The sequence below is a fragment of the Camelus bactrianus genome, chromosome 13 (assembly GCF_048773025.1).
Source record: "Camelus bactrianus isolate YW-2024 breed Bactrian camel chromosome 13, ASM4877302v1, whole genome shotgun sequence".
Lineage (NCBI taxonomy): Eukaryota > Metazoa > Chordata > Mammalia > Artiodactyla > Camelidae > Camelus > Camelus bactrianus.
Window position 1 is genome coordinate 291,573 of NC_133551.1, and position 72,089 is coordinate 363,661.

Consider the following 72,089-nt stretch of genomic DNA (forward strand, 5'->3'; position numbering starts at 1 on the left):
CCACAATTGCCACATTATATTACTTTAAATGTTCAGTTTTCAAAAAAAAAAAAAAAAAACAAACAAATTTATGAGACATGCAAAGAATCAGGAAACTATGCTACACAATAGGGAAAAAAGAGTAAAGAAACTGTCCCTGAGAAAACTTAGATGTGGGATACACTTTACAAAGACTTTATATCAACTTCTACAAATATCTCCCAAGAATCAAATTAAATCATGTTTAATGAACTAAAGAAAAACATAAGAGTTATGCCTTGCCAAATATAAAAATGTTTCCATATACTTACAGATGACATGTGAGTGGATACAGAAATTACAAAGTATTTCACACACACTCAAACACAATTACAAGTAACAAATGAGTTTAGCAAGATTGTTGGATATCAAATCAGTATAAAATATTAGTTGTAATTCTATACAATAGCAGTGGACAAATTTCACACACTTATGATCTTGCATATAAAAGAATAAAATGTTTAAAATCTATTTATCAAAAGAACTATAAGACTTGTACACTGAAAACTGTAAAACCTCTTTTAAAGAAATTAAGATAAAATTACATAAGTGGAAAGGAATCTTGTATTCATACATTGGCAAAGAATATTTTGGGGGGATCAGTAGTTCCCAGACTGATTTAGATTCAGTGAATTCCCTATTGAAATTCTACCTAACTTTTTCACAGAAATTGATAAGCTGACTGTAAAATTTATATGGAAATTCAAGGGTCAAGGATATCACAAAAATGGAAAAGAAAAACAAAGGTAGAAGACTCACATTTCCCAATTTCAAAACTTTCTATAAATTACATTATTCAAGATGGTGTGGCACTGTCAGAAGGATAGAGATCAAGTTAACATAACCCACCTCTTGATAAAAAATGTTGGAGGGATTACAATTCAAATGATATTAAAAGAAAAACATAGTTACTAACAACTTGTGAGCCATGAAAGTATAGTGCAGAATCAAATATATTGAACAAAATACAAAACACTTAAAGGAGGGTATTAATTCTGAAAATGATCTTTTCCATAATTTGGAAAATGTTTGGGAAATTGTTTTGAATTCTCAGAAGAATGTTATTGATTAGTAAGTGACATGGGGAACAATTTGAAAAGGTTTCCCTGAATTCACAGGACAAGAAAAAATATGCAAGTATCTATAGAAGCTGTAAACTGTTGATTCTAAAATGCAGATTACTGGTGATTACTGATAGAACAGAACAAAAAGGGAAGAAGTGGTAGCCAAAATTGTAGTGTGGATATGTTTTCTAGACAAATAAAAATGTTTAAAAATCATTGCATGTGTAATCAAATGCTCACTATGGTACATGTAATATAATTCTTAAGACACCTACATGTAAACACAGAGGAGAGAGGAAGGAAATTCATCCCATAAAATATATAACAGAAAAGTCAAAGATAAAGGTTAGCTTCATACTAAAAGTAGCAAATAAACAAAGTCATATTCCTCACATTTTCTTTTGAAACACAAAATGATAGAAGAAATAATGAACTCACAACATCATCCATAGTTTAATATTGAAAATAAAAGCTCATGATCAGATATTCCTTTTCAAGATAAAATCCACTTAAAGTAAACAGGACTCAAGAAGAATTTAAACCTGTTTACTTTGCCTAAAAAAAAAAAAAATCTATTTTAACCAATTGATAGAAAAAGGAAAATTAATACTCTTAAATAGAAAGATTGAATAAATGTCTAACAATGAACAATGCTTAGTGATAATTCAGAGATGATATAAATAATTGTTAACTTTATTACAACTGTAATAGCAAATTATAATTAATAAGATAATATCTATAGCATATTGGACCTTTAAAACTAAAATTGATTGTGATTATTATGTATTTATTTCTTACATGGTTGTAACAAACACATACACCCCCTTTTTTTGGATATCTATTCTTCTACTTTGTGGAAATTTCTACCAAAATGTGTCATTTACCATTCCCAAAATTAGGCACATTGAGGTTGTTTCAAACATGTTCTCAAATTCTCACAAGACATATGAGTTTTTGGAATATGGACTGGTTTATTGACTCATTTCTAATGAATATAATGTGTCAGAAGTTACATTGTATAACTTCTGACTCTAAGAAAAAGGAAATGCAACTTCCTTCCACCTGAATCTCTTGTTCTGGAACTTTTGAGCTGACACATTAAAATCCTGATTACCCTAAGCTTCATACTGATGTCAGGTTATGAGACCACATGGAGTAAGGAAGAGATGCCATAGGATTCCTATCTATTCTGCCCCTAAGCTGTCCAACTCCCTCTAACTTCAACCTGCAGACATATGAGTGAGAGAGACTTCAGATTACTTCAGAACCCTGCCTCTGAGATGCCCTGGCAGATGTCAAGTGAAGCAGACAAGGCTTCCCCACCATTCCCTGTCTGAAGCACTGACCCACAGAACCAACAAGCAAAATGAATTTTCACAACAAAAGTTTTGATAATTTGTCAAGAAGCAGTCACTGCAAAACACAGAGTCCAACATTTCAGTTAGAATGTATCTTCCACAGATTGCAATTGGTTTAAGGATGATTATGTGGTTTAAGCTATGCAAGACAGAATTGGGATTGCTTGTTTGCCTGATTGCTTGATTAATTTGATTTATCTTGATTGATTCTTTTTTCTGGGTGGTAGAAGTAGACATATGTGGAGTTTTCAACGTGGAATTTGGAAAGGAGGATATCTCTGCATGTGAGGTCCTGAGAAATAAGTTCTTTGTTAAACTGGAACTCTGAGCAGCATTCATAATGATGAAGAGAGGGTGTCTCAGAAAGAAGTCAGAAATGAGGTGCAGAAAATAATACAGGTTGCTAGTTACATATTTGAGGCCTGGAATCCATTCTTACCTGAAATGAGCATTTTTCCCCTCGGTTGTCTTGCTCCCGATTCTCAGGAGTGTACTCTATTTTAGTACCTTTTTACTTTACTAATAAAAACCTTGCTTATATCACACTTTCTGTCTCTCATTAATTTTTTTTTTCAGTTCACTAAGAACCATAATAATTCTTATTTCCCTTATCACAGTATCTATCCTTCTCAATGTATGGACTGATAAGTAATTTTTTATGGCTTAAACTAGTTTGAATCAATGTCACTTTAAACCAAACGGTTACTGAATAATACAGTAGTAAAACATGTTTTATTGTCCTCTTACAAATCTGATTCTCACAGATTTCTTCCAAACAGTATTCAATTTCTATCAGTGTTGTTCCTCAGTAATTCTCCAAAGGGACATAATACCCTCTGAGAGCTACCCTACATCAAAGAAAATAAAAAAGTCAGTTTAATTTATTTGGTTATTATACAAATTTGGGAACACTTTTTTCTAAGGAATTTGCTTTTTAAAAAATTTGGATCTGTTACAATTGTGATTTATTATAAGTCAAAAAAAACCAGGAAAATATGAAAATTTTGAGCAATTGACAATGGATATTTGAAAATAGATAATTGAAAAGAGATATTTGACAGTATCTCATTTCCATACTCATAAAGGGAGACAAGAAGGGTTGCAGATGATCTTTCTCATCTATTGATATTATGCTGTCTATCAGATCCTAATAACACATCTGATATATATAGTTTCAGATGCATTTAAAAGCTATTTTTAGGACATTCAAAAATTAATTGTTGTAAGATTATTAAAGGAATAAACTCAAAATGTTTTCTTCTTTAAAATATTAAAATACTGTTTGAGAATTAATATTTTAAGAGACTAGTTATATTCTCCATTTCAAACTTGGGGATTGTAAATAAATAGAAGCAAGTATGAAACTCAGTTTTAGAAAAAAATATATGGATAACCATACATTTTGTTCTACCATTTTCTTTTCTTTCTTGTTTTAAACCTGAAGCTGCCAATCATGTTTTTCCATAGGACATATATTCTTCTGATTTTATTCCTTTCAAAATCTAGTTTTTCCCTTAGGGAAAAATGTTTATATTTTAAAACAGGATCTGGAATTTCTCAACAGAGTCAAGGAACCATGCTGTATGAGTCAAGGGTACAAATGGTGTCTTTTTCCCTGCACCGCTCCCACCCAATCAATCTACATGAAACACTGATGCATGGCAAATTCCAGAATACAAAAATATAGTGTCAAAAGGAATAAAGCATGACAACAAGAGTGATACAAGATTCACTTTTCTGATTGTGTGCACATTCTCCATTTCCCCATTGTATTGTCATTAAGTTCTCACACTATGTAACAGTGCAGGATGGCCAGAAGTTGGTGAACTATCCTTTCCATCAGAAAGCATACATGCATAAACAAACAAACAAACAAGTACAATTGTAAAACACAAACCCCAAAAAATAAGGAAAGAGAAGAGGAGTAGAGGGGAGGGGAAGATCATAAGAGAGAATGCTGTCAAAAACCCATTAGCATAAATATTAAACACACAGGAAACAGAAGCAATGTAGCAGGTGTGACCCAGAAAGAGAGCAATTGACTTAAGATACAGGAGAAATTAAGCCTTGGAAGGATAACACACAAAGAAGATTTTCCTGTCACAGATTTGACAGGATTGTTTAATACATGTTAATTCCTGTTTTATTCTTACAACTGTATCCTACACAGCAAAGAGTGAGAGACCATGTTAACCCTTCTCCTCAAAGTCAGAGAAGCATTGTGTCCTGGGAATTGTGGCTATTCTGGACTTAAATGGACAATGGTGAGAAACTAATTTGAATATTCAAATTTTAGAATTAGAGTATTCCAAAATGTGTAAACGCAAAAAGAGTATAACTGAAAGACAGCTGCATGGCCCCAAATGATGATTTTTATAGAGTATTTTCCTTAAGCTCTGGCTCTATTACTACATGCTGCATTTGTTGCTGTGCACCGTCTCTGTGTCTTGCCCAGAGCCTGCTGAGCTAAAGAGAGATAAGCTGTCAGATGTTGAAGTAGTTGATCAAGACAAAAGGCCAGATGAATGTAACAGTCAAGCCTTCTATCACTTGTTGAGATGACACAGTTAGAGGTTAAACAGGAGAAAGTGCCAGCTCCCATGGTGGTTCACTTTCCCCCAGGATATTGCCCAAGACAATGGTCAGTTGGATCAATGAAAAATTTGTCTTACTTTCCCAGGAGGCTCCAAACCAAATGCTCCTGTCATGTTGGATCTGAGGTCTGTGGGGAGCCAAAGGGTAAGGGCTAGGATAGCACAGAGAAAAATAGTTTCAAGGGTCCCTGATAAGGTTTTCTGGGCAGAGGTAACTGAGAGCCTCCTCTGCAGTGAGACACTGATGATGATGCCTCCAAGAGGAGGGCCTGGGCCAGGAAATGAGGTAAGTGTAAAGACATGCATGACTAGGGGCCCTGGGTTCTGAGACTGCAATTCATTGGCTGGGCACTGAGTCTGGGTGGGCTGAGCAGATTTCCCCTGTGAATTTCCTCAAGTAAATCCTTTGCAATTGCCTATGGTTGGACTTAAATTAGACATAGGCTTTTGGCCTGGAGCCTGACAAACTCAATTCTGTCTATGTGACTGATAGTAGTGATAGGACATTAGCCAACTAGTTTGGATGCTTTCAAAAATAGCAGAGACCTAAGATTGATGTGCTGAATAGATCATGTCAGGGAGGGAGTCTGTGTATAGGGGAGTGCATTGTCTAACATACCAGCCAGTGAAAGTCCCAAAGGGTCAAATATAAAAATGCCAGTGAGGAGGAAACAGCTCCCTATTGTAACTTGGCTGAATAGAATAAATATTTCTCACCACATAAGGAAGAGTTGTTAATATACAAGTGATTTGATTTAAGGAAATTAAAGCAACATAATATTTCTTAACCTGAAAGATATTCAGCAAAAATATACCCATTATACAACTATAAAAATATACCAGTGAGGATTGTATTCAGCAGAATGTTACAACCTCATGTTCACCACAAACACAGGACTTTTTTTTTTAATTATTTAACAACATGCCAAGTGATAGATTTTACAAAGGGAACCTAATTTATGTTATCCCAGAAGAGACTTAATGTCTCAAGGATATGTAGGAGATATTCTGAAAAGTGTATCCCAGGTGAAAAATATGTGGACCACAAGGTACCAAGGATCCTGGGATGCTGGAGGGTCTGGATGAGGCCTCCCTGGGCCAAGTCTGATGGCAGGAGATAAAATTGGAGAGGCAATAAGATATTCTTTATGATATAAAATTTAAAACTCTCAGAAAAAAAACCACTCATGACATTTTCTTTTATTGTACCATATGTCTCCCCCCTTATAACTGTTAACCTAAGATATGAAATATTTTTTAGCGATATGTACTAATGATTTCCTAGAAAGGCATTATAATATATTCAGTCTAGAAACCCATTAGAATTGCTCTTTTAAGATTTATAGTCATGACTTTTTATTGTATGGTTTTTCATGATTTTAGAAATGTGTCTAAATTTTCCAAATTGTGAAAATAGCTTGATTTCCAGTTATTCTTTTCCTTCCTATTTTTCTCTGAATGTGAAGCTATCATCTGAACAATGAAGCTGTCTGATCCCTCACAGCCAAAATGAAAGAGACCCTTAGAAAAGTAGTCCTTCCCTGAGAAAGCAAAAATATGCAGCTTCACTTATAAGGGAACCCAGAACATCTTAAATTTACCAACCTCACAAAGAATACAGGGATGTGATATTGGAATGAATGGCTAGAAGTAATTATAAAACTTTCATCCTTACAACCCTAACAGGTTTACTCCCATTTAGAAATCTCCAGTGCATGAGAAATCAAATATGTCAATTTATGAACTTTTAATTCCTTATCATTAAGAGAATATGCTTCACGTTTCACTGTAATTTACTAAGTTCTGTCTGAAACTGCATTTCATGTTCTCCTTACACCTATCTGTGAGATAAAGTGAGCAAATGTTTTAATTCCAATTTTGTACATATGGAAATCAAAACAGAGAGAAAGGAAATAATTTTCTCCAATTTCTTGAAACCAGTCAGTGACCAAATTGTGTTTCAAATCTAAGTCTTCATTTTTCAAACACTTAATGGCCTAAATAAATAATTGGATCTGAAGTGCTGTAAAGTTAACCCAAGCAACAATAGATTTCCTCTAAGAAGCTTAATTTTCATGGGAAAATTATTGCACACATGTGGGTAGATAATATCATCCAATGTAGCTCAAAGAAGCAGAAAGGATAGGTCAAAAGAAAAAAAACATTTAGAGATGATAAATAATCATCATCCAAGAATACTGTAAGTATCTTCTTAGCTATATAAACAAACATAAAATTGGAGAGTTGAAATTATTTAAGATTAGAAGTAGAATAAGAATCAGATGGCTTTTTTCAGGTCCTCAACATCAATTATATCTTTTTCTTTGTGATTAGTTAAAAGGAAACTATTTCTTCCCATTCAACTTCTGAAAGGAGAGTTAGGCAGTCTTTGCCTGTGACTCATAGTAGCTGGTAAAGATGAGGTGCTCAATAAACATTTCTCAAAAAAATAGTCTTACAGAATGTTTTTAGTGCTCTTCATTTTTAAAATTCTTGTTTATTCTTGTCTCCAAAACAGATAGACAACATAAAAATAATAAAAAAAAAAAGAGTCATTGTTTTGGAATATGATGTATGTTTTAGCTGTGGTGTGTGCAATTAGCAGAACAACGCTCCCCATTCTCTCTTGACTCATGAATCACAGCTGAGACCAAACGTGGCATCACCTAGTGACACACACACAAATCTTCATAAAATATAGCAATACATTTCTCACATAAATTATATTTACTGGCTATTCATCAAGTCACAGGTTCTTTCCCTTAGTTTTCACAATGATTCAGGACTTGGGGCAGTTTGGTTTTGGCAGCTGTTCTCATAATTGCCTGATTGTCAGTCATTAAATTTGCCCTGTTTTTTTTTTAATAACTTTTGGGTTCACGCACACTTGGTGTAACAATGATTAAGCCTACACTTATTCAATTATCACTTTTTTATTGTAAAATATTTCTAAATAATTTTGAAAAGAAATTCACTTAACTCTTGCAACATCTCTTAATGAGGGAATCAGATCACCAGTATTGTTTTTTTTGTTTTATTTTTGTTTGTTTGTTTTTGTTTTGCCAATGACCAGCACCAAGAGGTTGCTGGCTTTATTTTATTTTCTTAAATTAAAGTATACTTGATTTACAATGTTGTGTTAATTTCAGCTGTACAGCATAGTGATTTAGTATATATATATTATTTTTCAGACTCTTTCCCATTATTGGTTATTACAAGAGATTGAATATAGTTCCCTGTGCTATACCTTGTGTGTCTGTTGATCCCAGACTCCTAATTTATCCCTCCACTTCCTCTTCCCCTTTTGTAACCATAGTTTGTTTTCTATGTCTGTAAGTCTGGTTTAGTTTTGTAAATATGTCCATTTGTATCATTTGTAGATTCAGCATGTAAGTAATATGATATTTGATTTTCTCTGACTTCAGATAATATGATAATCTCTAGATCCAAAAATAATTAATAAAAACCATTCTTAGTTTCTAATCAATTCTCTCATTTGGTGGACTCAACACTTGTAGATTTTAACTTTAAACTTTTAACTCTTCCCAAGGAACCCTACAAGTTCATAGTATGTAATATTTTGTATCTTAGTTATAGTGAAATTTAGATTCATAATTTCTCTTGCTGAGATGAAGAAAAATGTTTTCGAACTATAATAAATTCACATGACCATCTCATATAAGAATATCAGTGCTTTTTCTGGTTCTTAATTCCTTGTCAATGCATAAAACTCGAGAGGAGTGTTATGAATAATATTTCCTAAGGAAACAAAAAACATTGTTTTTAAATTTTAAAACATTGAGTGAGAGAGAAAACTTCTGCCAGAAGTGAAAAGTTATGCTATGTAGATATTTTCCCATGACATATCAAAATATAGTGACTTAAAATCACATCTACCTGTTTTTTTTTTTTTTTGCAAGGTTTTGACTCAGTTTGGAGGTCTTGCTAATCTGAATTGAGTTGGACTGACATTGCTGAAGGTTCTTTCTCCTGTATAATAAGCTTATGAGTCAGTAGTGAACTGACCAGACTTGGCTGGCTTCAGCTGGGGTGACTTAACCCTGCTTGATGGGGTCTCTTAGCTGCCAGGAAGCTTGTCTCAGCTCATTCTCAGGTTGATGGTGAGGATTCAAGAGAGAGTAGGTCATGTCATGAACAGGACAATCAAAAGTGCACTCTTCTATCTTCAATTAATTTTCAGCTTATATCACAATTGTTAACATTGCTTTGACCAGAGCTTGCAACATAGAAAAGTCCATTGTCAAAGGGAAGAGCAGAAAATTACAAAGTAAATGACAGGATTTAGAAAAGAATTAATGAGACCATGAATGAAATTAGCCTACCACAAAAGGTGATTCGCTTGTTAATAACACAGTTGAAGACCTGTCTTCTAAGACAGGGACTGATTCTCCATTAAAGGGTGAAGACAGTAATAATAATAATAATAATAATAATAATAATAATAATAATAATAATAATAATAATAATAATAATAATAATTAGAACAGATACAATAAAGCAGAAACAGACTCACAGATACAGAGAATGGACTGTTGGTTGTCAGGAGAGAGGGGTGTGGGTTGGGGCAAATCTATTATAGAGGATTATGGAATACAAGCTACTATGCATAAAACAAGATACAAAAAGACCTAATGGATAGCACAAGGAAAATAGTCACTATTTTATAATAGCTTTGTATGCAGTATAATCTATAAAAATATAAAATTTCCATGCTGTACACCAGAACTAATATATTGTAAGTCAAAAATACTTCAGTTTAAAAAAAAAAGAACTTAGTGAATGAAATAAGGGTCATTAGGCTTTTTACTATAAAATAATTACCATACAATAATTACTAGCTTCCTGATGGCATTTATAATGACTATAACTTTCAGTTAGAGGCAAACTAGGAGCCTCTAAGAAGTCAAAGAAAATACATATTTTGCATGATTGATAAGTCTTTCCTTCCAAAATACACTCATAATTCAATTTAAAAAAAAAAAATCTTTATTGAGAGCCTGGAAATACAATTATGTTCAATTCAGAGTCCTTGCAATTGAATTGGCAATTGAAATATAAAGAAATCCATGTGCCAATAGAGCTAAATACATGAATTCTATGGAGTGCTACATAATCAAAAACTAAACTTTGCCACATATATGCTTTACTCTAAAAGTCTTTATTGAAATATATAAATGATAAGACAAGTGCATAAAACTTAACTTTATAGCTTGATGAGATTTCACAAATTGAAAACACTGACATAACCAGCTCTGGGATGCTTTTGAATGTTTTCTCTGTGTTGTCTATTTCTTTCCCCTTATTATTGGCAAATACTTAGAATAGCAAGTGCGTGTATTGCAAAATGTGTGGCTCACACTAGACCAGATAGCTGACCATGTTTTTTTTTCCAGATGCATTTTTCTTGAGAGACATTAAAATGTAATATACTTGTTATCAGTATATTGCCTCTCTGCTGCAAACCACACTTAAATGACTGCTCTGAAATAATATATTTGGACCCTGTAGATGTTTCTCCTGTGGCAGATGGCATGCTTTGTTAGTAGAGTAACAGAGAGACACTAGAGTAAGAAAGGGGTTTCTCTTCAAAGTCTGCTGTGTTTTCCTAGGCTGGCTCCTGCACCATGTCAACTTCCAAGCTCAGCAGAGGGCATAGCTCCTCCAGTCCCTTGACTCCAGAAGTACCTGAATTATAAGCAGCTCAGGATTGTCCTGGGGGGTAGATTTCTCCACCAACTCCACAGTGGCTTCTTAGTGGGGATTTTCCAGCAGGGTACCTCCTATTAAAAATTTCTTCCTGTACTCCCTGGGAGGCTTGTGGCCTCGGTGAACTTCTCCACTCTCTCATGAGCCATAGATATACCCACCCTCTAAAAAGAAGTCTGGGTGTTCTCCACACTTCAGGAAATGAGTCTCTCCCTGTGGTTCATGATCTCATCTCTAGGAGATCTGGTTGTTATTTTATCTGTTATTTCTAGATTTTTTATAGGACCCTTTACATTTTAGTAGATGTTTCCCTGTTATAGTTAATACTTTTAATTAAAATGTCCACATTCAAGGTACCACATGGTTCCTACCTCTGGATTAGTGCTTGACTGATGTGCTTGCTTCCTTCAGGGTACCAGAGCTCTTCTGATTCAAGACATGATTCACAGTAGTAAAGTTGAGTGCATTTTGCATAGTATTATTTGTCAGTTGAATCTATGAAATTTAAAATATCTGTCAATGAATATTAAGCTCAACTTAGTAGAATATTAAAATCAACCTGAGATATTGGAAAGGTAATTATTGAAATTACATTGAAAGAAAGAAGCAAATGTTATTGAAAAGCAAATCAAAAGGGAGTGGGAAGGAATAAATTGGGAGTTTGAGATTTGCTGACACTGCTATGTATAAGATAGATAAACAACAAGCTTATACTGTTTAGCACAGGGAACTATGTTCAGTATTTTTCAGTGACCTGTAATAAAGAATATGAAAAGGGATATATGTATGTATATGTCTGATTGAAATATTATGCTGTACACCAGAAATTGATACATTGTAAACTGACTATACTTACATTAAAAAAAAACATCAGAAATGTATATTATTTGAGTACAAATACTGAGACATATTTTGTTTTATCATTTGAATATATAATAGCATCAGAATATAATTTTAAGTTGTCTTTATTAGTTATTTATATATGTTCATACAGTTAATTAATTGATTCATTGATTGGTACACTATATATGACTGGGTGATCCAACTTCTAGCCAGGAAAAGCATACTTTACACGGGATAACTGACCTTGTTACCTCCCTTCTCTGATTTCTCTTAACCCCTTTGGCGGATCATTCACTCCTCTAAATTATACATCATTTTTTTAGGCACGTTGATAACTTTATTCTGGTTCCACCTGGTCTCAAACACCTGGGAGACACCCCATTTCCTAAAGATGATCATGTAATTTTCTCTGACAGAGTTTAATGCTTCCCTTCATCTTTGGCCTTTAGCAGTATGAATTTATTTCTAGGTTGTTTTTTAATTCATTACTTGTTGAAAATTCTTGACCATTCATTTTGCAATATTTTTTCCTCATTCTTTTACTTTCTTTTCCTTCTGGGACTTCAATTAAATATATTTCAGACTGATTGGCCTACATCTCTTGGATACTCTGCTCTTTTAAATTTAAATTATTAAAATTTTCCAAGAATTTCCTCTTTTGTTTTCATTTGAGTAATGTCTGTTGACTTATATTCAAGTCCACCAAGGCTTTCCTTGAATTTGTCAGGCCTACTGATGAGCCTGTCAAAGACATTCTTCATCCCCTTTGCTGGGCATGTGTTTAAATTTATCCCTAGCCTGCTCTTTGACATTTTCTTATTGTTTCCATTTCTCTGCTGAAATGACCCATCTATTCATGAATGTATTCAAGTCTTTTCACTGGAGCGTGTGATGTATTAATCATAGTGATTTTATATCCCCTGTCTGATTTTCACTTCTATTATTTGTTTTATCTCTCAACAGTGGATTCTTTTTTCTTTCCATTTCAACTTTTAGTTGAAATCTACATATTCCATGTAGGGGGTCAGAAGCCTAAGTAAATAATGTTTAAGGCTGGAAATAGGCATGCCTCTTTTCCTGCTAGGCTTTCATTGAGGAGCTGAGCTGTGTTTCTGTTTTGCTGGTAGTTTCAATTACCTGCCATATGTGGCCAACCTCAGGTTCCTTCAGTGTCACCTTGTGGTTAGGGTGGGAGCTAGAATGATAGACTATCTGAGTTTTATTCTGGAATGTGCTTGGTCCACCTTCAGTTGTAGATGTTCCCTGTGACCCAGTATCTTGGTCCCTGTGTGCTCTTATCCCTCTGCTGGGGGTTGGTCTTCTGTTGCTTTTTCTTGGTCCTGGTTACTCCAGGTGGTGAGGAACAAAGAGGCTTTCCACATTTTCCTCATTTAGCATCAGTCTTAGGTATCTCACGTGTCTCTGAGTTTTTGGATCCAAGTTTCCTTGGTGATCCTGCCCTGCCCTCCATGGTAAAATGAAATCTTTAATTTTCTGAAACTAGGAGGATTTCTGCCTGTCTCCATTAAACAAACTCTGAGTTTTCAACCGCTGAAAGTGACAGGATATACTGCCCTTTATTTTTAACATCTTAAGACATTATTCCACTGGGGAAAGCATCCAGGTAAGAATTGTTTTCTCCCTCAGCAGTGCCACCCCAGGGCAACAGGAACACACCAACTGTGGGAGGCTTTCTCAACTCTTTCCTGCCCCCAGGCTTTTTCATAAGCAAAAAGTGAGGTCCATGGAGAAGGGGCTGCGACCATCTGTGATCCCAGGACTCCATACTCTCCCAACTGGGAGTGTTCAGCTTTGAGCAGTTCATTAAGGAGTTAGTTGATACTTTTGTATGTGTTTGCATCCCCACCTTGTCTCCTTCTGTTACCCTAAAAGGAGGAAGGAAAAGGCCACTGTTCTTGACTTACTCAAAAGATAAGAATTCACATGGGAGATGAAAGAATTGTGCAGTGAAAGATTTTATTAGGAAAGGTGAAGTACCCCTCCAAGAACAGGAGGCAGGCTGATCCAAGTTCAGACAGCAATGGTCTTTGCTCCTTCCTCTTGTACCCTCACTTAGAGGTGGTCTTTTGATTGATTGATGGCTCTTGACCCCTGGAGTGCTCAGTCATGTTTGTCCCCTTTTGTGAATGCCCTTATCCATGATGAACACAGAATAACCCATGGAGGGGCCAGAACCTCAATGCTAATTATATTAGAATGAGAACTGGGTCATGTCCGGTTAGGTCCTTGTCACTACCATGAAGTTCCAGCCTTTTAGTTCTAACTGGTTTCTTGCTGGCACTCACATAAAAGAAGTAAAGCCCCTTTATGCTGGTGGCAGGCATGCCACCATCATACACACCATCCTCTCTCTCCTCCACCTGTCTGCCTGGTGCCCCCCTTATCTAACTACCTAACACTTCCAGTGCTCTGGGACAGGTGAGGGATTGCCAGTGTCTTGTCTGTCTGTAGGCTCATGCCAGCGTTCCTCAAATTTTACCCTGATGGTAGCCGTTCAAAGTCAGCACTCTGATGAGTTCAGCAGCAGTGTGATTTTGCAGATTTCGCAGCTTTTTCTTATGGTTTGATAAGTATGACACTCTTTCCATGTGTCTATCCTTAGATGGAACCAGGTCTCTGTAATACATGTGATTAAATCAATAATTATTCATGGTTACCAAGATTCCAGGTATTTTTGGTTATTATGTTATTAATATTTCATGATGAAACCAAAATAAAGATGTGTTCTCCTTTGAAATATGCCAAAATATAGCTTAAAATCTAAATGTTTTATTTTTATTCCATTAAATTAAAAAATACAGTTCCTGTCTATTTAAAGCAATAAGAAAGAGATTTGGGATTTTCTACGTATACTTAGGGGAACTTATGTACTTTGAAATATGTGACAATTTTTATTGATTTTTTATACGTATTGCACACATGAGGGTATCTATAAGCTACATACGACTTAAAGTAAAATAATACTCTGATAACTGTAGAATTAAAAATCATTTAAAAATATACGATGTCATTTGTGGATTTTTGAATGACAGCCATTCTGACTGGTGTGAGGTGATACCTCATTGTAGTTTTGATTTGCATTTCTCTGATAATTACCGATATTGAACATTTTTTCATGTGCTTTTTGATCATTTGTATGTCTTCCTTGGAGAATTGCTTGTTTAGGTCTTCTGCCCATTTTTGGATTGGGTTGTTTATTTTTTCTTATTGAGTCGTATGAGCTGCTTACATATTCTGGAGATCAAGCCTTTTTCGGTTTCACTTGCAAAAATTTTCTCCCATTCCATAGGTTTTCTTCTTGTTTTATTTCTGGTTTCCTTTGCTGTGCAGAAGCTTGTAAGTTTCATTAGGTCCCATTTGTTTATTCTTGCTTTGATTTCTTCTAGGAGAAAGTTTTTAAATGTATATCAGATAATGTTTTCCCTATGTTTTCCTCTAGGAGGTTTATTGTATCTTGTTTCATGATTAAGTCTTTAATCCATTTTGAGTTGATTTTTGTATATGGTGTAAGGGAGTGTTCTAGCTTCATTGTTTTACATGCTGCTGTCCAGTTTTCCCAACACCATTTGCTGAAGAGACTGTCTTTATTCCAATGTATATTCTTGCCTCCTTTGTCAAAGATGAGTTGCCCAAAAATTTGTGGGTTCATTTCTGGGCTCTCTATTGTGTTCCATTGGTCTATATGTCTGTTTTGGTACCAATACCATGCTGTCTTGATGACTGTAGCTCTATAGTATTGTCTGAAGTCTGGGAGAGTTATTCCTCCAGCCTCTTTCTTTCTCTTCAGTAATGCTTTGGCAATTCTAGGTCTTTGATGGTTCCATATGAATTTTATGATGATTTTTTCTAGTTCTGTGAAATATGCCCTGGGTAATTGGATAGGGATTGCATTAAATCTGTAGATTGCCTTGGGCAGTGTGACCATTTTAACAATATTGACTCTTCCAATCCAAGAGCATGGAATATCTTTCCATTTTTTAAAGTGTTCTTTAATTTCCTTCATCAATGGTTTATAGTTTTCTGTGTATAATTCTTTCACCTCCTTGGTTAGATTTATTCCCAGATATTTTATTACTTTGGGTGCTATTTTAAAGGGGATTGTTTCTTTACTTTCTTCTTCTGTTGATTTATCGTTAGTGCAAAGAAATGCAACTGATTTTTGAATGTTAATTTTGTAACCTGCTACCTTGCTGAATTCTTCAATCAGCTGTAGTAGCTTTTGTGGGGACCTTTTAGGGTTTTCTATATATAGTAACATGTCATCAGCATATAATGACACTTTTACCTCTTCTTTTCCAATTTGGATCCCTTTTATTTCTTTCTCTTGCCTGACTGCTGTGGCTAGGACTTCCAGGACTATGTTGAATAGGAGTGGTGATAGTGGGCATCCTTGTCTTGTCCCAGATTTTAGTGGGAAGCTTTTGAGTTTTTCACCGTTGAGTACTAAGCTGGCTGTAGGTTTGTCATATATAGCTTTTATTATGTTGAGATACGTTCCCTCTATACCCACTTTGGCGAGAGCTTTTATGATAAATGGGTGTTGAATGTTATCAAATGCTTTTTCTGCATCGATTGCGATGATCATGTGGTTTTTGTCCTTTCTCTTGTTGATGTGATGTATTACACTGATTGATTTGTGTATGTTGAACCAGCCTTGTGTCCCTGGGATGAACCCCACTTGGTCATGATGTATAATCCTTTTTATGTGTTGTTGGATTCTATTTGCTAAAATTTTGGTGAGGATTTTGGCGTCTATGTTCATCAGTGATATTGGGCTATAATTCTCTTTTTTTTGTAGTGTCTTTGCCTGGTTTTGGTATCAGGGTGATTTTGGCTTCATAGAATGAGTTTGGGAGTATTCCCTCCTTTTCAATCGTCTGGAAGAGTTTGAGAAGGACTGGTATGAGTTCTTTGTATGTTTGGTAGAATTCCCCGGTGAAGCCGTCCAGTCCTGGACTTTTATTTGTAGGGAGGTTTTTAATTGCTGTTTCTATTTCCTTTCTAGTGATTGGATTGTTCAAGTGTTCAGATTCTTCTTGATTCAGTTTTGGTGGACAGTATGTTTCCAGAAACTTGTCCATCTCCTCTAGGTTATCCAGTTTGGTTCCATATAGTTTTTCATAATATTCTCATATGATATTCTGTAATTCTATTTTGTTTGTTGTAATTTCTCCATTTTCCTTTCTTATTTTGCTAATTTGTGCTCTCTCTTTTTTCTTCTTTGTGACTTTGGCCAGAGTTTTGTCGATTTTATTTACTTTTTCAAAAAACCAGCTTTTGGTTTGGTTGATTTTTTCTATGGTCTTGTTAATCTCTATTGTATTTAATTCCTCTTTGATCTTTATTATTTCCTTCCTTCTGCTGCTTTTTGGGGCTTTTTGTCCTTCTTTTTCTATTTCATTCAGGTGGTGGGTTAAATTGTTTATTTGAGAATGTTGTTCTTTTTTGAGGAAGGCTTATATCGCTATAAACTTCCCTCTTAGCACTGCCTTCGCTGTGTCCCATAGGTTTTGAGTGGTTGTGCTTTCATTATCATTTGTCTCAAGGTATTTTTTAGTTTCAGCTTTGATTTCCTCATTGATCCATTGTTTTTTCAATAACATATTGTTTAATCTCCATGCTTTCCTTTTTTTCTCCTTTGTTTCTCTGTTGTTGATTTCCAGTTTCATGGCACTGTGGTCAGTAAAGATGCTAGAGATAATTTCTATCTTCTTAAAATTGTTGAGGTTTCTTTTGTGCCCAAGTACATGATGAATCCTGGAAAATGTTCCATGTGCATTTGAAAAGAATGTATATCCTATTTTTGGGGGGTGTAATGCTCTGAAAATATCCACCAAATATAGTTTTTCTATTGTAGTATTTAATTTCTCTGTTGACTTGTTTATTTTCTGTCTGGAAGATCTGTCTAGTGATGTTAATGCAGTGTTAAAATCTCCAACTATGATTGTATTCCCATCAATACCCCCCTTTATATCTTTTAGTAGTTCTTGTATGTACTTAGGTGCTCATATATTGGGTGCATATATATTAACGAGTGTAATATCCTCATCTTGTATCACTCCTTTAATCATTATAAAATGTCCTTCTTTATCTTTCTTTATGGCCTTTGTTTTAAAGTCTATTTTGTCTGAAATCAGTACTGCAACACTTGCTTTTTTGGCTTTTCCATTTGCATGCAATATTCTTTTCCATCCTTTCACTCTCAATCTATATGTGTCCTTCTCCCTAAAGTGGGTCTCTTGTATGCAGCATGTTGAAGGTTCTTGCTTTATTATCCAGTCTGCCACTCTGTGTCTTTTGACTGGAGCATTTAGTCCATTAACATTTACAGTAATTAATGACATATGTGTGTTTATTGCCATTTTGAACTTATCTTTGCAGTTGAATTGTTATATCCTCTTTGTTGCTTTCTTCTTCCTTTTGTTGTTTGGTAATTTTCCTTTGTATTATCATGGATTTTATTTAATTTTTGTGACTCCTTTGTAAATTTTTGGCTTGTGGTTACCCTATTTTGTAAATCTATCAACCCATTACTATAACTGTTTTTATTTAACTGATAGTAACATGATCTCAAACCCATCCTACTGTTAAAAATTTTTAAAAAAGAAAGAAAAAATATTCTATATTTCCCTGCCTCCCTCTCCCACTCTCAGTGATTTGTATGTCTTCTTTTATAATTTCATGTTTACTTTATTTGTAATTCATGAGTTATCACCTTTCCAGTTGTGTGTTTCTCATTTCTGTAGCATCCTGCTGCTTTTCTATTTAGAATAGCCCTTTCAATATTTCTTTTAGCATGGGTTTAGTGTTGCTAAACTCTTGCAGCTTTTTTTTTTTTTGTCTGTGAAACTCTTTATTTCTCCTTCTATCCTCAAGGATAGCCTTGCTATATAAAGGATCCTAGGCTGCATCTTTTTTTCATTCAGGGCTTTGAATATATCTTGCCACTCCCTACTGGCCTGTAGTGTTTGTGTAGAGAAATCAGCTGAGAGCCTTATGGGGGTTCCCTTGTAACTTACTGTTTGCTTTTCTCTTGCTGCCTTTAGAATCATTTCTTTATCCTTGACTCTGGCCATCTTGCTTATGATAAAACTTGGTGTGGGTCTATTTGGGTTCTTGCTGTTTGGGACTCTCTGAGCTTCCTGTACTTGGATATCTGATTCCTTCTTTAAGTTTGAGAAGTTTTCAGTCATGATTTCTTCAAAAACCTTTTCAATCCACTTTGATCTTTCTCCCCCTTCTGGGACCCCTATTATGCGAAGATTGGGATGCTTTATATTATCCCATAGGTCCCTTATGCTATTTTCATTATTTTTTATTTGCTTCTCTTGTAGTTCTTCTGAATGGGTGCTTTCTATTGCCCTGTCTTCTAGATCACTAATTTGTTCCTCTGTATTATCTAGTCGGCTTTGCACAGCTATTAGATCATTCCTCATCTCTGTCAATGAGTTTACCCATTCTACTTGGCTCTTCTTTATAGCTTCAATTTCATTTTTGACATATTTTATGTCTCTAAACACTATCTCTTTTAATTCATTCAACAATTCGATCACTCCTTTTTTGAAATCTTGATCTAGTAGGCTATCGATGTCTATTTTGTTGATCTTTCTTTCAGGGGATTTCTCTTGTTCTTTTAATTGGGAAAGGTGTTTCTGCTTCTTCGTCTTGCTCATACCTCCTTGGCACTGTTGTTTATGGAGTATCAGTTGTTTATTTTGGTCCTTAAGGATTTTATCTATCTGATGCCTATTTAGGAATAGAACTTAGGAAAAAAAAATAAGAGAGAGAAAGAAAGAATTTTAAAAGAAGGGAGAAAGAGGGTTTGAAAACAGTGTATAATGAAAGAAGATTAAGTTGAAGCAGAGTATTAATCAGGTTGAGACGTCCTTTTAAAGCCTTTACAAAAAAAGGGGGGGAGATGAATAGATGTATTTGAAACCTGTGTCTAACCAATAGCAGGACATCAAAACCCAAGAGAAATAAAAATGAATTAAGAAGTAAAGATTAAGAGATTAATAGAAAATAGAACAGGTAAAAACAGATTTAAAAAAAAAAGGGGGGGTTGTCGGTGTTCTCCTGGAGTCTGCGTGCTTTTAATGTGGAATCTTTCTGTCTTGGTCCTGTTTTGGAATCTCAGCTTGCTATTTTCAGAGGCCCTCTGTTGGCGCCCTCTTCTGTGCTGCTCCCAGCACCTGTCGGCAAGCAGATCGTGCCTCCTCCTAACACTGGGTCAGGTGCAGCTCTCTGCTTTGGGCAAGCGGGTCTCTGCCCCTCCGGATGCTGCAGTCAGATGTTGCAGACTGGCCAGGTAGGAGGGCGGGTCGTGCCCCCTCCCAGCACATCAGTCAGGGGCTGTGTTCCTGCCCTAAAGGCGGGGGGGGGCCGCTCTCCCTCTACCTGCACCGCTGGTAGTTCCGCTCTCTGTGCGGCTGCGCACTCTGCCCTGGTCGTTGCTCCGCCCTGGTCGGCGCTCCGCTGGTGGGCTCGGGGAAGACCGAGGGACTGCCCTGTCCCTGCTCCAAGGCAAAACACAGCTCCTTGTTTGTCTTTGTGGAGCAAGTTCTCTGAGGGACCAGGATGGAAGGATCCTATCTGCCCCGGGCGGCAGGCCAGTCTCAGTCTGGCCTTTGAGGCTGCTAAGCCCTTCAGTGCGGATGCAGGTTTTGCCCTCGCCCCCGCCTGAGTGCTCAGCGCGGAGGATATGGTGGCTGTGCCTGAGCCTCACATCTCTTCCCCCGAAAACTTTCCGCAGGTTTTCAGAGATAGGGGTGTGCACCCTTACCCTGAGAGCACATCAACCTTGCTGTTTTATGGAGGGCCCAGGTTGTTCTGCCCTGTGCACCCAAAGCCATGGCGTGCAGCCCCTTGCATTCCCCCGGGGCTGCCTCCGTGCAGCCACTTCCATCCTCCGCCTGGCTTGTGCAGCCTGGCCCTGCCCACGGCTGCCGGCCCGCGTCTCAGGCTGGGTGTCTGGGGGACGCTCTGTGCCCGTTTAACTTAGTTCTGTTAGTCAAGGGCTGCTCTGTACAGATCCGAGCCTCGGAGGCTCCCCCTCCATCCCGCTGGCCTCTCAGTTGGAGAGCGGAGACCCAGCAAGTGAGCGCCAGACCTCCTTTGCCGCTCCCTCCCCGTGGGACACATCCTCTGCTGCTTTGCCTTTTGTTCTTTCTTTTTTCCTTTTCTCCTACCAGATTTTTGGCGTCTTTATCTTTTGAAGAGGGCGATGTTCTGTCGGATTTCCACAGGTGCTCTGGTCGGCTGAGTGGGTCTGTAGAAGTGGGTCTTGGTGTATTTGTGGGAGAAGGTGACCTGCAAGCATCCTTCTACTCCTCCATCTTCTCCGTCTCCTAGAAATATTTTTTAATGTGAAAGAGAAACAAACATCACTTTGTTTATGCCACTGTTCTTTGCGGTCTCTGTAACTGGCAGCTAATTTTAACTAATCCAGAAACTTATCCAAAGTGATCATGTAAGGTTCAAACCCAGGCCCACCAGTCTGCAAAGTCCACACTCTTAGGCAGAAGCCTGAAGAACTCCTGCTTATAATCTGCAAAAGGTTGGTGGTGGGGGAAGTGTGTGTGTTTGTGTGTGTGTGTGTGTGTGTGTGTAAAACTGCTGACAAGAATTTGACAGAAGGAAAGAAGGAAAGTTCGAATATGCTCACAATTATGCATACCTAAGAGACAATCAAAGGGTATATGCTACTGGACAGTAAAGAATGTAGTCTCCATCAGAGGTGGACAGAGAAAGATCTGTCACCTGCATGGATCTGGAAAGAGAAAGGAAACAGAAGCTGTGTCTCTGAAATATGCTGCTGTATTTTATTTCCCATCTATATTTTATAAATTTCCTATATGCATTTATTATTCTGTTCATAGAAAATTCTAAAAGGCTCAGTCACTATTTCCACAGCCAAATTTGTCAAAGTGTAAAATTGTGTTTAGAAGTCTCATCATAAATATTAAGCATTAATTTTGTGCCCATCAGTATGCTAGATATCAAGCACAATATCAAAAAAGCATCAATCTTGATTTCTGACCTCAAGCAGCTCAGAATTTAGGTGAACACATAGAAAACAACCAAGTACTACTTACATGAAGAGATGGATCAGTGCAGGTGATAATAATCAGAAAGAGACTCATGAAAGAGAAGTAAAATTTAGAAAGACCTAAATTCTATATGTTTGCCTTATCTGCCCCAAATATTGTCTTAAAATGACCAATCCACCCTCAGGGCTCAGTCAATCTCTTTCTGGTAACCTGAGAATATCCAGAAGAAAAAGACATAGAAATACTCTGTTTTCTACAGCATCCCATTGGTTTGGGGAAATATCTAGTGGTAGGCTCCTCACATTCATATGATAAAGGAGATGACTGTGAGCAGCAATGTGGCCGGCTCCTCTGCCCAATGGCACAAGCAGAGTCACAAATAACAGAAATGAAAGGATCACTAGAAATTGTGTTATTGAACTGCATGACCTACATGGAACAATCAACTCACTCCTAGGTTTGGCAGGGCCTTTCTGAGTTGATTCCCTGAAAAACAAAACAAAACAATAAAACCCAAACCAAACCAAAAAATAAAAAATTAAAAAAAAATTTAAAAAATGAGAGACTCTGAGTGTCATCATCTCTGCTGCATGTGGCTGCCTTGATAAGAGTTCAGTTTTCTCTGTGTCTTGAGAAAATTTTTATGATTAATGGAAGACAGAATATTATCCAGTATTAAAAGTTATTTTCCAATTCTGTATTATAAAATTATTTCTGATAATGAAAAATTCTCTATTTCTTTAAATTAATTAAAACATTGAAAGTCTACAGTGTATAAAAGAAAGCATTGGAGTTCTGGAGAGGTGAGGCAGAATATGAAGGTAAACAGGAATCGTTATTCCTTTTCTGAGAGGTATGTAATCTACAGGGGAAGCAGGCAGCACCTGAAAGGGGAGGAGAGGTTGGTGGGACATGCAGGGTTGAAGGAGGAGCATAGGAACATGGGTCTGGGAAAGTTTGGCTAGCTTTACAGTGCTCAATTGAAATACTACTTTGGAATATTTTCTCAACACCAGGGTTCAAGTTTGTTAGTCCTACTGAGACATCAGGTCAGAAGAAAAGAACAAAAGTGAGAAGGCATTCATGGCTTTGCATTCTCAGAAAGACATCCTGCTGGTTCAACTGTGTATGATTGAGCATACTGTCATTGATGAAGAATTTTTATTTATTTTTGATCAAAGACTTCACCATGTTTTCCTGACCTTTTCAATCTCCTGTTTGCAGAGTTTTAACGTGAGCTCTCCTCGGGCCTGGGAGAAATTCTGAGAGTGACCCCTGAGAATGGGCTCAGTGGTGAGAAGCCCAAGGACAGGATGAGGTCGACATTGCAAGTGTTTTTGGAATAAGGTAGCTTGACTAGAAACTGTAATTGTGCAAGGCCAGCTGTGCACTTCTGTGTGAGCTGATCCCTTATCATGGTCCCAGTCTTAAATATTCACGACCAATTACTCTGTGTTCTCACCCCACTGTGCTGATTGACCCTCTCCCTTAACTATATGACATCCCTTCTTTTTATGACAAGTGTTAGGTAGGTGATCTTCCAGGCTCTTCTTCAAAGGAAAAACACGATTTCCTGCAGCAGGATGCCCGCCATCTCCAGCTAATCTGTCTTCTTGGAAGATGTCCAAATATTTCTTTGAAAGTTTCCCATGCATCCCATTTAAAGAATATGTACTGTCATCTGGGTCCCATATTGGAATCTGCCACACAGGAGCCAGCCAGTTATTGACTATTTTCTCTTTCCCATCCATAAAATGAAGACTTCTAAGAAAATATTTGCAAGTGAAGCCAGGCTGAAAGCTTAGAATTAAAGCAGAGTTGGTGCTCCTTAGCTCCTGTGAATTGATATAAAAAACACCCTGATGAGTTCTGCTAGTGACTGAGATAGTGCTTGCTGGGATCCCTGTAAGAATTCAATCTGCTCCCTGGACCATGTTGAAATCTGGGCAAAAGTTTTCCTGATACAGTGAAAGCAGCTGGTTTCTGAGGTTCCTCATAGTCAACTTTTTCATTTCTTTGATTTGAAGTAACCCAGGTCTAATACCAGCTAGGCCTTGATTCCATGCACCTCCCATCTTTTCTTCCTCAATGACTGTGTGTGTATGTATTTGTGCATATGTGTTTCTTGGCCTAATATTAGGCTATCTGTTAATTGTAATACACATTTAATACTGAACTTCAATTCTAACCTTAACTGATTCTCTAAGACTAGGACATAATATGTATGCACATATATGTGTGTGTGTGTGTGTGTGTGTATGTATGTATGTATATATATATAATATATATAATTTTTTAAGAATTTTTAAGAATCAATATAAATTGTAAAAGAACAAGATTCAGAACATTTTAGAAATAGAGAAAAAGAGATATGACTCAGAAAGCATATGAGAATTGGTATCTTGTGTTCTGCTTGTGGCTCTTCTGTCAGTGAGATCTGGGGCAAGCCACTAACAGTCTAGGCAGGAGTTTCTGTTTACTATGTGTTTAATGTAGCTATCCTGGACTATATCAGAAAAGAAGATAGGAATATTTCATGTTCCAGATATCTCAGACTTCGTTTCATTTTACCACTCATTTATCATCCAACAAATATTTATTCTATGCCTACTGTGTGCAAAACACTGGACTGGTTTCTGAGGATACATTGGTCCATTTGATGGATGTGGCCTTTGCCCTCCCGGGTTCCACAAGTTTCCAAGCATTCCTCCAGGGACCATTAGGCTGGACATGATAAATCAGTGAGGACTAACTAACCAAACCCCAGTGTGTCCCCACACCACAGTTCTCTTTGGCTTTGTCTCCTGAATCCTATGTATCCAAATGCAGGCACACCTTCCAATTATCCACTTATTCTACTAATTTATCTCTGCTAACTTCTTTATCTCCAATTCAGTCTCTCCACCAAATTGTTTTTGGAGGATATAAAAACAAATAAACATGTGCCCTCAAGAAACTTAGAGTTTAAAAAAAAATAGAGGCAAATATGTAGCTGGATATATGAGCAAATTCAGGGCTGAGTAAAATCTCCTAGTACAGGATATTGACATGGTTCAGAGCCTATGACTCAAATATGCTTTATAATAGCTGAATGTAACCAGGTCACCTTATGAAAAAGAGCAGTATGATAATAAATCAGGCGTCCTTTATCTCATTAAAAAATTGAAGGGCAATAGTATTTGGGTCTTACATTGGTATATGAAAGAGTGGGCTAAAGTGGAGAGGACTTCCCAGATTTCTCACAGAAATTGAGACCTAAAGGGCAAATTAAAAAAAAAAAAAAACTACTTAAGGCTTAAGGAAGCCTGTTGTTTTTGTGAGCAGAATAGCTTTTGGTGTCTGGTAAAGGCCTCTGTGTAACTGGGGTAGTTAAAGACAGATTGATTACAAGTAAAAATGAGGGGGGGAAGCATACTAAAGAATGAAACAAATATGTAAGTGGGTGTAAATTTTATAATTTTACCTTCATCTTTGAGTGAACTTGATTATCAAATAAAATGCCTGGATTTGCTTAATTTACTTAACCAATTCAATAATCAGATATAAAATTTTGTTCTTCAGGGTCCTCAAGGACACACACACACACAAAAATGATGTATGCATTCTGACAAAACATAATCATAATGCAAATAATTTCTATTTATAAACTATTTTATAGTTCATGCATATCACTCAAACAGTGTATTACTGTCATTTCAAAATAACATGCTCTCTCCTCTGTAGTCTGCACACCTGAGAGTGACAGCATCTCTTAGCAGTCCCCAGTCTTGCTGAGTCATTCTGTTCATCCTCCTGTAGCTCAGGCATCATTCAGAGGCCCAACGGGTTGAGAATTGACAAGTGCTTAACTATTGATCCCTAACTTACTCTGGAGGAATGCTGTAAGACTGTGGACCTCAGGAGGGTAAAGGTCACATCCATCACATAGACTAGCACATCCCCAGAACCCAGTGCATTGTTGTGCATATGGCAGGCACCCAATAAATATTTGTTAGATAATAAATGAATGGGTGAAGTGAAGTCTGAGGCTTCTGAAAAGCACATTTTCTATATCTTGTATAGTGCAGGGTCCTCTCAAGATTTAATCCCTAGCTCTGTCTACATTAACATGTTCTTATTTGATTGAAGAATCAACACACTTAAAGACTGGGATTTGGAAGTGAGAAGGAGTACATGGAAGTGATTCAGGAAGACAAGGAAATGAGACAGAAGTGGCAACATTTGTCAAAGTAAGATAAAAGAATACTTATTACAAGATTACTTATTATATTCCTCATGTCTGTGCATGTCTTCATCTTCACCTTCTGGTAACATATACATCCACGTTGAATTGAGCCATTTTCCCCAAATCGAGGATCTTGTGACTTTGAAGTACCATAATATCTTGAGATTTCTTTGATAATTTTTGACCAATGGGTTCTAGAGATGCTGGAAACCCTGACAGTATAAAATAACAAGACAGTGTAAAAACATGAGTCAGAAAATCATGACTGCCTTTAGACATAGCTACTTAAATATAGCATGGTGACTAAAAGTATGGATTCTGGAGCAAGACTACTTAGATTCAAATCCTGACTTTGCCCTTGTGAGCTGTTTGATTTTTGTTGTTAATTAATTTCTCTGTGCCTTAGGTTTGTATTTCAAAAATGAGTTGTGGTGAGGATTAAATAAACAATACTGTTAGAGCAGTTCTAGGCGTATAGGAAGTGCCATATTAATCTTAGTTCTTGTCGTGATCGTGGGTAAGTCACTTATCCACTCTGGGTTTAGTTTCCAGGTATAAAATGAGAGATTTTGACTAGATTTTCTCTAAGGCCCTCCTGAACCTACTGTTTGCAAATGCTTATAGTCCATGTGCTTTTCTACATATATGTATGTAGTTTGTGATAGGAAAGTGCATGATTAGTAAATGCTTTCCTTGATTGATGCAAGGAGATGTTATTAGGGGATTGAGACAGTCTTCTTCACTAGGCCAAATTCCTTGAGGGTAAGAGTGTATCTTTTCCTCCTCAGGATCCCAAGGCCTAATGTGGTGCCTGGGGACAGTGGGTGCTCTGTAAACTGTTAATAGATATGGAATAAATGCCTATGTCTTGTGTACCCAGATATATGGGAATGGGAAATGGTTGTAACTCCTTCCTAGGCCTTATCTCAATTAAAGCTACTTACACCGAATATTCAAAAAACATTAGTGCTCTCTACTGGAGACATTCCTAGTACAGGAATTCAAGTTTGAGTTTTTGATGGCAAATTCTGATTTGAGTTCATAAGTCCTGGATTTGAGAAGTAGGGTATAGCAGATACACATAGTTTACTGTGTTGCAAGCACAGATTTGGTGTTATGGCACTGAGGATGGCATGATCAGCATTAAAATGCCAAGTCTCATTTCTTTGCCATGTATTTATGCATTTTTTCCAGAGCAGCTTTATCTATAGATTTGTACACATGTTGTGTTTGCTCTGATTCATTTTAAGGAAAAAAAAAAAAAAGAGAGAGAGAGAGACATAGCATTAATTGAAAAAGTAATGTTAAGAAAATGAAAAGACAACCCACAAAATGGTAGAAAATATTCACAAATAATATATCTGATAAGGGACTTGTATCCAGAGTTCATAAAAACAAAACTAAGCAAAACAATAGGATTTACATTTCTCATTTATTATTTTCTCTACACCTCAAGCCTTTTTTTGGCATTACTGTTTTCTTTTTCATTAATTGAATATTTTCTAATATTACTTTTTAACTTCTTTAATGGTTTTCTTGCTATATATTTTTAGTTTTTACTTAGTGATTGCTTTAGGCCTTACCATATATGTCTTATCAAAAACAGTTTCACAATTACACCAGCAATTTCAGAGAATGTAGAAACAGCATTCCCATATAGCTCTACTCTCTTTTCTTTCTTACTGTGGTATTCTTGTCATAGGTATTATCTCTATGCATGTTATAAGCCCGACAGTACATCATTATAATTATTATTCCTTTATGTAATTTTATGTCTTTTAAAGAAGCTGAGAGGAGAAAAGAGAGCAAGTTTATACGTATAATTTTTCTTTTTTTTAAATTGAGTTATAGTCAGTTTCCAGTGTTGTGTCAGTTTCCAGTGTAGAACACAATTTTTATGTTATATGTATAATTTTTCTCATATTAGCCTTCTTTCCATTTCAGGTTCTATGCATTGGTTCCTTTGGATTCAAGTGAAACATCTGGAGTCAATTCTTAACCCAATGTTGGTTTGTTCTCACCAACCTCTTTGCCCTGCTATTGGAAAATATATTACATTTCTGTACGTTATATGCCCACAAATACAATTAAATGTATACTGCTATATGATTTTTAAACAAGATAAGAAAGGATAAGAAATAGGCAATTATACTCCTTTATAATTGCATAATTACCTTTATCAGTGTTCTTTGTTTTGTGTGTGTGTGTATTCAAATTACTGTCTTGGGTCACTTGCTTTCAGCCTGAAGAACTAACTTTATTATGTCTTGTAAGGTAGGTCTACTGGCAGCAGATTCTTTCAGATTTTGTTTTCCAAATGTCTTTTTATTTCATCTTCACTTTTAAATGATAATTTTGCTGGATATATGATTCTTGATTAAGAGCTTTTAAAATTTGAGGGCTGAGAATAGATTATCCTATTGCCTTCAGCCCTCTATTGTTTCTGATGATAAGTCAACTGTTAATCTTATACGAGTTTTCTTAAGCAAGATGTCATTTTCCTCTTGCTGCCTTCAAGATTTTCTTTGGCATTTTTACTATGTGTCTATTCATGACACATAGTTTATCCTACTTGCAGTTTGTTGAACCTCCTGGATATGTAGATTTAAATTTTTTAGGAAATGGGAATTTTTTAGCCACTAATTTTTCAAATATTTTTCTGCTCCTTTCCTTCTCTGTTCTTATGGTGCTGCCTTTACATGTCTGTTGGTATACATTAGTGTCCCACATTTCTCTGAGACTTTGCTCATTTTTTCTTCATTCTTTTTTTCACTCTGTTCTTGGATTGCATAATTTCTATTGATCTATTCTTAAGTACTTTTACTTTCTGCCCGTTTAAGTGTATTATTGATTCCATCTAGTGAATTTTTAAATTTCAGTTATTGCTCCTTTCAGTTCCAAAATTTCCATTTGGTTATTTTTAATAATTTCTGTGTCTTTACTAATGTTCTCTATGTGATGTGACACTGTCATCATGCTTTACTTCTAAAATCATGGTTTTCTTTGTTTCTTTGAACATATTTATAATGGCTTCTTTTCTCACATCTGGTCTCTCCTGCAGGTGGCTTTATTGCCTGCTATTCTTCTGGTATCTAGGCCATAATTTCCTGTTTATTTTGCATGTCTCATATTTTTTGGAAAATGAACATTTTAGATATTGCAGCAACTTTGGGTACTGGCTTCATCTCTCCCCTCTTTCAGTGCTTGTCATTGTTGTTAGCTTGTTTACTTGTTTAAAGACTAACTGGATTATTTTAGTGTTGTCCATTCCCTTCTCTTCCTCCTCTATCCCCTAAACAGACACAGGGTAAAGCCACTGATGTTTTTCCTCAGGGATTCATCCTTGGACATGCCAGCCACTTTGGGATAACAAGGTTTTAGCAGGACTTAGGCAGTGTTTGTCTAGTTACCTGACCACACTAACCTATGAAACTCCACTAACTGCTGGTTAAAAGCTCTATTGTTCATAACAATGCCCTGGAGAATAAATTATTTACACCCTAATCCAGTCAAATTCAGGCTGCTATGAAGGGACAGTTCCTGATGGTCAAAGTTTGAAATTTATTCAGACTCTAGTTCTTGCAGCTGGTTTCTTATTTTTCTCCAGCAACAAGTTGGCTTATCATTTAGCCTGTATCTTCAATGAATTTATCAGTCTTCTCCCCATTGCCTCTCACCAACACTTCTACTGTTTTTGAAAGCACACTTAGATTTGAACTTCATATGCTGTTGCAAATAAAGTTGGCTCCTTTGGGGAGATAATTTGAGCTCTCTGTTCTGTGGTCTGCCTTTCCTCCGAGGGAAAATCTCTGAGCCACAACTCTGGTGCTGGAGTAAGGAACAATAGGTCAATTCTAAGTGACAGCCCAGTTTGAAGAAGTAAGTGCTCAGTGGATATATGGGCAAGAGCCCCAGGTGTCCTTGGCTTGTCTCCCTTGGCACAATCCCCTGTCTTATGAGCTGAGTCAATAGCAATTGGGACCTCAATGTCCTACCATGCCCAAGGTAGAACCTTTGTCTCATGAGAGGAAATGTGGTGGAAGAATGGGGCCCCCACCTGTTGGCTGCAGTAGTACAGAACTTTGCCTCAGCAACAAGTATCTAGGGGCAGTATGAGAAATGCTAATGTCATGTCCTTCCCAGGAAGACAACCCTCCAACCAGGACCTGGGGGGAGTCAAAAAATTGTGTTCTTGGTTGTACAAGTCTGGGTGGAGTTCCCAGCTCAATGAGTGGAGAGGGGAAAAGTGCGGATCTTCAAAAACTAAAGACTCATCATTTTATGGAGCTTTAGTAAATATTCTTTAGTAAATGTGTCTTCATTTGCTGTATATCTGTAGCGGCATTTCCATTTGTGGATGCTCATAAGGCCAACTATTTTTAAATGTGTTTTAAAAATAGTTTTCATCAGTTTTTTTGAGGAGTGATTCTGAGTTGCACACCATCGTGCCAGAAGTGGAGCCAGGAAGGGGAAACTGATACAGTATAGATTAGCATTCTCTTTAACTGAGGGCTTGCTGTATCTTTGGTTGCTAATGGAAGGCCTAAGATATATTAGTAGTATTAAAAATAAAAATTAAAAAATAATTTTCTAATGTTAGTATGTTAGAAGCAAAGCATAAGATGGCAATTCCTGTAGATGATTTGTTGCTTGAATCCTCTGAGAAGAAATCTTTATAGAAGTGGAGACATAGGAGGATGCAAGTTCCCAGGCATTTCTCAAGGGAGATCATGTAAGCATTTCTAGAAGCCAGCACCCAAAGCATCTTGGGATGGATACTCTGCTGTAAAGAGACTAAGAGAGTTCAATATCAGCTATCAAAATCAACCTCATAAAAATAATCATATTAAAGAGTATGTAGAGTAAAGAAACTCAGTGTAGAGTTTACTAACAGCTGCTCCAAGAACCCAAATCAACCACATAAACAAAATTGTAGCAACAGTAATAAAAACAATATAACAGCCACTCTTATTGGACACTTTCTACCTTTAAGGAATTACACTTACTATCTCTAATCCTCATGATCACACAGTAAATTAGATATTATTCCTACATTTATGCAAGTGAAGAGATTAGACTTAACATATTCTAGGTCACTTAGCTTGGTTCTAGAGCTTAGTCTCAGATGCAAGCTCTCTGACTCCAAGGCCTGTCCTCTGTCCATTACTTACACAAAACTGTCCAAAAATGGGTGAAGAAATGAGAAAAGAAAGAAAAACAAAGGGTAAAAATAGATAAGAGAATAGAGTGGTAAGGAAAAATGTATGAAAGTATAGTCATGCATGGGAGTGCCAGGGCAGGATCAACAGGTTCCCCTGTAGCTCTTCATTAGCACAAATGCCCTCCAATTTGGTCTAAGCCTTCTGAGGTGAGCTTCATCAAGGCTCAACAATGCTGAACGCACAAATCCTTTCAATGTAGCCCTATTTCTCCGTTGGGTTTTTGCTGAGAAGGCTGAGGAAAAACTCCCTTAAACTTTCCAGAAGCCCAATTGTTTGAGAGCATCTATGATACATACTGTATCTCCTCAGAGAGTCTTTTTCTGATTATGTCATACTCCAAGAATGCAACCGTAATGATTCTGAGGTTTAAGGAAAAGAATCTTCAGTCATGTCCTTCATTTCATATTTGACCCCTCCATCTTTTTTCTTTTCTTTTCTGGCAACACCCTGGATTTGTTCTTTGCTTGGAAACCATTTATGAATTTAATTTTAGGATCATTTCCCTTCCTGGGAACTGCTGCTTTGTGTCTTCTTATTCCCCTTCCCATAATTGAGTTTATGGTCTCCATAAGATTATATATCATGACAAAAGTATCTTACAAGTCTCCTTCAACTTTCACTGCATTTTGCAAATTTTGATGAGTTGTATTTTTATTTTTATTTCATTGAATACATTTTAAAATCCCTCTTGAGACTTATTTGACCTATGTATAATGTAGAAGTGTGTTGTTTACTATCCAGGTATTTTAGGACTTTCCAGCTATCTTTCCATTGTTGATTTCTAGTTTAATTTCACTCTAGTCTGAGACATACATTATAACATTTCTGTTCCTTTCAATTTTTAAGGTGTGTTTAATGATACATAATGAGGTCTAGCTTGGTGAATGTTTCATGTTAGCTTGAGGAAAATATGTATTCTGATGTTTTTGGTATTCTATAAATGTTGATTACATCCTGTAGATTCCAAATAGAAAAATCAATCAATATAATATACCACATTAAGAGAGCAAAGAATAAAAATGGTCATCCAATTGATTCACAAATATCCTTTGATCAAATTTAATAATTTTTCTGTTAAAAAAATACTAAAAAATTAGGAATAGAAGGAAACTTCCTCAACATGATAAAAACCATGCATGAAAAATCCACAGCTACATCCTACTCAATGATGAAAGACTGAAATCTTCTCCCCTAAGATAACAAAAAAGACAGTAATGCCCATTTTTCCCTCCTCTATTTAACATAGTATTAGAGGTACTAGCCAGTGTAATAAAACAAGGGAAAGAAATAAAGAGATTTAAATTTGGAAATGAAGAAATAAATTCTCTCAACACACGACAAGATATTAAATATAGAAATATCAAAGATTTCACCAAAAAATAGAAAAAATAAACGAATTCAGCAAATTTGGAGGATACAAAATCAACAATTAAAAATCAGTTGCATTTCTATACACTAACATGACAATTCAAAAAATTAAGAAAGCAATCCCATTTAAAATAGGATCAAAGTGATTAATTAAAAACAAATTTAGCCTAGAAGAAGAATGATTTGCATACTGAAAACATTGCCAAAAGACATTAAAGAAGACATAAAGAAATAGACATCCATGTTCATAGGTGGGAAGTTTTAATATTGTTAAACTGTCAGTACTACTCAACAGATTCTACAGATCTCATGCAATTCTTATCAACATTCCAGTATTTTTTCCAGAAAATAAAAAGTTCTAAAATTCATAGGGAATTTCAAGGGATTCCAAATAAACAAATAAAAAATCTTGAAACAGAAGAACAAAGTGGGAGATATCATACTTCCTGATTTCAAAACTTAGTACAAACTATTGTAATCCAAATAGACATATAGACGAATACAGTAAATAAATCTTCTCATATGCGGTCAAATGATTTGGTAAAGGTGTCAAGACCATTCAGTGGGAAAAGCACAATATTTTCAACAAGTGATACTGAGGAAATTCGATATTCACATGCAAAAGGATTAAGTTATACCCTTACCTTCCTCCATATTCAAAAATTTACTCAAAATAGAACAAAGATCTAAATGTAAAAGCTAAACAAAATCTCTTAGAAGAAAACGTAGGGGAATCTCTTCATTCTATTGGGTTTGGCAGTGATTTCTTGGATATACACCAAAGGTGTTTGTAGACAACAAATTAAAAAATAGATAAATTGGTTTTTACAAAAATTTAAAATTTTGTGCATATCAAAGCACAATATCAAAAGAATAAAGGGTAACTCACAGGATGGGAGAAAATGTTTACAAATCATACATTTGATAAGAAATTAATATACAGAATATATAAAGAACCCTTTAACTCAGCAACAACAAAAACAAAAACAAAGAGCTCATTTCAAAAATAGTCAAGGACTTGAAGACACCTTCCCCAAATAACAAAGATAAATGGCCAATAAGTACCTGAAAAGGTGCTCATCATCATTATTCATTAAGGAAATGAGATACATTTCACACACATTAATATGGTTGCCATTTCTTTAGAAACAGAAAACAAATTTTGGTAAGGATGTAGAGAAATTGAGAATCCTGTACATCATTGGTAGGAACAAATTGAACAGCTAATGTAGAAAACAGTATAACTATTCCTCAGAAAATTAAACGTAAAATTACCATTTGATTCAACAGTTCAACTTTAGTTATATATCTCAAAAGAACTGAAAGTAAGAACCCAAATATATAGTTGTACACCAATGTTTATAATAGCATTATTCAATACAGTACAAAATAATGGAAACAATCTAGTTATCCACTAACGTATGAATGGGTAAATAAATTGTAGTGTATTTGCTGGTCAGAATGGCTGTCATCAAAAGAACACAAGCAACAAATATTGGCAATGATGTGGAGAGAAGAAACCCTTGGTGGGCTCTTGGTGGGAAAGTAAACTCATGCAGCCACTGTGGAAAATAGTATGGAGATTTCTCCAAAAATCTCAAAATATAATTACTATATGACCCAGATTCCACCCCTGGGTATATAAAAGCAAAACCAAAACCAAAACCAAAAACACTAATTTGAAAATATACATGCATGTCAATGTTCATAGCATCATTATGTACAATTGCCAAGATATGGAAGCAACCTAAGTGTCCATGAACAGGTGAATGGATAAAGAAGATATGATATACACACACAGAGAGATAGATAGATATAGATAGATATAGTATGTATAGATATTTATTGTACACTACACACACACACACACACACACACACACAATAGAATACTACTCAGCCATAAAAAATGAAATTTTGCCATTAACAGAAACATGGATGGACTTGGATGGCATTATGCTAAGTGAAATAAGTCAGACAGAGAAAGACAAATACTATATGATATCACTTATATGTAGAATGTATAAAATACAACAAACTATTGAATATAACAAAAACAACAACAAAAAAAGAAGCAGGCTCACAAATATAGAGAACAAACCAGTGGTTACCAGTGGGAAGTGGGGCAGGCAATAAAGGTATGGAGGAGTGGGAGGAGTGGGAGTAACACACTACTGAGTATAAGACAGGCTACAAAGATGTACTGCACAACAAAGGGAACATAGCCAGTATTTTGTAATAACTACAAATTAAGTGGAAATGTAAAAGTTCTATAATAATTAAAAATTAAAAAAAATAAAATAGAGTGTAGTACATTCTTACCATGGAATGTTATTCAGCCTTAAAAAGAAGGATATTCTAACACATGTTACAGTCGAAATAAACCTGAGGACATTATGCTAACTGAAATAAGACAGTCACAAAAAGAAAAATACTATATGATGTCATTATTATGAGGTATCCAGGGTAGTTAAATTCATAGAAACAGAAAGTTTACTCACACTTACCAGGAGCTTGGGGAGAGGGAAATGGAGACTTGTTTATTGGATACAGAGTTTCAGCTGAGCATGATGCAATGGGTTGGAGGTAGATAGTGATGATGATTGTAACATCTATGTGAATATATTAATTCCACTATATTGTACACTTTAAATAGTTAAAATAGTAAATAGTTGTGCATATTTCATCAAAATAAAATAATTAGGTACTTTAAGTGGGAGGGAAATAGAACTTGATTGTCTGCATTTTCTATATTAATGGACAGTCAGCAGGGGCAGAGAGAGATTGGGGCCTTAGACCAAATATATCAGGGGAGGAATTCATTACTCATGTTTTATCAGGGACTGTTTCCTGGGCTAAGAGTGAGCACCATATTCAATGCAGCCTGGGACCACTGTCCACAGAACAGTGGTTAAGGAATAAGATCACATTATCTGAAGTAAAAGGAATTCCATCCAAATAACACTGTTGAGTGGCACAACCACACTTCCATGGAAAAAGAGACACAAGGAAGAATATTCCAGAGTTGTCATATCAGTCCTAGTACAGTCATAGAAACAGAATCCACTTTAGTTTGTTTAAACATAATAATTTGTACAGGTGATAAAGGAATAGAGATCAAAAAACACAAAATTCTTCACCAAAGCCTTTACTTTTTGGCCTATAGGTAATAAGAGGGATATTTATTACCCTTTGAAATAATAAACAAATGTCACACTTATTCATACATCCAAACATTAATCTATTTATTCATTGTTTCAATCACCATGCACTCTAGGTTTTACCTTACTTTAAAGTTACCATATTTGGTCCTTAGGGCTCTATAATACACAATTATATCTCCAGGCAAGATGCACTATGTTGAAACCAAACTTAAAAAATGACTATTTGGTTGCAACTTAGATTCTTGATCACTACACATAAAATATTTATATATATACACACACACATACACATACATACACATACACATATCTATATACACACACACATCTATATACACACACACATATATATATATACATATATATGTATATAATTACATGTATATAATTACAATATTTATTTCTGCCTAAATAACATTATGTAAGGCCCATACACAGTGTAAGCTGCATGAGGACAAGATCTTTGCTTTTCTCTCTTTACATAATCCAGAACAATGGCATGGAGGACATAAGAATTTAACAAACAATGTAAATAATTAGAACCAAGCATTCCTTAATGAGGATTAGAATAGATGGGTGAATAAATTGTTAACTACTTTTTAAAGCCTTTTTATTTTTCTAAGTGACCATTGTCAGTTTTATTATTTTTTATTGAAAGAAAATAGAAACAGTATTTCAAAGAGATATCTGCACTCATGTTTATTGCAGCATTAACCACAGTAGCCAAGAAATGAAAGCAACCTAAATGCCAACACATGAATGGATACAAAAGATGTGGCACATATACATATACACAAGGGAATATTATTCAGTCACAAGGAAGGAGGATATCCTGCCATTTGCAACATCAATGGACCTTGAGCACATTATGCTAAGTGAGATAGGTCAGAGAAAGACAAGTACAGTGTGATATCACTTGTATGTCGAATCTAAAAAAGACAAGGCTTCTCTTTGCTCTTCAATGCAGGGTGTGTCTAGTCCAAGGGATTAGAACATCTGCTTAAGTCAAGCTCTCAGTGGGAACAGATATACAGATATTCCTGTAGAATAGTTTACTTTTGCATTAAACCCCATGATACATTGGTCACATATTCATTACTATATGGTTTCTTCTTTAAAAGGCAAAGCCATTCATTCTCCTTCTGAACACTTGAAGCCACGACTAGACGGAGTCATTTAAATTCTCCAGTGGAGATGAGTTAACATCCTCGCAGAGATACTGAGACTGTGGTGAATAAGGTCACAGAGGGGGAAACTGTACCAAAAGAGTTTCTTCTGCTCCTCTGGTCCTTAAGTCAAATTAGAGACCTTAATCTAATATCTAAAATCCAAACAATCTATTATCTCAGAGGTTTGGTGTGATCATGGAATTCTGGCAATTGAAAACAATCACACATGTGTCAACTTTTTGTTTTTACAGAAGTTTCTTACTAAGTACCCTCTGTGCCTAAACATACACTATGAAGATGTAAAGAAAATACATATATATATATATATATATATATATATATATATATATATATATATATATTAAAATGGTGTCTGTCTTCAGACGAACTATACTTTTATTTGAAAAAAATACTAGACCAAGTTAGTTGCACCTGGGCCAAGACTGTGTTCATACCAGGATGTCATGTACCTCTAACAGGGAGACTGTGATGTCTTTTCAGGATCTGAGCATCACTCCTAGCTTGGATCCTGATTCTGAGAGTCCTTGAAGTGTTTGGGCATTCTCATTTCCCAGCATATGGATCCAAGAACATTTCCAGAGGTCCCCTAGGAGAGGCACTGTGAAAATCATTATCATTTATCTTCATCCCAGAGTTGCAAGGTCCTCTCTCCTGGGATCCTGCCCTCCCCTCCAGGTGATAGTTCCATCATCTGAAATTGGTTTAGACCAAGGCTACGGATTATAACCTTTTATCAATGTTACCTCTCAGCTTCCTATAAATATCCTTGATTCCAATGGTTTCTTCCCCATTCTTTTTTTCTCTACAGACACCTTGTTTTATTTGCCATCTTCAGAATTTCCTTTGGTCAGGTCTGCTGGCTGCCACTCCAACCAAATTATAGACTGAATGTTTGAATGTGTTCTCCAAAATCCATTTGAGGAAACCCCAAATACCAATGTCCCAATGTGCTTGGAAATGGGGTTTGGGAGGGATTAGATAATGAGTGTGGGGCCTTCATGAATCTAATTAGTGCCTGTATAACAAAGAATCATGAGATTCATTCTCTCTGTCTCTCTCTCTCTCTGTCTCTCTCTCTTCACCATGCTAGGATACAGTAAGAACCTTGTCATCTGTAAAGCTGTAAGAGGACCCTTACCAAGAAAATAACAATGCTGGCACAGTGCTTTTGTACTTACAGCCTCCATGACTGGGAGAAATAAATGTTTGTTTTGTAAGCCACACAGTTTATGGTAATTTGTTATAGCAGCCTGAGCTAAGACAAACCACGATGCTCATTACTCTTATTGTATGTACTTGAATTCTGATGTTTAAATGCCAACACCTGGCCTCTGTGTGTCTGGGTTTTTCATTCCCCATTACTATGAAGGCATCCATTTATGCAGTGTTGCATCACCCCTTCTGTACTTGCCAACAGCAGAGATGCCACCACTGAACTTAAGGATGATGGGAATTCCTCTCACCAGTGAATATTCTTAGTGTTTAGTAATTTGTTTCTAAACACTGTAAAAGTGTAATTGAAACCTATGAAGTAAAGGTTACTGCTGTTGAGATTTCAAGGGGTAACAGGAAAGTTCATACCTTATTTTTGAAGCAAATATAAGGGATTAAAAACCAAGGCCAAAGCAAAAACAAGATTAGGATGCAAAGGTTATTTTCTAGTATTCTGATCTTAGTCTTATACCCCTCATTAAGCAGGCTAATGTCATTTCTGGAAGCAATGAGCGATTCCATTTATTCACATTCCATTTACTATTTTAATTATTAGTATTGTAGTTTGTTTTCTTTGTTATTCGAGAAATAACACAAGCTAAATTTGCAAAATTGAAAATATAGAGTATATAATGAAAAGCATGTGTCCTTTCCATCCCTGATGCCAAGCTGTCTTCTCCAGGAAGAACCAATGATACCAGTTTCTAATGAATCTTCCAGAAATGTACTTTACATACATGTGTATGAGTGCCCAAAATAATTGCCTTTTTTTTTTTTACGGTGAACACATTATACAAACTGTTTTGTGCCTCATTTTTTCACTCTACATTCTATCTTCCAAATTGTTCTATATTTATACAAATAGAGCTCCACTATCTATTTACTAGCAAAATAGTATTCTAGTATAAATACAAGCAAAATATATATTACCAAATTACATAAATGAGCATTAAGTGGTTTCCAATCCTTTGCCATTAGAAGTGAAGCCTCAGTGAAACTCTTGTATATATGTACATACACATATATATTATTTTGCACGCATATATATTTCCTAAAACTGAACACACTATATCAAAGTGTCCATGCATTTATTCTATCTAATGTGGGCCAGGCATCAGTATTCTCTAGAAATCACTTTTTATATTTAAAGCATTGCTGGATGAAAGTGAAAAGCATGCGTATCAGAAATAGGCCAGAGAACATACATGTATATTATATTATATATCTGATTTCTTTACAAGGAGAGCTACTTCTTTTTAAATAGTGAGCTCACTAATTTCATAACATTACCAAGAATGTTAGCTGGGGCAGGCAATAACGAAGCGATTCTTTTGCCAAGGTTGTCCAAGGCTTGTGCAAGCAAGGAACTATCATCATTTTTAGTATCAACAATTCTCTCTCCCAAATGATTTATCTCTGTACTCATCTCCTCACATTTCTTTCTAAATCCTTCAGTACACAGATCTTCTTGGACCTAAAAAAAAAAAAATGAGGAAGGAAGTAAAACTTTTTAAATCTCCCATTTTTTCAAGGATTACATTTTGTCAAACTTTGAAACTTTGTCAGACTATCTTTGTTTTATTCCTAAAATTGTTCTCTCTTAATCATGAAAGGAGACTCTTGTAACAAGGAATATTTCCTTGTTTGGACCGAAATATTAAGAAGAAGTGTAGTTTACAGCCTTAATAATATTCATATACCTTAGGGTTTTGCCAGGAGGCTAAGCCTGGCATGAGGACAAATGTAATATTTTCCAGTCAAAAAATGCAAATGAGAGGTAGCCTTGGTCTGACTGCACTAATTCTCAGTCCCACTCAGGATGACACTGTCACCCATATTATAGAAATCTGTTATAAACACATGGCCCCTAAATTATAGAAATCTCTTATAAATCATGTTCAGATGAACAATGAGAGAAATCCCTCCAAGCCACATGATAGCTTGGGGATCTGTCCACACCTGGAGGCAATGCAGCAAGTGTAAAATCTATCATTTCTATGTGTTTTTAAGTCTGGACATTTCTGGTAGTTTTATGTCAGAAAAGATCTACCTCAGGGCCTTGGGCTGAGCAGGTCTCCTGGTAAAAGGTAGTGACCTTGGTAGAGCATATTAGTTGTTGTTCATATTAAACACACATAATTGGAATATCTGTTCAATCAAGCCCTGTGAGATCATTTTAAAATTCTCTAAATGGCTATTCAACCCTATTTATATTCTCTGAGGGCTTGGAGTAGAGGGGGGAATACTCATCCTGAACTCTCCAAAGTCTACTTACAGAGCCAAATTTAAAGGTTTTGGAAGGATTCAAAGGCTTCAGGGTTTTAATAAATCACAAGCAGTAGATGCACTTGTGATCTCTGCATGACCATGCTGTAACCTTCACCCATCCCTTCCTGGGGTACCAGGGCAAAACTATCAAGCTCTACTACTGCCACAGCCTGATTCACCTTCAGCTGATGCTCCAATATCTTGTTTGGCTCTCTCAGCAGGTTTTCTCTTTCTCTCACCAGCTTCTCCATCATCTGGACTATGTGTTTCTCGAGACTTCTCTTCTGAGCCTCCACCTGCTGCTGCTGCTACTGCAGTTTCTGTTTCAGCAGTTCCTGTTCCTTCTCAGCTGTCTACTTCCTGGTCCACTCTTCTGCCCCAGGGAGGTATTAGAGAGGGAAAAAATAGGCAAGGATTGACCTCCACCCTCCTGAGCTCAGAGGCCAAACCAAATTGAAGAGAGTGGTAGGAAATCTCTTAAGTCCTCCCCCCACACCCTGTGTCCACACCATCGAGAGTACACTTCAGAATGTGAAAGAAAAGGCTCTGTCTGTCTGGCGTCCAATCACAGTTCCCTTTGCTGTTTCCAGGTGCAGCAGGGTTGTTCCACAGAAAGGAAGGAAGCTCCGGTATTGGGAAGGTTTTGCTCTCACACCTGTCAGAGGGCACTGCAAGAACATACACATCCCACTGTGAGCCCAGCCCGACCCTGTACCTGCTATGGGCTTCTCCCCATCAGTGAGGGCTTTATCTGCCTGCAGGATTTCTCTAGTGCCATCTGGGACTGCAGAAACCTCTGGAGGAACTCATTTGCCTGAGGAACCAAGGAGGAGCACAGAAATTAGATTTCCAATAGGGAAATTAGTGATGCAAAGACAACTAAGTCCATGTAACTTTTGCTTCAAGTTTAAAGTTCCACAGTGGTTCCTTACAATGAGTCCAAGCTCCTTAGAGTGACCTGTCTCTCTCCAGTCTCTTGCCCAGTGCTACTTCCTTCTCCCCACACTAGAATCCAGCCAGTCAGAATCATGTTCAGTTCTACAAACCCCAAATCTCTGGTGCTTTTACATATCTGCTTTACCAGTGTGAAATAGTGCCTCTAAATTGTGCTGCTGTTCTCCTCTGCCACTAGCTGGTTATAACTTTAGACAACTTATTTTAACCTGCCTATGCTTCTCAGTTGAGATCTTTAAAATGTTGATAATGTAGATGCTTCTTAATGCTATTTGAAAGATTAAGTTAAAGAGTCTAGGGAAAGAGCTTAACATTTTGGCTATAGGAAACAACAGTTCAATATATATTAGTTGCATTATTATAGTTTATTATTATTATTATTATTATTATTAGTATTAGTATTAGTATTATTAGTATTAGTATTATATTTGTTTCTAACACCTAAGTAGCTCTTTCCTGAGTGTTATAGCTTGCCTATGTAGTTGACTTCCTGTCTCACTTGTGATCATCCTTGTGTACAAAGACTGACTTGTAAATTATCAGTGCTCAACACGTCAAATATGTTGTTGAGTAAAAAAAAAATGAATAATTTCTGTTCTGTCTCTTGTGGATTTAAGAAATCTGTACTCATGGTTGGGAGTTGACATTTGTACTCTCTTCAGAAATAAATAGCATGCAGTGAACCTTAAAAGCCACAGCTGTTTGAATGGCACCATACACTCTCTTTTTGCATGCATGGAGCTGCACTCTCAGATTTTCAGGAGACCCCTTTGAGTATTCTGTAGGTTCCCCATGTTTCCCTTATTCCTCACCTTCACTCCTTTCATGGGCACTTGGTAATTTTCCTTTTCAATAATTTCCTTTACTTTCCTGTAGAGTTCATGACCTCCAGGAACAGAGAAAGTTCCTGCTGAGATACTTTTTATTAGTGCCTTTGAAAGCTGATCAAGTTTAGTCTGGCAATATTTGATTGATGTCTCTTCATTCTGCATCAAGAAACCATCTTTCTTATTCTTTATGATTTCCTAGAGGAAAGAAAGATAGAGGGCTGTCACCAGAAGCAAGGAACAGAGGAAGTAAATTTCCAAAGGATCTGGTAGAAGAATTGGTCTAACTGTGTTCCTCATGAGAAAAGTATTCTGTTGGAGGACATGTAATAAAACAGCAGTCACAAGATTTGATTTATTCACAGCTCTGAAAACTCTGGAAGACCATGGGGAAGTTCCCTAACCTCCTTTGGGTATTTCATCTGAGCTGTTGGAGTTGCATTACCTAATCTCTCTGGTTCCTTGAAGCTGCCACATTCAGTGATTCTGTCTTCAATGATAGATACAACAAGGAGCAACCTAAGCTGAAAGTGGCCTGAGATGTGGATCTGAAAAGAGAAATTTTGGTTCCCAGCCATAGGAGTGTGTTCACAGAAAAGAAGACAGCTAAAGAATGTCTTGGGTGTTCTGGACAGGCTTGGAATCCACAGAAGTATTTATTTCAAGAGGATATCTATACTGATTTTTCATTGAAGGTCAAAGGGAGTTCCAGATAAACTGCCTGAGTTCTGGCAGTCAAAAAAGAAGGAAATGTAGTCCTTTGAAACTCTGTCCCTCATGAGAACATGGACTACTTTATCCTTGAGTGAGAGATGAGCCATGGGACCGGTAACAACACTTCTAGGCTTCATTCTTCAAGGGGAGGCGACATAAAGTAAATACTAAGACAGATTACCACAAGGTTCCTCTGGAACTCCTGCTTGTCTTCCTTGAAGGAGTGCTCCATGAAGACTGCAGGGGCTTCCCTCTCACAGGCAGCATGCACCTCCAGCAGCTCCTGCAGCATGTCTGTGGGGAAGCTCACTCGCTGGGCTATCTGCTCACTGTAGTGGTTGTCTGCCTTCTGAATGGCAGCTGAGTTCTCCAGCTGGGCCAGAGTTGTCACTGGGTTCTCCAAGCGAGGTACTGCTCCACTATTGATAGTATCCAGGTAGGTCACAACCAGAGTCCTCAGCCCTGAAGAAGCCAGGAAATTTAGGGGCTAAATATCAAGTTATCAGTCAATGGCTCCAGGATTCTGAGACTATGCTTCTAGGGTCATATACACATGCACACACACAAACACACACACGCAACCCTACCTCCTTCTACTATTATCACCTTCATTTTCCTACTGACTCTTCATTTTTATGGTTTTCCAGGCCACAGGACTAAAAAAGTTAATATCTACTTCTATCTAACATACTAGGGGCTACCTGGAAAATGCAGTTTCTCATTTTAAAAATTGAAAGCAATACAGATTACATAGATAGACAGATGAGGCAAAGTGTACCATGTTTAATTTATTCCTAATTCTGAGGCTTTGAATGGATTTTCAGTGATTTATGGGCTAATATTTATTTTTGGACCACTCTAAATTATCAAAATATCTTTTGAATTCTCCTTGTGAAGAACACTTATTGTATAGGACTTCCTTTGAAAACATGCAGTATTCTGTTTTTACACCAAGAAAGTGATTATATTCTAAGTGGAGGATGTTTTGAGATAAGTGGGAGTCACCGATATCATTGACAAAAGTTGCAATTTGGGGAAGGAATTTGTAAATCCCCCAAAGTGAGATAATTATAAAGTATACAGATTTCTTCATGGAGTATAAAAGTCTGTAAAATCAGAATCCTTTTTAGAATCAAACAAAAATACTAGAAAGCACATTATATAAAATATTCAACACATAGCAGTCCCCATGGAAATGGGAAAAAGAGACTCACCTTTCCCAGTGACCATGATTCCTTCTGTGAGGGTCTTGGTCCTTGCATCAATGAAGGTGTAAGAACAGAAATTTTTTGTTTGCTCCTGGAATTTAGGATCCAGTTGGTCTTCAGATACCATCCCAATATTGGCTAGAATTTTTTTTTCCTATGTTGGCCAGTCAAAGACAAAACACTTCCATCTTGGAAATAAATGCCTGATGCAGTCTCTGGGTAGATTGGATGTTTGGGCTTTGGGATTCTTCCCTGAGGGACAGAAAAACAGGGATTAGAGTGTGTAGAGTCTTGAGGCGAGGGGGTTACAGGTGTTCATGGCAGGGATTTGTGTTTCTTTGCCATTTCTACTCTTAGAACTCTTTTAACATAGACATTCAATACTTCTTTGCACATCAGACTTATACCAATGATATAACTGCAGAGAAATTTAGGGAGACATCTGATCCAGTAAAGGAAACCTATGGCTGGTCTCTCCAGACATGCACATAGTAGAATGGTTGTCTATGATGTGTTTGCTTAACTAGCAGCTAAAAGGATGAAAGGTCACATGAAACTTTCTGCTCAACTCAACCTCATGTAGGAATTAAGCTGTGGAACCAAAAAGGAGAGCTACAAACAAGGGATCATGGACAGTAATTGGAATATTAGGAATGACATCCTCATTATTTAAGAAAAACTGTTTTGATGCTAAAAATAATTGATGCAGTGTTATGTATTTATTAGTAAACACCTCTGAAGTATAAATGTACCTGAAATATAATTTTAAGGTATCACCACTAATCTATAAACTCTTTGAGGTAAAAGTTTATATCTGGTCCTCTCTTGCCAGCCAATTTCTTAATAGCTGTTTTGAGAAATCATAAATAGAAACGTGAAAGGAAGAATGACTGAATTGGGATTGATATTTCTCTCAAGGTTTCAATAGACACACATCCTTGGAAATGTAACCCATGAAAATAAATTTTTACCTTGTAATTAATTCATGGGTAAACATGTGTGAATTAGGAGAAAGCTATGATGCGGAAGGTAAAATGAATATTCTAATAATTGTCAGTATTATTGAAAAGGCATAGATTGTAAAGACAGTCACTTCTTCAGGTTTATTTAGAACATACTGTCATTTTGTAGATGATATAATTATACAGGATTAGAAAGTTTTCTAGCCCTCTTTGAAAAGAATAATATGTGAAATCTATATTTTGTTCATTAGATAAGCTTTTCACTGCAGTTTCATGTCTAACAATTAGCTGATTAGTTGTTTTCTTCAACAGAGAAAAATTGATGGAACAGGAAACACAGTGTCCAGTCTTTAGAATGTTTCATCACCCATGTAAATCTGGATGCTAAATTTAAAGATGTATAAAAAACAAATTGGTTTTGAGTAATTTCACTTTACACTTTACTTTTCTTGAGTAAACTTCAACTGTAGCCCCTAGATCTTTGCAACCCACTTTCCAGCCACCATTTCCACAGACTTTGATTTAGTCTCAAATACAAATGCAATCACAGAGATGAGGGATATTGTTTAGTAGATCCCACACTCTATTGGACCGTACACTGCCCAGGCCATACTCTGATACCTGGAATCAGCTTCAGGGCATTCTCCAAGTACTCATCTTCTGTGATAGGCTGACCACATAACTGCAGCTCCAGGGTGAAATCCCATACAGTCCAGATAAAGTCTGGAAAGAAATTCACAAATTCTGTGGAATCTTCTACTCTATCAGGTGTTTGAGAGGACTTTGCCCTGATGTTTTGCAAGCTCTGTCGCATAACTAACATTTGGTTAGGGAAAAAAACTCACGACCAACAATTCCCACATTTCTCTAGTATAAAAATATTATAAACACACTCTTTTGCCATGGGTCCCCTCTGCTCCACCCAAGAAACTAAATGACAGGAAGGGAGAGATTGACTCTATCCTCATTCCCATGTATTCAGTGAAACATGGTGGTTCAGGACCTGGAAGGATACTGCAGATACTCCAGGGCCTGGTGGTTGATGGTGCTCATGCTGTTCTAGACAAAGCTACTGCAGAGAACCACGGCCAGGGCAAAGATCCATGAATCTTTCTTAGACTCATCCTAGAAAGCACATTAGAACAAGAGAGTTAGAAGTTTACCCCTACATTAGAAATTCATCTGTACACTTCTTCAATCATGGTTTCATTTATTATTTCAGCTAACATACTCACCATGCAAAGAAATTGAAGACAGATGTAAATGCAGATATCAACTGTGACAATTACAGAGACATTTCTTGTGTTTGCAAATTTTTCATATATAAAAGGATTCTAGTTTTCACAGTGCTTTCTTTTTCCTCAATTGGATAAAGTAAAATAACATATACAGAAAAACTAATACAGTACCTGTTGTGTAATTAGGAATTCAGTGATGAGTGTGGGCACTTATTCATTCTGCATATATTTATTAATCAGAGTCCATATAAAATACACCATAGTTGGCATAACTGGGTAATTAAATTATATGCAATCAATAAATACTTGCAGGAAGCTACTAAATATCCCCCACTGTTCTTAGATTTTAAAAAAGCAATGCTAAAAATGAAAATTTTCTTTCAACATGATTATTTCAAAGCAGTGGACAAACATCCATAACAGTAAGTGCAAGAAAGATAGAAGTATCTGTAAAAGGCTTATTCTCAGTAATGTATATAAGCAGTGAAACCTATAGCTATAACACTAAACTAAAATTTAGAAGTCTATCAAGGAAGAACAGAGCTATGAAATTTGGAGAAAGAATATGTGATCTGAAAGCTTCCTCAATGTCTTGAGCTGAATATTAAAGAACTGGTAAATGTGGAACTGAAGAAATGAAGGTGATCCCATAGACAGGAAAACCCAGAGAAACAAAATTAGAGATGGGAGAAGACAGGGGTCTTGTAGTTAGAACAGAGTCATTTGAGGGCAGAGGGCAACTGGAGAAGTTAAGGTGAGTTTCATGCAGCCTAATCAAGGGCCCTAAAGCCCAGGCTAAGTTGTATAAATCATAGCATTGTCTAAATGATGGCATAAACTGGAAATAGTTTTTTTTTTTATTATAAATGGCATGTAAAGTTGCTCCCAGTGTAAATGCAAAAACTGTGGTTTATGTTGAGAAGATTCTAAATGGGAGTTTGGGGGGATAAGAGTCTATTCATTACTTTCTTTCCCCAAAACCCAGTTTTTAAAAATAATCAATTAGGATAAGAAGAAGTAGCAGTTATGACAAACAATTATTTCAACAGCAAGATTATATCATTGTTTGATATATGGCTTTAAAAATAAGCAGACTTTCTAACTCCTGTTGAGAAAAAAGACAGAGCTATAAAAATGTAGGTATTATTTCCAAATAAATCTCAAAAGGGGGAAAGGAGGGATAGTTCATTTCACCCATTAGCAGAAAGCTAAAACACCAAAAATCCATTTTAAAATGTTTCTTGTAGGACAAAAACTTACTTTTATAGAACTTGCACATTCAGAGGTGTCTCACAGATTTCCAGAACACTCTGTGAGTAGTTGATGAACTTCATCATAGAAAATGTAAACCCGTCTCTTAAATCCAACACTCAAATACACTCTTCACCTTGTAGCTAAGAAGGTGAATCAGAAATTTTTCCTCACTCACAGATTGATACTTCTCTTTCTTAGTTATGCTTAACTGTAAGTTCTCAAAACCAGTCAGGTGCTGCCTGGATTGCCTTTCAAAACTGAAGGACTTATTCCCCCAGCTGTTGGGAGTGCTGGTGGAAGACAGTCTTCAGGTGTCAGCCCTCTTAATTAGAAAGGCTTCTGGAGCAGCTCTTCAAAAATGTATCAGCACCCCTGTCCCAAAATCAGGATAACTCAAAAAAGCCAATCCAGCCATGGAGCTCCCATGAAATTCCCAGAAATTGGGGATTGCAATGCAATGTAATTTCTTCTTCTCTCCAGCCTGCTTCTTTCCCAATTACATGGTATTAAATCTGACTGCAGATAATGTCTTGTCAATTGAACTAAAGACTCTTTTAGGGCAGGACATTTACTTTGGTCACTGATATCTACAATCCTAAGTCCAAAGGCCTGGAACTCAGCCATTCAATAATGACTTACTAAATGTAATCAAGTCATCCACACAGTGCCAAGAAATAAAAGAATTTATCTAAGACACTATGATAACTTACCTGGAAGTGAGATTCAAACAAAACATAGTTTGCCTTATTTACTATAATTGATTTCTAGATTTTACAGATTAAAGCAGTAAAATTTCTAGGACCATGGAGAGATAAGGGGAAAATCCAGAATAAAAAGGATTTAATTGTGAATTTCTGCTTTACCATTCACACATCCCCCAGGCTCTAATTGTGCAGAAGGACCACCAGAGTACGATTGGGCTTGCGTGGGTGAGGCACACACCACATCCAGATGCCCTTGGTCTCAGACTGCACTGTAGAGCCTAGAGGAAAGCCTGTGAGGAGAGGGGAGAAAGCAGCATTCAGTTAGAGCAGATAATCTAAAAAACCAAGGGGCTACAGAGTCAGATCTATTGGAATGTCAGTATCCCAGCATACGAGTTGGTGCTTTCTCCATTTCCTCAAGAATGTCCTACTTTGTGTGTCATCTGTTTCAAGGAGGAAGGAACATTAATTGTGATAAAGATACCAAGCAAGGGCTCAACATAGAGGCAAAGGGGAATCCATGAATCAGACAAAATGGAAGTCACTGATAACCATAACAAGAGTATCTTGAAAGAATGGTGAGGTTCAAAGCCAGAGAGAAATGGACTGAAGACAGACATGGGAAGAGAAAAAGGTGGGAAAAAAATCAAGATTATATTTTTTGTCAGACAAATATTTCAAAAGTGGGGAGAGGTGTTAGCCACAGTAATATATGACATACAGGAAATATTTTTAAGATTATAGACATTTTAACACATTTATATGTTGAAGAGTATAGTCCATAAAAAAGCAAAATGTGTTTCAAGAGCGAGTAGACACAATTGCAAGAGTCCAGAGCTTAAGCATGTAAAATAAGGTAGGATTGTGAGAATTGGTAGGAGAAATTTTGCTTTACAGGAATAAAACATACAATATGATAATGAATTACAGTAAGACAGTGGTTTAGCAGTGAGAAAAAGGAGTGGAATGTTGATTTGTTAAGAGAAGTTTGGTTCTCCCTACACAAGATCAGGACAAAAATTAAGAAGCTGAGGTATTAGCTAGAATCAAGCAATTGGTCCTTGACCCAGTACAACACTCACCATGATTCTGACCTGCAAGATGGTTCATCAAGTAGGATTTGCCTGTATGATACGGCCCTACAATGGCCACCACCAGCACTGGCAAAGAAATATCACCAAGAATCTGCAGAGATTTTTGGTTCACTGAAAGCACCTTGACACTTTCCAGCAGACAAATGGCGCCCATCATTTTGGGTCTGGATGCCATGGCAACCTGCCAACCTAGAAGAGCTTCTTAGGGGAAATCAGATTATAAAGTCATTCTCTAACTCAGACTTATACAAAGCATCTATCAACTTAGGATAAGGTAAGTAAGAGTTCTGTGCTTTCCATGAGACAAAATGTAACCTAGAATTAGCATAATGCAGAGGTTTTCCCCCATCATTCCCTCAAGTCTCTCATGATATTGGTAGTGAAATAATATAATATCACTCTCCAAACTGTTATTTCAAAATAATAATATAATTAAAGTTATTGTTATGATGCACTGAAGGCCTACAATATACCAAGCCCTTTGATAATAACTTACATATCCAGCTAAACTGATATTCACAAGAGACTGAAAGTTAGAAATTAACATAACTACTTTGGAAATGAGGTAAATGGTTCTCACAAAGGCTGAGTGAATGTCATTGAGAAAGGATTGAAAATCTACATACTTGAGCAAAATGACAGACTAGCAAACTCTAAGCTCTTGTTTCCCCAAGGAGATATAAACAACAACCAAAATACTAGCTAGAATAACCTTACAGTAGTTCCATAAAACAGTCAAAGGTCCAAAGCAACCAACCAAATACCAAATCAAGAAACAGCCTCATTCCAAATGGTAGGAAATTCTGTGGTTTTTCTGTTGCCCTCGGTCCCCATTTTGGTAAGGTCTTTAAGGAAGTGGCAAATAATTTCCCAATTCCCTCCCCTGATTCAGAGAGAGGGAATTTTATAATGTTCTAACCTGTCAGGGCTGCCTCTTCAGGTCTCTGTTTCACTTCACATGAAACTCAGGGAAGGGTGGCAGAGGGGGAGGTGGTGGTAAAACTTGGATATCAGGTGGAAAGAAGCAGCAGGTATTTCTCAAGGAAAAATGTGGAGAGACAGCTCCACAGATGCCTAGAGCAAGAGGTTACCAGTGAATATATAAAATAGACTATCTAAGGCATCAATTGAGTTTCCAATTCCCTTTTTCAAAATAAACAGAGCAGAGGAGACTGCATTTACAATGTTCTGACATCTCATGGGCTGCCTGAAGGACTGTTATCTTTTCCCTTATTTGGATCTTAGGCAGGTAGAAGCAGTGGGCATTTCTTGGGAAAGCTGCAGGGAGAATGACCTGCAGACACCTATGACAAGATATTATGGGTGTGTGATATTGAGATGTATAATAAGAAACACAAATTTGATCATTGTCCTTATTCCTGGTATATAGCTCTTAAAACCCTATGTGATGAGAGAGATGAAATTATTTTTCTTGTAACTTTTGGTCTTTTGTCCTCAATTCCTAAAATAGCTCCAGACTGATAAAGATGAAAGGAGAGTCTTTTGTTATTTATAACAAGCACCTTTCAACAACAACTGAGTTTTTGTTAATGAGGTGATTTTGTAAAGCCCCTAGATCACTACAATGGAGTTGTTTGCTAGAGGAATCAATGTTATTAGAAAGTTGCAACATTTAGCCTGATGATCCAACCACTGGGGAGCAGAGAAGAGATAAAAGTTGAGTTAATCACCAATGACCAATAATTTACTCAACCATATCTATCTAAGAAGTCCTCCATTAAAAAATAAATAAAACCTAACTGAAATGGTTCAGAGAGTTTCTGGCTTGATGAATATGTGGATGTTGTTAGAAGGTGGCACATCCAAAGGGGTCATGGAAGCTCCACATGCTTTTCTTGATATCTTTCCCTTTGCATCTCCTATTTTGCTGTTTATAGGCTGTATCCTTTTTTAAAATAAACCAGTAATCTAGTAAGCAAACTATCCTTCCTGAGTTCTTAAGCCATCCTAGCAAATCATTGAACCTGGGGAAGAGATGGGTAACTCCAATGTACAGCCAGTTAGTCAGAAGCACAGGTGACAACCTGGATTTGTAATTGCATCTGAACTGAGGAGAAGTCTTGTGGGACTGAGCCCTTAATCTGTAGGGTATAAACTAACTCTTGGAAGTTAGGGTCAGAATTGCTTATTGTGAAAAAATGCTCACATATGTGGTGACCAGAAATAAGTTTAAAGAATAGAAAGTTGAGAAGAGAAACTGAATGTTTCTTTTTCTTTTCAGGGTGGAGACACACAATAGACAATCAAAAGTTCAAAGGAGGCATCCTTTGGGAAATTAATATACTTAAAAGGAGCACATATATGGGAAAACTGAAAAAGCAAAACACAGGCCCAGGGAAGATGCATGCTCAAAAAAGCCTAAAAAGACTTTAGAACTTCTCTTAATTTAATCCCAAGTTTCAAAATCAAGAGCCAGCTTAGGAAATGACTTCCTTGTCAAAAGGCCAGTATGCAAAGAATGGGAAAGGTGACTGAGTGATAAATGCTCAATTTTCAGGGGGTGGGAGGGTAATACCTCAGTAGTAAAGCATGTAATTAACATGTCCAAAATCATGGGTTAGGTACTGAGTACCTTCATTTAAAATAAATAAATAGATAAATAAATATCCAATTTTTCAACAACAACAACAAAAATCACAAGGCATACAAAGTAAATGAAAATATGGCCCTTCCAAAGGAAGAATATAAAGTGGTAAAAAAAAAAAACCAAAACAACCCTGAGGAAACATGTGCATTAGATGTTTTAGGCAAAGAATTTAAAATAACTTTTTAAAAATATGCTTAAAAAGCTAAAGGAAAACTCAGAAAAATAACTAAAGAAAATCAGAAAAACAATATATGAACAAAATTAGAAAATGAACAAGGAGATAAAAATAATTAAAAAAGGAACCAAACTGAAATTCTGAGGCTGGAAAATACAATGAATGAATTTACACATTTTCTACAGGGAATTAGCCTTGGTGGTAAAGCTCAGGGAAAGAGCATTTGAATACATATAAAGGGGATTAGACTTGCACAGGCAAAAAGACTCAGCAAACTTGAAGAAAGGACATTTGAAATTATCAAGTCTCAGGAGCAGAAGGAAGAAATAACTTTTTTAAAGTGAATACAGCCTAACAAACTTATGGAATACTGTCATATAGACAGGTATATACATTATGAAAGTCCCTAAAGCAGAAGGGAGAGGCAGGGCAGAGAGATTATTTGAGGAAATAATGGCTAAAAAATTCCCAATGCAATGAAATATATAAATCTACAAATGCAAGATATTCAACAAACTCCAGTAGGATAAATAATCAGAGACCAATGCTGAGGCATATTATAATCAAACTGTCAAAAGACAAAGAGAGAATCTTGAAAGCGACAAAAAGCAGTAACTCATCACATCCAATAAGATTGTCAGTCAATTTATCAACAAAATATTTTTAGGCCAGAAGGCAGTGGAATGATATGTTTAATTTGCTAAAAACTGAGTGATGGGGTAGGGGGGAACCTACCAATGAAGAATACTGTTTCCAGAGGAGGGGTGTCAAGATGAGGGATAATAACTTCTCACAGAAAAGTGACTGAAAACTGGCAGAACTCCTATACAAACAAGATTTCAAGAGATATTTCCACATAATTAGGGAGGAGTAAAAACTTCAGGTTGGGACCTGTGCACCTAGGGAAGGACTAAGAGGAAAAGGAAGACTGTGCAAATAGACCCTAACCCTGAGGAGTGAGTAGGTCAAGCCACAGAATTGGCATCCCAGTCCTGGGGTCCTGCACAGAGGAGACAAATCCCCTTGGCTACTTGGAGAAAGACTGAAACAGATAGAAAGGCTGGAGAAGCCTAGACTAGAAGGAGTGAATGGGTGCTGGTTTGCCACCAGACAGGTTGGAGAAAGGTCAGCCTGAGCAACTACCACCTTACTGTACATCCCAGGAAGATTTTCTATTCAAATAACAACAAAAAGAGTACTGTTGTGGTTATATCTATATGAGATAAAAAAGTTATTTCAAGCACTGTTAAAAGAGACAAAGAAGGATATTATGTTAAAAGAGTCAAGCTTATCTAGAAGATAAACAATTCTAAATATGTATACCTGAACCTCAGAGTTCCAAAATATGTGAAATAAACATTGACAATATTGAGCAACAGATCACTTAACAATAATACAATAGTTTAATACCTTACTTGCAATAATAGGTAGGAAAAACAGAGTACTTGAATAACACTATAAATTAATTGAACCTAACAGACATATACAGAACACTCTCATACAACAACAAGAGAAAACACGTTTTCCCAGATGGGCATGGAATATTTCCAAGGATAGACCATATTTTAGGCCACAAAACAAGTCAACAAATTTTAAAAGGTTAAACTCATACAAAGTATCTTTTCTGAACCCAATGAAATGAAACTGGAAATTAATAGATGGAATAAAACTGCAAAGCCTACAAATATGTGAAAACTAAACAAAATTCAATTAAGAATAAAAATAAACTACCTGAACATAATGAAGTCTATGTATGGAAAAACGCACAGGTAACATCATCCTCATAGGTAAACTACTGAAGACTTTTCCCACCCTCCTGCCTCCCCTTTTTGAGAAGGAGACTGCACACTTTAGGTCAATGTTCCCACACACTTGCTCCTTCTCCCGCTTGCCACTCTTCTTCTGTTTCAGGTGGATGTCCTGAATCTTGAGAGATTTAGGCCAAGGTACTTAGCTGAGAAGGGTCAGGATTTTTGCAACTTAATCCCATAAATGAAAATAAGAATGAAAATGCAAATATTGTTTTATATTATATTGAGAGACATATACATATATTTAGAGAGAGGAAGCAAATCTAGGAAAATGCCACCAGTGGGTAAATCTAGGTGAAAAGGATATGAGATTCCCTTGTAATTGTTTTCCAAGGCAAATTTGATTTTAAAAATTAAGTACTAAAAACACAATTATACCATGGTTCTTCTGGCATATTTCTGATTGGCATTATAATGAAAGTTCCCTATAATATCTATGCATATTTCATAATCAGACTATATAAACATGATATTATATTCAAATGTCTCAACTATTCAGTTCCATATTTATAGGTCAAGTATTCAAGATGCCTCAAATACTATCAAAAATATTTTTAAAAAATACCAGCTTAATCAGTTACTACTTGTGTGGCCTTAAACAAGAAGCCTCACCTAGCTAAACCTAAGTTTTTAAGAATAATTATAGGGGTAATATGAAAAAAATGGTAAGTCCAGTCTGGAGGATGTTTTGATAATAAAATCAGATAAGTAAAAGCTTATATATGAGCATAGAATGCAGCACAAAAAGGGATTTCAGTGCATGCTTACTGAATTAGATGGAGATTTATCCACAATAATTGCACTAAACAAATTGGGTTACATATTTGAACACAATCTGCAAACTTCAGGTTACTAAGAAACAAGGTCTATAATTTTTTTTTTTCAGAGCAAAGCAGCAAGAAAATTCAAACACTGCTCCTGTACCATCTCCTTTTGTCTGATTCTTCATTGTGGGAGAAAAGAATACAAAGGTAAAACAGGATCCTCTAACAGCTACATTATAATGACCAGAGTTGTCCAGTCCCCCTCTTTAAATGGAAAACTTAAAGGAAGCTGCAGGAAAATGTGAGAGAAACAACTTTATAAAAACCAGGTCTGCGGAATAGAATAGAAAGCCCATAAATGAACCCACAAGCTTTTGGTCAATTAAACTTCGACAAAGGAGGCAAGAATATACAATGGAATAAAGATAGTCTATTCAGCAAATGATTTTGGGAAATCTGGACAGCAGCATGTAAATCAATGAAGCTAGAACATTCCCTTACACCATACACAAAAATAAACTCAAAATGGATCAAATGTTTAAACATAACACAAGATACAATAAACCTCCTAGAAGAAAACATAGGTAAAACATTATCTGACATACAGCTCAAAAATGTTCTCCTAGGGCAGTCTACACAAGCAGTATAAATAAAAGCAAGAATAAACAAATAGGACCTAACTAAGCTTACAAGCTTCTGCACAGCAAAGGAAACCATAAGTAAAACAAAACAAAAATATAAGGAATGGGAAAAAATTTTTGCAAAGGATGAAACCAACAAAGGCTTGATCTCCAGAATATATAAGTAGCTCATACTACATAATAAGAAAAAACCAACAGTCCAATTCAAAAATGGGCAGAAGATCTAAACTAGCAATTCTCCAAGGAAGACATACAAATGATCAATAGGAACAAGAAAAAATGCTCAAGATCACTAATTATCAGAAAAATGCAAATCAAAACTACAGTGAGGTATCACCTCACAAAAGCCAGAATGGCCATCATTCAAATGTCCACAAATGACAAAAGATGGAGAGGCTGTGGAGAAAAGGGAACCCTCTTACACTGCTGGTGGGAATGCAGTTTGGTGCAGCCACAGTGGAAAACAGTATGGAGATTCCTCAAAAGACTAGGAATAGACATAACATATGACCCAGTGATCCCACTCCTGGGCATATATCAAGAAGGAACTCTACTTCAAAAAGACACCTGCACCCCAATGTTCATAGCAGCACTATTTACAATAGCCAAGAGATGTCAACAGCCTAAATGTCCATCAACAGATGACTTGATGAAGAAGAAGTGGTATATTTTTACAATGGAATACTATTCAGCCATAAAAACTGACAACATAACGCCATTTGCAGCAATATGGATGCTCCTGGAGAATGTCATTCTAAGTGAAGTAAGCCAGAAAGAGAAAGAAAAATACCATATGAGATCTCTCATATGTGGAATCTCAAAAATTTTTAAAATGAATATAAATACAAAACAGAAACTGACTCATAGACATAGAATACAAACTTGTGGTTGCCAAGGGGGCAGGGCGGGGGGAGGGACAGACTGGGAGTTCAAAACTTGTAGATACTGACTGGCATATGCAGAATAGATAAACAAGATTATACTGTATAGCACAGGGAAATATATATAAGATCTTGTGTTACCTCACAGTGAAATGTGTGACAATGAATGTATGTATGTTCATATATAATTGAAAAATTGTGCTTTACAGTGGAATTTGACACAACATTGTAAAATGACTATAACTCAATAAAAAATGTTTTAAAGAAACAGACCTGTGATTTCTTAGCTGTGAATAAGTAACATAATTTTTAACATCAAATTAACAAACTGCAGCTATTCAATCCTGTTCCAGGTTGGTTTTCAAAATGTGATCTACAGAAAAAAAATCACCCAGAGGGATTGTTAAACCTAGGTTGTGTATGTATAAAACATGCTACAAATGATTCCAATGTTCTTATGAAAAACAAACCCATAAATGCGGGGGCGGGGGTTGGGGGACAGGGGAAGAGAGAGAATAAAGGGAGGAAGAGGGAGCCAGAGAGACAGAAAAAGATAGTTTTGATGTGATCGTAATGTTTAAGTAATAAAGATCAGGGGTGAGGAGACTAAATTTATCTCTACATAGAGATTTACAGAGCTCTCAGTGTGAGCTTTCTTAAATTGATTAATAGAAACATTAAAAAGAAACAATCTCTATAAATGACAGTTCCCTATAACCTCCTTGCCAGGGACTGTCTTATTCTCTGAATTCTAACGCCAGCCCATAGAGCTTGACAGAGCAAGACAGGCAGGCCCCCAGGAGGACTCTCTCAAGGAGAAGAACATCGAGGGGGACACAGTGTGTCTGGCTGTCACTTTGCAGCTGCTACTATTCCATACAGAGAAGCTGAGCTTCCTTTGAACTAAAGCCAGCCACAGACCCCTGCATGCCAGAGAGCAGGCCACTTGCCCTTCCTCAGGTGTCACTTTGAATCTGAAATCAATCTTGCTAACTACTACATACAGAATAGATAAGCAACAAAGTCCTATTGAACTATATTCAGCATCTTTTAATAACCTATAATGAGAAAGAATATATATATATCAATCACTGTGTTGTACACAAGAAACTAACACAGCATTGTAAATCGACTCTATTTCAATAAAAACAGAAAAGACATCAATTTTGCACTGCATGTAAAAGACAAGGACATACCTGCTCCACACACTGGGGATAAAAGAACGGTTCTCAGTGCCTCTCACACCTTGCTCACTAGCTCCTCCTACCAGTCTGACTCTCCTTCATGAAAGCTAAAAAAGAGCGAGGAGGTTCATCTTTTCTTGGTCCATCTAGTATGATGGTAATAAAACTGAAGCTGAAAGCAAAAGTAATTCATGTTTTTTTTCAGTTAGCAGAGTCATGCTAGATCCACTGATTACATTTCGAATATGGGTGTGTAGTTCATGGTGAGAGGAGATTAGAAAACGCTATTTAATAGTCACATCTTAACACATGCCACCGCTTTCTGTGGGCTGCCCTGCACTGGAAGGCCTTCATAGCCCCCCTTCTTGATACATCTCTCCCCCCGTGTAAAGTTGCCAAAGGCAGCTTAAGTTTCCTTAGCAAACAAGAAAAATAGAAAATCCATGGCACAAATGTAAGCAAGGCTGTATACAACAAGTATATTTCAAGCATTTTTCTCTTGGTGGGGATTCCTGGGTATTTTTGTTAGTAAAGGGCTTTTAACATTTTACATCTGTTCCTTAATATATATGTTTAGTTAAATGAAAAACTTTTATCATAATTAGAAAATAAAGATTAAAGATGGAAATGAACAACCCTTCATTGTATTATCTGGAGATGCTCACTATTGGCATTTTGCTCAGCATGCCTGTACTTCCCTAACACATGGACCCTCTCCTAACATAGATACCCTCTTTCCACAGGAATTTAGCCAATTGGACCAGTTCCAAAGGGATGTATTTGGTCAGATAAGAAAGTGACTGGGGGCACACATTTGTGAGAAAGAAAATGGAGCAGCGTATAAGGGAAAGATGAGAAGTGCAGCAGGGAGATGTCCAAGGAAGCCAGACTGTGAGGGTATAAGGAGTACTTCTCCTTCCTCCTCTTCTCCACCTTCCTCAGCATTCTCCGTGTCTATGGTCACTTCTTCATAAAAGGCCAGATAGTAAATATTTTAGGCTTTTTGAGATATAGGGTCTCTGTCACAACTATTCAGTGAAAGCATCCATGCAATAGGTAAACAAATGGGCATAACTATGTTCCAGTAAGACATTGTTTACAAAGGTGGACAATGGGAAGTCATCCTGGTTTAAGTAAATGTGGTGCTACGATATACCAGGGGTTATCATCAGCTCATATATGTATCATTGTCTTACAAGCCAAGTAAAATGGTCCAAGTCCAGAATCTCAGGCTGAGTGTCTGCTTCTAGTGCCATTTGGGTTAAACAGTGTCTAACTATCCTCATTGTCTTGGAGCAGAGATGCAGAAAAGGAATCTGTGTACTGTCCATGTGTCTATGCATCATCCACATGGGTTCCTGCCTTGTCCCCAAGCCATGCATCCACACATCTATGCCAGTAACTGTCTCACTCCCAACAACATAGCACTGCCAGTAACTCCTAGATCAGCCAAAGAGAAACAAAACGTGATGGAATACACTCAGTGGTAGTGAGGAAGAGGCTGGTTTGGTGTGTGACATCTGCCTAGGTCTGCAGGCCTCTGTGAGTGTGGGAGGAAGCCTGACATCTGGATAAGTGTCAAGGTGACTGTAAATTCAATTTTGGAATGGGGACTAGGAAGACGCCAAGCAGCTATCTGGGTATTTTTCAAATACATTTGAGTTGGTAAAATATCCACTGTGTTTTCAATTAGTCTTTTCCACATGTGGTAGTTGCTTTTAGGGTCCCTACATTTCCAAAAATCCACAGAAGGGAAAAAGAAGCCTAAAGCTGAGTGATTATACAGAGTTTAAGGCTAGAGTGGGAAGGGGAAATTCTGATAAGGGTGGATTGAGGGTTGAAGTATATAGTTATGGGAACATTTAAATAGACCTCAGGATAGAGTTCTATTAGATTTGAAGGGGAACATGTTAGCATCTCCAGTCTTGGAATAGACAGTATCCTTTCCATTTGTCTTTTAAACAGCCAGAATGAAAGTGTTGCATGGGATACAAGTAGGAACCAGGAGTACCTTATCTAATAATTCTTGAACTATTAGCACCCATCAAGTTTCTCTTGTGTTATATTATATTGGGGGATCTTGGGGGGGGGTGGGCATGGACAGAACTAATTCTACTTACCATAGCATTCTATTATGGGGTTCTCCACCTCATACATGCCCAATTTCAGTTAAATTCCTTGTCTAGAAAGAAGAGAACTCCTGTCCACTAATTGACTTAAGTCCACAGTAAGATTGGTACTAGGTTGAAGAGGACAGAGAAGCTTAAGGAAGTCAGGTAAAGCCATTAGAGGTAACAAAAGTGAAAGAAATGAATAGGAGACCTGTGAAAGGAGTCCTGCAGTATCACAATGAAGTATAATACCCCAATCCATGAAGTTATTGGAGTAGTTGGTCTAAGAGGAAAATTGGGCTGACACAGAAGGGATCTTATAGATATACTGAGGGGCTGGGAGGCAAACTATGAGGGAAATTATCAAAACCCACCACTGGCAGTTTGGTGACTTTGAAGAAGGTGCCACAAAAGGAAGCAGTGTTAAAAGTGAAATATATCACTCCAGAATTAAAGAGAAATATGGTAGGGTGCCCTTCAACTCACAAGGGTAACCTCACCCTGTGAATTTAGGGGGAACTGTGGTCAAAGAATGCTTGCTTCCTCAGAGCTAAGTTAGTATTCCTCCTGTGTGTTTTGGGGGCTTTTCTTTCTATTTGGAGTCTAGACAGTCCAAAATCCAGTGAAATTTTCTTTGTAATGCCAGCAAGTATTCTATTCAATGGAAGCCCATATTTTGGGGTCCTGTCTTTGTTCAGATTTTTGCAATTGTTTTAATTGTAAAGCCATGTGATTTGATAGTGAATTTTCTATTTTTTAGAAACGTTACCCTCACAATGCTGAGCTGATGTCTGAAATTCAGGCATCTCAGCATTTTAACAGTAGACTTTTTTTGTGTCATAAAGCTCAAGTCTTATATCATTCAGAAAGCTGCGGCTAGAGCAAAGGCTACTTTTGTAATTCAGTTCAAGCCTTGACTGCTCTTTCCAAATAGTTTCTAATTGCTGGTGTTAATTTGCCACATTTCATCCTTCAGTTGTTTACAATTTTGAACACAGGACCAAACGATTTTAACAAGATAAAACTTGGAATGGCTTCTAACCCTTTTTCTCTAACTCTTACTTTCTGACTAAACTCAGCAGTAATTTGAGACCCCTCCAGGTCTTCCAAGATAGTGGTCCATTTAGCTTTCTGAAACCAAAGAAAAGTATCACCACAAATAAGTTTATAAGTTGATATAAATTTGGGGAATCTCAGAGAGTAAGCAGCCAAGGCTTCTTGACTTTTTGCATAGTTTCCTTCTTTCCTTTTGGGACTTGGGGAAATCACTCGCCATGCAATTTAATTGAAGACAAAGGTTTAAATGCTACTTTCTCAGTTTGTTTACGGTTGGGAGTAGGTGGCATGAGTGGTTTGAGCATTGTCTCCAGAAGGTGGAGATCCAACAGATTTATTCTCCACAGTAAGCTGAAAAGCAGGAGATCATTTTGAAGGGGGAACTAAAAGAGAGGGTGAAGAGGGAAGAATGGAGGCCCTGGAGGATAGGGCATATGGGATTGTGTTTGAGCAAGCAAACTCCTCTGCTGCTCTCTTGTGGATATCTGTGGCTGAGCAGCCAATCATCAGGCTCCCACTAACGAGCAACTGGTAGGTTGCTTTCCTCCTTGGCAGTAACCAGGATGCTGAATCAGTCATAGCCACACTTTAAAAAGATTAACCAGGGAGGCCGAGTGTGGGAAGGGATAGACTGGGATTTCAAAATTGTACAATAGATAAACAAGATTATACTGTATAGCACAGGGTAATATACACAAAATGTTATGGTAGCTCACAGAGAAAAAAATGTGACAATGAGTGTGTGTATGTCCATGTATGAATGAAAAATTGTGCTGAACACTGGAATTTGACACAACATTGTAAAATGATTATAAATCAATAAAAAATGTTAAAAAATTATTTAATTGCTTTGTTTGTTTGTTTGTTTAGGCTCAGCTAGTCTTCTGTTGTTGGTAGCTTATGAGAAGTTTCCCCTAATTTCTGTCCTAGTCCCAAGGTTTAGAGTCAAGGAAGAAAGCAAAGCATTTCACAAATGTATGAAGCTGTTCCCTGCAAAGAGCTCCTGGATTGTGACTAGGTGGGATCAGAATGGTCCTTCTCAAGTGTCCAGATTGAACTTCATTCAGGGTGCCAGGGAGTTACTGTGCTATTTCTGCTGTTTTTTTTTCCCTCCAGGAGGGTGCTAAGCATTTAAAATATCTATATCTATATCTATGTGTATATCTATATCTATATCTATATAAAAGTCACATCTTCATTTGTACTTTGGGAAAAACAAATAGTGAGAGAAAGAGAAAGGTCTCCTGTGATGTCAACACAGTGACAAGCTGTTGGTGGTTTGCATTGTATCATCCTGTGTGTACATGTATCTTTGAAGAGTTGTATCCTATTAGAGAAGATGTTCTAGACCCCTCTTCTCACACAGCACCATAATTGTAAACATGTTCCTCAGCCGTGCTCATCTTTTTCACCTGTGTAGCCGTCCTCATGCTCACATCAGTGCCTTTACACTCTGCTATCACTTGTGAGGATGGGAAGATTTAAGAGGTGTCCCCCGTGGCAGCTCCTTGATGTCACTCAAGCCTCAGCTCCAATACTGCCACCCAAATGTAACCTTCCCTCTCCCTCATTCTAGGGAAACTCCTCTGTCATTTATTATTTCCTTCATGCCATGCACCAGTCCTATCGGTAATGAATTTGTTCATTTATTTGTTGGCTTGTTTTTGGCTCTCCCCTGAGAGAAGAAGTCTTCTCTATTTTCTTTATCACTCTGTCCTCAGGGCTTAGGGTAGTATTGATGCCAAGAACTTGCCTGGGTGGTAACTGTTCACTGATTGGCTGAATTCATTCTGTGGCTGGAACAACTGTACTAAATGTGTTTAAGTGATTTATTTTTGCAGTGCATTTAGATTGTACCCTGAGTTATAATATTTTTAACAGCATTGCAAGAATGCCTTTCTACACTTGGACAGTTCTTTTCTCTCTCCAAACATTAAATTGATACATTTTAAACATACAGAAAAGTGGAAAAGATAGTGCAATGAACACCCATATACCTTTCATTAAGATTTAAAATTTGTTAATATTTTGTCACGTTTACTTTCTCTCTCTACATACTTTTTTCGATGAACCATTTAAAACATGTTTCATGACAATTCACAATACCCCTAAGTATTTCAGCATGCATCTCCCAAGAATAAGTATCTTTTCCTAAATAAACATTTGTTATTAGTGTAACTGGGAAAGAATGGTAATTTATAATTCTCTAATATAACCTGATAGCCAATATTTGAATTTCCCCAATTGCGTCTAACATACCTTTTTAGCTGTATCATTTATTTATATCTTTGAATCAGGGTCAAACCAAGTATCATGTCCTATATTTATTTGTTATATCTGTTTATATAAACCTAGAAGTATCATTTTGTGATTTTAATGTGTTATTCGTTTTAAAAACAGCATTGAATTTTAAAAGAAACTAGTTTTCATATAGAATATCCCACCTGTTTATTTTCTCATGGTGTCTTTTATATTGTTTTTCTTTCCCTATGTTTCCTATTACTGAAGTTATATCTGGATACCGGCTTAGGTTATGTGAATATAATCACTTATAGTCATGAGTCTTTTGGATATTAAAATTATCCCAAACTTGCCCATGATATGTCCATTTGGCATATTTGATATGACCTATTTGATATGACCTCCTTAATCTTTGAGTGTACTTTTGTTTTCTGGCACCAAACTATATCATAGCCACATGTTGTGTTTTTCCCCTACACCTGCAATCAATGTGTGATTTCTCTAAGGAACATTGTTTGCTACATTTTTTTAAGTGAACAAAAATTTGAAAACAAAAATCTGGGTGTTGCATTTATTCATTATTTCTGCAGTACTGTTGCTTCAAAAACATTTTAGTGGGCCAAACTGCTATATATATATATTATATATATTTATATATATATAATATGTATACACATACACACACACTTTTTAATTTAATTTTTATTAAAGTTTAGTCAGTTTACAATGTTGCATCCATTTCTGATACACAGAATAATGTTTCAGTCATAAACACATACATATATTCATTTTCATCTTTTTCTTTATATGTTACTACAAGATACTGAATATAGTTTCCTGTGTTATACAGTACAAACTTGTTTATCTATTTTATATATCTTAACAAGTTTTTAAGTGTGTAGTGCAGTATTGATAACTGTAGGCATAGTACCATACTGCAGCTCTCTGGAACATACACATCTTGTGCAACTGACAACCTAATGAGCAACCAATCTCCCTTTCATCCTCTTCATAGCTCCTGGCAAGCAGCATTTTATTCACTACATCTATGACTTTGACAATATTTAGGCACCTCATGTAAGTAGAATCATGCAGTATTTGTCCTCTGTGACCAACTTAATTCGCTTATATAACGTCTTCCGCTTTCATTCATGTTGTTTTAAATGGTGGGAATTCCTTACCTTTTTAAAGCCGAGTAATATTCCATTGTATGATTAGACCACATTTTCTTAATCTACTCATTTTTTACTGGACATTAACTGTTTACAGCTTTGTCTATCTTATAGATCTTTGTTCCTCTTTTCCTTTCTTGCTGTCTTCCTTTGTGTTTTGTTGATTTTTGTTACTTTTTGATTGTTTTCTCTTTTTCTTCTGTCTTCTATGTTGGTATTTTCATGTCATGTGGTTACCATGAGGCTTGCATAAAATATCTTAGAGTTATGCCTCTTTTTAAACTGACAATAACTTGACTTCAATCACATACAAATACTCTACTCTTTTACTTCTCCTACTTTACATTTGTTGTCACATTTTACATATTTTTATATTGTGCATCCATTCATAACTTTTTATACTTATGTTTATTTTTAACACTTTTGTCTTTTAACTCTTATATCAAAATAAGCTGTGATTTACACACTACTATCACAGTGTACAATATTCCATATTTGTTTATATATTTATATTTATCAGTGAGTTTTATACTTTGGTATACTTTCCTGTTGCTATTTAGTGTCTTTTCTTTTCAACTTGAATAACTCCCTTTAATATTTCTTGGTGATGAACTCCTTCAGCTTTTGTTTGTCTGAGAATGTCTTTATCTCTCCTTCACTTTTGAATACCAATTTTTTGGGATATAGTAGTCTTATTTTACAGTTTTTCTTCTATCAGCATTTTGAGTATATCATTTTACTCCTTTCTAGCCTATAAGATTTATGCTGAGAAATTCTCTCATTTCTGGGCTCACTATCCTGTTCCATTGGTCCATATGTCTGTTTTTGTACCAATACAATGCTGTCTTGATGACTGTAGCTCTGTAGTATTGTCTGAAGTCTGGGAGAGTTATTTCTCCAGCCTCTTTCTTTCTCTTCAGTAATGCTTTGGTAATTCTAGGTCTTTGATGGTTCCATATAATTTTATAATGATTTGTTCTAGTTCTCTGAAATATGTCCTGGGTAATTTGATAGGGATTGCATGAAATCTGTACACTGCCTTGGGTAGTGTGACCATTTTAACAATATTTATTCTTCCAATCCAAGAACATGGGATATCTTTCCATTTATTAAAGTCTTCTTTAATTTCCTTCAGCAGTGTTTTATAGTTTTCTGTATAATTTTTTCACCTCCTTGGTTAGATTTATTCCTAGGTATTTTATTATTTTGGGTGCTATTTTAAAGGGGATTGTTTCTTTACTTTCTTTTTCTGTTGATTCATCATTAGTGTAAAGGAATGCAACTGATTTTTGAACATTAACCTTGTGACCTGCTACCTTGCTGAATTCTTTAAACAGATCTAGTAGTTTTTGTGTGGACCTTTTCGGGTCTTCTATATATAGTAACATGTCGTTGGCATTTAGTGACACTTTTACCTCTCCTCTTCCAATTTGGATCCCTTTTCTCTCTCTTGCTTGATTGCTGTGTCTAGGACTTCCAAGACGATGTTGAATATGAGTGGTGATATTGGGCATCCTTGTCTTCTCCCAGATTTTAGTGGGAAGCTGCTGAGTTTTTCACCATTGAGTACTATGCTGGCTGTTGGTTTGTCATATATAGCTTTTATTATGTTGAGATATGTTCCATCTATATCCACTTTGGTAAGAATTTTTATCACAAATGGGTGTTGAATTTTATCAAATGCTTTTTCCACATCTATTGAGATGAGCATGTGGTTTTTGTCCTTTCTCTTGTTGATGTGATGTATTACATTGATTGATTTGCATATGTTGAACCATCCTTGTGTCCCTGTGATGAACGCCACTTGGTCATGATGTATAATCTTTTTTATGTGTTGTTGGATTCTATTTGCTAATATTTTGGTGAGGACTTTGGCATGTATGTTCATCAGTGATACTGGCATATAATTTTCTTTTTTGGTAGTGTCTTTGCCTGGTTTTGGTATCAGGATGATGATGGCTTCATAGAATGAGTTTGGGAGTATTCCCTCCTGTTCAGTCTTCTGGAAGAGTTTGAGAATGACTGGTATGAGTGAACCCACAAACTTTTGGTCAACTCATCTTCAACAAAGGAGGCAAGAGTATACAATGGAATAAAGACAGTCTCTTCAGCAAATGGTATGGAGGAAACTGGACAGAACATGTAAAGCAATGAAGCTAGAACACTCCCTTACACCATACACAAAAATAAACTCAAAATGGATCAAAGACTTAAACATAAGACAAGATACAATAAACCTCCTGGAAGAAAATATAGGCAAAATATTATCTGACATACATCTGAAGAATGTTCTCCTAGAATAGTCTACTCAAACAATAGAAGTAAAAGCAAGAATAAATAAATGGGACCTAATGAAACTTACAAGCTTCTGCACAGCAGAGGAAACCATAAGTAAAACAAAAAGACAACCTATGGAATGGGAGAAAATGTTTGTAAATGAAACTGACAAAGGCTTGATCTCCAGAATATATAAGCAGCTCATATGACTTAATAAAAGAAAAAACCCAATCCAAAAATGGGCAGAAGAGCTAAACAACAATTCTCCAAGGAAGACATACAAATGATCAATAGGCAGATGAAAAAATGCTCAATATCACTAATTATCAGAGAAATGCAAATCAAAACTACAATGAGGTTTCACCTCACATCAGTCAGAATGGCCATAACTTAAAAATCCACAAATGACAAGTGCTGGAGAGGCTGTCGAGAAAAGGGAACCCTCCTTCACTGCTGGTGGGAATGCAGTTTGGTGCAGCCACTGTGGAAAACAGTATGGAGATTTCTCAAAAGACTAGGAACAGACTTAATATATGACCCAGGAACCCCACTCCTGGGCATATATAGAGAAGGAGCCCTACTTCAGGATGACACCTTCACCCCAATGTTCATAGCAGCACTATTTACAATAGCCAAGACATGGAAACAGCCTAAATGTCCATCAACAGATGACTGGATAAAGAAGAAGTGGTATAGTTATACAATGGAATACTATTCAGCCATAAAAACCAACAACATAATGCCATTTGCAGCAACATGGATGTTCCTGGAGAATGTCATTCTAAGTGAAGTAAGCTAGAAAGAGAAAGAAAAATACCATATGAGTTCGCTCATATGTGGAATCTAAAATTAAAAACAAAACAAAAAAAAGCATAAATACAAAACAGAAATAGACTTATAGACATAGAATACAAGCTTGTGGTTGCCAAGGGGGTGGAGGGTGGGAAGGGATAGACTGGCATTTCAAAATTGTAGAACTGATAAACAAGATTATACTGTATAGCATGGAGAAAGAAATACAAGGTCTTATGGTAGCTCACAGAAAAATATTTGTGACAATGAATTTATATATGTTCATGTATAACTGAAAAATTATGCTCTACACTAGAATTTGACACAACATTGTAAAGTGATTATAAATTAATAAAAACGTTAAAAAAAGGAAATTCTCTCATAGTTATGGGTTCTCTTGTATGTGACAAGTTATTTTTTTTAATGAATCTTTGTAAAGTCTGTCTTCATCTTTGATTTGACAATTGCTTATAATGTGTCTCAGTGTCGAGTTTAAAACCATTCCCTTTGGATTATGCTGTATGAATATGGATATTTATTTCCATCCATAAATTTGGGAAATTTTCAACCATTATTTCTTTCTAATAAACTTTCTGTCCCTTCTCTCTCTCTCCTCCTCCACTCATACTGTTCTAGTATTTCCTTCCTTCTACTCACTTTGGGCTTTCTTTGTTTATTTGTTTGTTTGCTTTAGTTTCTTTTGGTGTAAAGTTAGATTGTTTATTTGCTTTCTTGTTTCCCAAGATAGGCCTTTATAACTATACATTTTTGTCTTAGAATGATTTTTGCAGTGTCCTACAGATTTTGGAATGCTCTATTTCTATTTTAATTTGTTTCAAGGTATTTTTTAATTTCCTCTTTGATTTCTTTGTTGACTCATTTACTTTTTTAGAACCTTGATCTTTAGCCTCCATGTGTTTGTGGCTTTTTTTTTTCCAGTTTTCTTATTATAATTGATTTCTAATTTTATACCGTTTTGGTCAGAAAAGATGCTTAATATAATTTCACTCTTCTTAAATTTATTGAGTTTTGTTTTGTGGCCTCACATGTGATCTATCTTGTATAATGCTTTATGTGCATTTGAAAGGAATATGTATCTGCTGCTTCTGGGTGGAATGTTCTGTGTTTATCTATTATGTTCATCTGGTCTGAAGTATTGTTTAAGGTCATTGTTTCCTTTCTGCTTTTCTGTGATCTAGCCATTGATGTAAGTGAGGTGTTAAAGTCCACAAATATTATTGTATTATTGTCATTACTATTATTATCTTACTGTCTCCCTTTGTGTCTGTTAATATTTGCTTTGTGTATTTCGGTACTCCTATGTTGGATGCATAGATTTTACAAGTCTTGTGTACTCTTTTAAAAAATATTTTATTTATTATTGTATGATTTAATTATTTAATCTTGGGGGCAAGGTAATTGGGTTTGTCTATTTTTAGAGGAGCTACTGGGGATTGAACCCATGACCTCATGCATGCTAAGCAAGAACTCTACCAATTGAACTATACCTTTCCCCCATACAATTGTTATATCCTCTTGTTAAATTGATCCCTTTATTATTATGTAATGCTCTTCTTTGTCTCTTTTTACAGTCTCTGTTTTAAATCTATTTTGTCTGATGTAAGTATTGCTACCCCAGCTTTCTTTTTGTCTCCCTTTGTATAGGATATATTTTGCCATTCCTTCACTTTCAGTCAGTGTGTATCTTGATCCAAAGTGAGGCTTTTGTAGGCAACATATATATCGATCTTGTTTTTCATATGTTCAGTCACTCTATGTCTTCTGTTTGGAGACTTTAGTCCATCTACATTTAGAGTAATTATTGATAGGTATTCAATTATTGCCATTTTGTTAATTTCTTTCTGGTTGTTGATATTTCTTTAAAACTTCTTCTGCATTAATCTCAATTTGGTTCTGGAACACCCATTTCATATAGTTAAGATTTTCTTGCCTTATCCTCTAAGATGCCTCACTTCTCTTCCATATCTTCTTCTCCTTCTCCTCCTACTTCCTCTTCTGTATTGCACTCAGGATATTGTATTCTGATTTGTCTCCCAGAACAGCAGTTCTCTTGTCAGATGTCTCTAATCTGCTTTTAATAATATATTTTGGGTTTTTAATTTCAGCTATTCCATTTTTCATTTAAAGACTTTTCCATTCCTTTTGAAATTTGCTGTCACTATATAATTTTCTATTACTTGCAAATATTTTAAAGTTTGTCTTTTATTTGTTTAAACAGAGAAAGCTTATGAGTTTGTAATCTGTATTCAATAATTTTCAACATTTAAATTTTTTTAGTCACTTTATTCTTTTTTTTTTTTTTTTTTGGAGGGGTGTTTGCTCATTGTTTCCGTTTGAGCTTGGCAATTTTTAAATTGTTATTGTTATTTAATTTCTTTTAAAATTTCTTGTTGGAATTGTAAGATGAATAGGGTAAAATTATCTTCCATTGTGAAGGATTCATATTTAATTTTTTAAGGTGCCTGTGGATATTACCAGTCCAGAGTCATCCTAAACCAAAATTTTGGCTTGAGTTCCTGGACCATCCAAGAGATGCAACCCTGCAGTAACTATATTTACTAGCTTCTGTATTTAATGGTTTGGCATCTTGGGACTTTGCAGTCCCTGAAGAGACTGATCAATCTGGGGTTAGCCAATTCTTAGAAATAGTAAAGGACTCCCTTGCAAGTGTGCCTTTTGTAAAAAACCAACCAATCAATAGGCTATATTCCAGCCACCTCCTCTATCAGCCTTCACACTCTGGGCCACTATCCAACTGCTCTAATCACCTGAGGATCAGATATCAGTCAACTATGGACACCCCCATACCATACAGCCTGCTGAAATTATTCAAACTAACCAATCTTAACCTGACTACTTTGCTTCACGTCTTCCCTTTCCCCTTCCAGCAGCAGCCACAATAAAGCTCTTGCCCAGGTTTCACCTTGCTCACTCTGCTCCTTACTGACACTGGTACTTTCTTGTGTTGCCCCACATTGTCATGGCATGCCCTCTCCTCTTGGGAGCTGTGAATAACAAACCATCTTTTCCATGACAGTCATCTCCTTATCTGTTGGCCTCACCATATTTGAATAATAACAAAACATACACTTAAAAACAAACCCCTGGCTGCAAATAAATATGATAGCCATGAATCTTTTTTTGCTACTCTTCTCTCTCCTTTCCATACTGTATCAAATCAACATTGAATATAATGCATTGGGAGTGAGGGAAGGCAGATTCCCTTCAAGTTCACACTTTCTTTGTAGGTGTACTCCAGTTGTTTTCATCCTTGGCTTGCAATTAAAATCACTTGGATTGGAGGCCTTAAAAAAACACTCATGCTTAGCTCCAAGTCCAGCTCTGTTAAATCAGACACTCTGGTGATGGTCCAAAGGTCAAGTGTGAGCATTTTTAAGACCATCCCTGTTGATGTTTATGTACAGAAAATGTTAAGAATAACTAGTTTAGTCTTTCAATATTTAAAGGAGGTCTCCCATTAGACCGTGTCTGTCCTCCTAACACCTTCTACTGACAAAGCTGAAATTTGCCATTTTGCCAAGGAAAAATACTTGAGGAGTTAAGCTCTATTTTTTCAGAATAGAGAATAAAGGGTAGACTTGGAGTTGGGAAGTCAATGAATTGACAAATAGCACAATCACATTGAGAATCACACAAGGTGTATAGTGATCACATTTAATATATTAACATTGAGCAAGTTTAGCACAGTTCCAGGAATACAATAAGTGATTAATATATATTATACTGTTATTATATTTTCTAATATAACATATAGTTTTATGTATAATAAAACCAATTCTAGTTTTATTATCAAATAATGCTGGAATTCTAATTAACGACTGTATGATGTGTGAAATAGTGGATAATTTTCAGGAGAGATGAGATAGCTTCTATTCCCTTTAAGCTGAAAAAAACAAACAATGCACAGTTATTCATTTGCCTCATATAGTTTAGGGAGTATTCTGATCTGAAGTTATTTTTTGAAGTGAAAGTTTAAGCCCTTCAAAATGCAGCAAGAATTCTTTACTAGGGCTCTACTATGGGAATTTCAAGCTTGGAATTTTTAATGTTCAAGCAAAACATATTTCTTCATTAATAAAGACACTTTGCCATTGCAGCTTCATCACCTTTTGTGTTGAATGGAACTGTTGTCATTGCATTAACCTTCAGTGTTCTTGAGAGGCAAGAATATAGAATTATACATCCCATTTTATATTGCTTTTATTTCTCATAATTGGTTAATATCATGTTATTAAAACCTGAGTCCTTTACCTTTATTTTTCTTCTTTTCTCCTTTGATATTTTAGTACATGCATTTTTACATTATTTTAAATTGAGATATAACTGGCATATATTACTTTCAGGTACACAAAATCATGGATTTGAAATAGATATATTATATATATATATATCATATTTATGTATTTGATACAAATGATCACAATAAGTCTAGTTAACATCCATTGCCACAAATAGCTATATATATTTTTTCCTATGATGAGAATGTTTAATATCTACTCTCTTAGCAACTTTCAAATATATAATACAGTATTATTCACTATGGTCATTAAGTACATTGCATCCCCATAGACTGTTTGGGTGAGCTCTGACTTTTGAACTCTGGCTGCTTATCTCACACCTTCAAAATTGATGGCACATTCCTTTGTTTGACAACAGCTTCCATGCTCCACTTACCTCACTGAGTTCCCACTTTCCCTTGAAAGTTGTCCTAATGATGTCATTCAGTACTAGTTTAACATTTTTATTGCTTTTGAAAAGATACATTTCCTTAATCCAGAAATTTAAATTATTTTCAGTACAAGGCTTTGTCTGAATTTATTATTCAGATTTGGTCACTCTATTTCCCAATTCTTAGGCTTCAGTTATTTCCAATTCTCATTGATCATCCTCTTGCCTCTGTTCTCAAACGTACTGTAGCAGAGCATTCCTGGTACCAGTAAGCTTACGTCTATGTCCTGCCTCGAGTGCCTTTCATCTATTCTGTCTCAGGATTTTCTTTAAACTGAAAGGCAGCTCATTTTGCACAACCACAGCCTGAAAGTTTAGGGGTGTTAAAG

The 72,089-nt window shown here is 36.3% G+C and overlaps 1 pseudogene; it reads right to left on the bottom strand.

The window, feature by feature from the left end:
* Positions 1–39,300: 39,300 nt before the first annotated feature.
* Positions 39,301–49,452, bottom strand: LOC141579684 (guanylate-binding protein 6-like; annotated as a pseudogene).
* Positions 49,453–72,089: the final 22,637 nt, after the last annotated feature.